The sequence below is a fragment of the Cannabis sativa genome, chromosome 1, assembly GCF_029168945.1.
Source record: "Cannabis sativa cultivar Pink pepper isolate KNU-18-1 chromosome 1, ASM2916894v1, whole genome shotgun sequence".
Lineage (NCBI taxonomy): Eukaryota > Viridiplantae > Streptophyta > Magnoliopsida > Rosales > Cannabaceae > Cannabis > Cannabis sativa.
In genome coordinates, this window is record NC_083601.1 from 31994181 (window position 1) to 32066269 (window position 72089).

Genomic DNA, 72089 nt, shown 5'->3' on the forward strand with positions numbered 1-72089 from the left:
TCAATTCAATATCACCTGTTGATCCTAGATCACATGATTGAAATCCTGATATGGTTAGGCTCAATTTCAAGAGTGTTATTTGTGTTCTTTGATTTGTTAGTTAAGCCTAGTTTTGTATCAGGGTGATACGTACATTTTGGGAACACGATAATACAATTGAGTGGGGGAGCGCTAACATAAATATGGAATCTATAGCTTCTATTTGGCAAATAGAAGTAAAGGATGATTTCCTTCGAGCTTAACCAAACGAAGATAAATGGTGGAGATCTCATTTCACTTAGGTGAAATATCATTTATACAGGGTTAAGTGTTTTAAGGATAAAATACATTGTAGGGTGTTACGGTAATTTAATCGTACATGCAGTGTAAATCATCTATATAGAGGATCATTGATCACATTAGGGTTATAACAATGGATAACTAATGACGTGTCTATATCGTGGAACATATAGAGCGTTTCTATATGACTGAGAGTGCAATTCCAAGTTCTAAGTGTGGATTCAATGAGGAATTAATAAGTTAGGAAATTTACTTGGTAAATTCGGTTCGACTTATTGGAAGCTCGGTTATATAGACCCATGGTCCCCATACTAGTTGAGGCCATACTGCTTGTAAGACTCAGTTAATTGATTTTAATTAATCAATTATAATTCTAAAAGTTAGACTATGTCTACTTCATGAATTCTCACAGTTTAAGGATGAAATCATAAAGAAAAGGGTTTCTAGGTTTAATTATTAATTAAGAGACTTTGTATGTCTAATTAATAATTATTTTAAATGACAATATTATTTAATAATCTATTTTAGCTATTAAATAATTAGTTTTGGCATTTAAATGATTAGAATTGGAAAAATGGCATTTTTGGAGAAATTGAAATAAAATTGAGGAAACTGCAAAATCCAAGTGAGGCCCATATTCCCTCTATGGCCGAAGCACTCCCTTTGTGTTTCCCAATTATTATTTTATTTTTTAATTGTCATGTAATTGCTAATCAAAGCCTAGCTATAATAGGAAAGTGGTGAATCACACTAAATAAGACAGTTAATCAATTACACAGTAAAAGAGGAAACTGTTTTATTTGGAAAGTTGTGCTCTCTCTTCTCCCTATATATAGCAGCCCTTGTTCTCTTCTCTTGATCATCATATGAACCATGAGCCACGAAATTAAAGAGAGAAAAAGAGAGAAAATTTTGAAATCCTTGTGAGATGAGTAGTGCCCACACACATCAAGTGGTATCTCAATCATAGTATGGAAGACTATGGAATTTCTGCATCAAAGAAGGAGAAAAGAAGATCCAGGTTCAGATCTTGGTGATGCTCTGCTACAGACAGGAATCAAGGGCTAGAGATCTGAACGGAAGGAGTCATATTATTCCGCTGCACCCACTGTAAGGTTTTCTAACTTTATATGTGTTTATTTTCATTGTTTTAGAATTCATATTAGGTTGTTAATCCAACATACTTGTTAGTAAATCTAGATCCTGGTAAAATAATTTCCAACACTAATCTGCCCATATAATAACCTGGGCCTATGTAGCCCTACCATTGTTATAAGACAGTAACATCACTATATCATACCCCACCATAACAATGTCATACACGAATCAGACAAATGTAGGGTAGGGTATCTCTACATTCAACGGCCTTACCCCGTATCATACCCCACCATGGCCCCTCATTTGTACCTGAGACGTTAGCATACAACATACAACATACAACATACAACATACAACACACCACATACATCATACAACATACAACATACAAATTGTACCAACATAATCTATATCGATTCACAAACTCATATTGTGTCCATACCACACATTCTCAGTACTATATACACATTCATAATAATACATCACAAATAATATTTCAATAGATAAATAATTTAAATTATGCAGTTCAACACATAAAAACTACTTAATTTCCTTACCTCAAATCCCGCTGCTTAAGACTTGTTATCTCGTCACTACTACCTATAATGAGACATGGGTCAAGGCCCTAATATTAAAATTCGTACTCTTACAGTACAGCAGAAAGATCACTATTTTTTACCAATAACTACATTAATTCAGTAAAAGTTGTGTCCTCATAAAAATTATAGGAAATTCCATTATCTTTCCAATGATATAAAGATCATTAAAAATGGATTAAAACTAAGGGAGTTATGATTGTTTTACTGAAACTATTTCTGAGAAGGAATATAGAGTAACGAATTATATGACTTAGCGAAAATACAAACTTTTGGCATTGAAAGGTTCAGAACTAGAAGATAATATCTTCATGAAAGTTTTAGGAAATTAAATTATCTTTCTAATGATACCAAAATCTTTGAAATTGGAATTATATTCAGAGAGATATTATAATTTTACTAAAATACTTTTGTAAGAACATTATTCAAGAAACGAAGCAAATGATACAGAAGGAAAATAACTTTTCGACATAGTATAACTCCGAATTAACGAAATGTTTCTTCATGAAACTTATGGGAAATCGAATAAGCTTTGAAACTATATATAGATCATTAAAAATGGATGAGAATTGAGAGAGTTATGATTTTTTAAGTGAAAGTACTTTTTCTGGGAATATGAAAAAAACGATTTACAACAACATCAGAAAAATGATAATTTTCGACATAGAATATCACCGAAATGGTGAATAGTTTCTTCATAAATATTTTAGATCATCGAATAAGCTTTCCAACGACACAAAAATCGCTGGAAACGGATCAATATTGAGAGAGATATGACTATTTTACTAAGACAATAATTTTCAGAAAAAATAAAAAACGAGATTTCATAGTTTAATCTAAAAGTTTACAACAATAAGTGGAAGAACTCTCTTACCTCTTGATGACTCTTCTTAATCAGTGCTAGATCTTGAAATCTCAAATTATTAAAATGGTGATGATGATCTCAATCTTATGTTGATGAAAATCATGAGTGTTGTTTGGCGAAGAGAACGAAACAAGAAGGAAAATTATAAATCTTTGATAGATAGCGAGACGAATAACTTGTAGGGTATAGGATTTTATGAGTGTCTTCTCTAAGAATTGTGTTCAGCTGAAAGAAAGAGATTGAGATTGAGTTTTATTTTTTTTAGGGTTAGAGGCTCTGCATATTACGTATCAAGAATGTGATAGATTTAGGTTTTATAATCTAATTAAACTTATAAAAGAAAATAATAAAATAACCCCTATAATCTGATGCTAATTTAACTCTAAATAGAATAATTAAATAAAAATCTTATTTGTTAGATATAAGTTTTAAATTTGAATTTTAAAACTTAGGGTTTCTATACTAAACTTAATAGGTCGTCACTTTGTAGCTTAATTTTGACCCCAATAAAGTTAAAATTACGATAATTCTATTTCTACATAATTGATAGATCTTTGAATTATCTTTTCAACGACACTGAAATCACCTCAATCCGAGCTCTAAAACTCCAGATATGATCATTTTAGTAAAACAGTTTTTAATCCAGCGAATTTATCCAAACCTACGAATTTTTAACATTAATTCTATAATAATGTTATTTGATATCACTTATACCATTAATTAAAATCCACTAAATAATTTATAAAACCCTAATAAACTTTCATATTGGGCTTTAATTAAATGATTACCTACCTTGTAAAAATACCATAATATTTTACTTTCGTAGTTAATATAACTTTAACTCTCTCTAGAAAATTGGTACAATAATCTCAACTCACTAACAACACAAATATATAAGATAATTATCCTCACACAATTAATATCCCAAGGAGAGAAAAAAAAATTAAATACTATTTTAATATGGATATTACAACTGATCATTAAGTTCGGCAAAACAATTTGGATACGATAAAATTCGAAATCTAGACGAATATTAATGGATTTAGATTTGCTTTAAATGAGTTCAGGTAGTGTTTGGATTGACATGACTAGCACTAAACTGACATGTTAAAATTATTTTAGTACTTTAACAGATCATAAGTAGATAGGGAAATTTGCAGCATAAATACCATATATTTTCGATTTTATACACTTAAATATCATATATTGTTTTTACCGATTAAATACCATACATTAGTTTCCATTCATTTCCATTACTCACTACAAATTTTTTTACTTTTAGTCACAATAAAAGTTGTGTATGCAGTTTAGTTAGTTACGGCATATATTTTTAATAAAAAATAATATTTATAGACATAATATTAACTTTAGTGTAATAGTTAAGTTAGATTGCATATAGAGTAGAGGTTAATGGTTCAATTTCTATTAAAAATATTTTTCCTTTTTAAGTTTACTTTTGCCCGATCTTATCTTACAAAAAAATAAAAATTACACCCCTCTCTTTAAATCATGAGTCCGCCACTGATATATATATATGGAACACTTTTAAATGAGTATTACCCATTAATAGGTACTAAACAAATTTACTTATAAATATTAATTTTAAAAATATTAAACTATTAGATTTTGGTCTGATAGCGAATAATAAAATAGAAATTTGAATTTTTATGCTTAATTTAACTACTTAATTAAAGAAAATATCAAAAAATATTTTTTTTTTACACTATATCAAAAATATGTTTATATGAAAAATATTAAATTAAACTCAACAATTTTTTATCATTTTTTTGCTGAATTTTTTTTTTTATTATTTTAGCTAATGGAACAACTCCAACCCATATAATGTAAAAATGAGAAACTTTTTAATTAAATAGAAAAATTAATCATAAAAATTTAAAATTTTCTAATATTATACCAATTCATGAGTAATACTTATTAAGAGTGTACCTATATATATTTGTTTTTAAATGGCAATTGTATATTTTTTTTGTAATTTCATGACTAATAAATGTTATTTTGGTAATTTAAAACATTCTCTCTAAAAATAGTCACTACCTAAAACTTGTTTTGAAAAAATATATAATTAAATATGGATCAAACTCTTTAAAAAGAAAAGAAAATGCAAAACAACATATTTTTTTTTTGAAACGAAATATCAACTTCATTGAATTAAAAGCATTCTGAATATAAGAGAGCCTTCAAATCAGGCCAGACATTACACTAAAAAATACTTCAACCAGAGGAAAATCGAGCATGCCTAGCAATAGCATGAGCAAGTCAATTTGCTGACCGTTTAATAAAACGTAACTTAACATCAATTAGAGACAACAATAACTCATGACAGTCTTCAGTGATTAAACCAAAGGTGGAGAACATATTTTGGTCACTTCGAATAGCCTGAACAACAAGGAGGCTATCGGTCTCTAGTTCAATTTTTTGCAAAACAACATATTGGGTGATATAATAGTTACACATTATTTATTAATTAATAAAGAGACATTTTTATTTCAATGACTGGTATATTGTTAAAGGATTAACAAGTTTATTTTCTACAATTTTTAGGGGGTGTGTTGAAAAATATCACTTTTATTAATCAATTTATCAAATTTACCTCTAATTTTATGAAACATACCTATTTTTATATGTATTGTACCCAAAATACCGTGACATGAGAGAGTCACATGGAGAGTATCTTGAAGTGACAGAGACAAAATTGGTACAATGTTTAAAAAAAGAGGTAAAAATGATAGACTTTAAAAAAGAGGGTAAAAATAAAATAAGACAATATAAAAAGGGTATAGAGTATAATTTCCTCAATTTTTGGAGGTATTTTTGATTTATTTACGAAAGATGACCAATACCCAATATGTAGATTAATTATGTATATTTAGATGAATAAATAATTTATTTTACTAAATGATTATAATTTTTGGGTAAATATTATTTTGGATCCTGTGTTTTATAAAAGTTACCAATTAGATCATCTGTTTTGTTAAATGACAAAATAGACATTGTATTTTCTAAAATAGTAAAAATAGGACACTGAATTTAATTTTTGACAATTTTTTTTTTTAAAAATATGACCAACTTGAAAATAATTACTAACACGAACAGATACAGAAAATGTAAATAATTTTATCATAATACTAGGGTTCGTTTGTTACGTCGTATTGTATTGTATTGTACATGTTGGATTGTGTTGTATTGTATTGTATTGTATTAGTATTATTTAATACGACACAATGTTTGGATTTGACTTGTATTAATTGATTGTGTAAAGTTATAATATATTTTTAATACACTCGATCCCAATACCAACTACGGGTCCGGGGTCTGGGGTCCGGGGTTCGGATCTGGGTGCGAATCGGGGTCCAAGTCCAAGTCCGGGTCTGGGTCCGGGGTCCGGGGTTCGGAGTCTGGGTTTGGGTCTGGGTCTCGGGTCTCGGGTTCGGGTTCGGGTCCTGAGTTCGGTTTGGGGTCGGAGATTGGTGTTAAACCGAAATCTTTTGTAAATATTATAATACAAGCTAATACGGAGCATTTATTATGTATTAAATGATACTACATACATTGTATTAAAAATTTAGTCGTAATAATTAATACAATACATTGTTTTATCAAAACATAATATTATTTATTATTTAATACAAAACGACCCTTATACGGCGTATTAAACTAGCACTTTAATTGTATAGTGTTGTAAGCTGTTTGATATTTTTTGATTTTATTTAATGATATTAGTTATTGTTTGAAAATAATAATAATAATAATAATAAAGAGCATACATGTATATATACACAACACAGACTGCGGCCAAAATCAACATATAATAGAAGTACTTTACCTCCTTCATATAATTGATGGTCAACTAAGATTTAGGATTATGTACTGTTTAATTATAATATACATATAGTTGTATGTAAAAGAAGAACGTACAGATCATCTGTATTCAATTAATTAAGGCTCATTATATATAAATGAATAAAAGCATATTCTCAATACAACCTACTCATTAATTAGTATGTATATAATATATGTCACATGTACAGCAATTAGCAAGATATTTGGAGGAACACACACCATTTTCTATATAGTTTGATTCTTAGTTATTAACTACTAATAATTATAAGCTAGGAAGAATCCGAATCCAAATCAAATTATATATTCAAAGATATAATTAATTAATTTATAATAAACCATTTCCTATGCTATGCGTATGGGGATAATCAAACAATGGAATATATAGAAAATTCAGATGAAGAAGAAAATAATTAAAGATTCCACCACACCACGTGTTTTGTCAGGGTCTGACTGAAACTCTAGAAATTAGAGTCAAAATGGCTAATATTCTTCTTACTTAAATCAAATGACTAGTCTTTGTTGAGTATATATATAATATATATTACTTAAATAAATACCATACAAAAATCGTCAACGCCATCACTTCCACGATACCTTCCTTTTAGTCTCTGAAATGTCTTATTTTATGATGTATTTGCTGGCAACTACTTCACTCAATTGTATTTTATTTAGTATTTATTACCAATTGATCATTGATAGTTGAAAATTGAAATTAATATCCCTTACGGGACCAATTAAGCATATCCCATTGCCTGTCCCTTTTTTTAAAATTGTTTTTTTTTTTTTTATGCAACTTCCATCTCATAGTCATATATATGTATTATTTATATAATTAGGACTCTACGACTACAATCAGTTGTTATAAACCATGCAATTATTTGATAAAAAAACATTATTATTATTATTAGTCTCTTGGAAAACCAATTAAGTCAATCATGATAGCAACAGATGACGCATGTGGTTGTAAAAATGATCATAATATTGATCGAAATTGACAATTCAGTTAATTTTCTTTCTCTCTCTTTGAGCATATATCTATATCTATAATAAATAAGGTTATAAAATGATTTTATGCTTACGTACATATTTGACAATTGCCAATGGTAATTGTATTTCTTTGATCTCTACCAATAATTTGTTTATATATATATATATATATATGTATTATCTAAAATATTTGTTTTCTTTTCATTATTATCATTTTTCAAAACATGTGCTTATATTAATTATAATTTTTCTCTATTTACCAAATCATTTTTTCTTCTTTGACTAAAATTCAAAATTAGAAGAACTAAAAGCTCGGATTGGTCTAGGAAACTGATTCATTTAATTTTTCGTTTAATAACCTCCCGCACAGTAGAAAAGATTCAAATAATAATAAACCTGATAGTGCGTAGTCGACCAATTTAATTATTAGTGTGTTTTCTTCTATAGCTTCGTTTTCTTTTTGAAAATAATGAATAATATATTTAATTAAAAAAGACAGTGACACAAAGCCGAAAGAGTCACAGACAACACAAAACGATTAGTTTTGGAGACCGGGAGGTAAACAAAACAACCAAACTCGAGAAACAATATTTGAAAATAAAGTAATAGAGTTAAAGAATGAGTCATAACATTATAAATTCCATTACAATCAAAGAAAAAAATATTTAAGAAAGACAGAGACATTTTTAATATCATGCACAATTGTACCAAACTCAATAAAATTCTTATCAATACTTGAAATAAATTTGCACTAAAATTAAGGAGGCAATCAGATAACACCTTCATAATTAAATCATTTTTATTGAGAATTATTCTTGTATTTATTTAGACTCAATAAGTTTTATTATTTCTATTTTTTCAAGTGTCCTTGAGGCGAGCTATACATGTTCCTCATATAGTTTATTGAAAACTTATTTAATTAGTTTGAGAATTTTTTAATATAATAATATTTTTTTTAGCATTTTAATAATTTCAGTGAAATAGTGTTGATTGTTTTTTTTTTTTAAATGAAAAAACTAACAAACAAATTTATTTTTTTATCTTGAGAATGTGAACAAGAATGATCCCGTGTTTATTAGTACTCCTGTAACAGCTGATTTGATTTAATGTGATACATACTTTCTTTCAAAAAAAAAAAAAAATGATCATGTCTTTATATATAGTGTAGTCATGCTCAATCTCAATATCAATAAAAAAAAGGCTAATTAGGATTTTTGTCCTCTGAACTTTGACATGTACCAAATCATGCCCCCTGAACTTTTAAGGCCGTTAAAAATGCCCCTGAACTATTGAGATTGTTAGATTTAAGGACTCTTTTCTAATTTTAGTAAAAAAGTTTAACATAGATAAAAGTTCAGGGGCAATAATTTAGTACATATCAAAGTTCAAGGGGCATGATTTTGTAGATATCAAAATCTGGGGAGCATGGTTTAGTACATAAGCAATCACTTAAATTAAAAAATTGAATGAAATTAGACAAAAGTCCTTAAATCCAACAATCTCAATAGTTCAGGGGGCATTTTCAACAACCTTAAAAGTTCAGGGGCATGATTTGGTACATGTCAAAATTCAGGGGCAAAAATTCTAATTAGCCTAAAAAAAATTGTATTAAATCTAATAGGATTTAATTATTTTTTTTTTAAATATATAAAATTTTATTTGATTTCAAATTTATTTATAAAAAATATATTTAACTAATTTTATTAAATAATAAAATAAGTAAATAAGTTTATATATCTGAAATAATATAATTAATAAATTTGTTATAAATTAAATTAACATCTAATTCAAATTTAAATTAAACTTTTTATATATAAAAAATAATTATTTAATTTTATTGATATGTTTAAATTAAATTTAATAAATATTTAAATTATTAGCTTTTTTAAAAATAATTAATTAATTTAATGGTATTAATTTTAAACGTTAATTTTAATAAAAAAAATAAAAGGATCGCTAAAACAACAATTTTTGTCAAATAAGTAAATAGATTTTGTTTAGAAGGTCACTCTCGCATATTTAAAGGACTATTAATATTTTATTTTTATATATTATGTCCCTATATTATCCCACGAGGACGTACGATAAGCAGGGTAACTTAGTCAATGCGTTTACACTTTGAGATAGAAACCAAAACCAAATTTAAGATTTTACTCAGTGGCCATATTTAATTATTACAATGCAAAAGTCTCAATTAAATATATATAAGGAAAAGACCTACAAATATTTATTCTATATAAAGTGTGCCTATATAACTAAATTCTTGGTTTATGAGAAATTAATGGGTGTGACTTTTTATTTATATTTAATAAAATAATAAAATATTATTTATATAAAATAAAATAATAAAATAAAAATTTAAACTGATATTTGATATTTAAACTGATATTATTTATATATATAATATTATATATTGTTTTCATGTGATAAATTTACTATCCTATTTTGAATTTAATTAAAACCAATAAAATATATATACCTAATCTTGTACGTTCTCATTTTTTCTAATTTTTTTTTTATTAAAGTTAATTATTTTAAATAAATAAAAATTCATAATAAAAATCTAATTTCTAAATTTTCTCTATTACTATACTATTTTGAATTTAATTAACAACAATAAAATATATGTACGTATATTTTTCATTTTTTAATATAAATTTTCTATATACATATATATTTATACAAAAAAAAATAGAGATAAAAAATAGTAGTGAAGAGATCCAAAAAATTTCACATAAGCTTCAAACACACTCTAAAAAAAATATCATTTATAATTCTATCTGTAACTAATTTATTTGTTTATTTGGATGATTTTAGTCTATATATCTCAAATTATACTTTTTAATTTTTATAATTCGGTTATAGCAAGTAAGAATATTTGGGTTGATGTAATCATAACAGTATATATATAGCTTTATTAGTTGAGCATGAATTGTCCATTTGATTTTGTTTTAAGTTTAGATTTTACAATTGTATTTGAATACTTAGCTATATATATGTGGATCTTGAGTTTATCGGGTTAATTTGTTGAAAATATATGTTTACTGATTTGCTCAAAATAAATATACATAAACACATATATTTTGTTGAATCCAAATATACATAAACACATATATTTTGTTGAATCTATCATGGAGTGCTATGAGATTGATGAGAGGCTTCAAGAGAAGAATGATATTAAGATAAATTTGGAGAGCATTGCTTTGTTATAATATTATTTCGAAGCTATCATATTTCTTGTTTTTTATATTCTTTCTTTCATATGTCCAGTTATATGCCTGTTACTTTTATTCTTTATAATTTTATTATTACCGGTTCGAGTTAAGTGTCCATAGTAAGTGTGTAACATTATTATTTTTTAAATATATTTCAAGCTAATCTCCATTCTCCTCTTCTCTTTCTACAAATTTTAAATTTGACTTTTCACTATTGATTTTCAAATAACCCCACACACTAATTAAAATTAGTTTTTAAATCATTTTAAATTATATGATTATTTATTGAATCTTTCTTAATTAAATTATAGAATACATAACATAAAACTAAATATACGTGCCTTGCACGTAACTTTCTTCTAGTATATATATATATATATATAAATTTAGGGATATGATTTTATCCTGTTATTGTACTTTTACGGATTGTAAGTCGCCGTTAGATAAGGAAGTTATTTGATCTGACGGCTGAAATTAATCTAGAGGTAATTAGGGTTAAAAAATAGAAACGTACCCTGACACTCATTTAATGTACCTTAAGACCCATCTAATGTATCACAAAATACATTCCGTAAAAATACATCACGGGACAAAATGATATCCCTATAAATTTATATGGAATCTTTAAAATCATCTTGCTAACTTAATTAGCTGGTTTTTCACGGCTCATAATCTAATTATACAATTTTTTGACTTCTAGAATCGGTTTTTTTCTTTTGAAAATTCAGATATAGAATTATTGTACATTTTATATATAGATTGTGTGATTACACGTACAGTGGACTTATTATTATACATGATTTACATACACATATTGCCTTGCACGTATTTTATGCAATGCATGCATGCACATATAACTTTTCATCCAATATATATACAGAAATACATGAGAATCTCATTACTATATTCTTATACACATTATTTTCAAATAAAACAAATCCTCTAAAGATTGGATGCACTTAAACACGTAAACTAAAGTAAGTTTTAAGTTTTTTTATAAGGTATTCTTTTAATCAAGTTCTATGAAAAATTAACAAACAACGTAAACATGAAATTTAATTAATATTGTTGTATTATATATAAATAAATATAATAAATTGTTTAATATATATTATATATAATTAGATTAAATCGGTTTTTAATTTGATTTAAAAGTGTCATCCAATAACCAATCTAATCCAATTAAAATTTAAAACTTTTTATAATATTGGATAGAATTTAATTAATTAATTTGGTGTATAATTTTATTATTTTGGATGTTGCCCAACTATAGATTTATAAATATGTGTATTATCATTTTTTTTATTTGATATGATAAATTTAATTACACCAAAATAACATTTATCTATTGAGAAAAAAAGCATTTATCAAACTACCTATATTCTATTATAAGATTATGAGCTAGTAGCTACTACGTGCGTACATCATATCACTTGCTTTAAAGATTTTTGACTCATTTTACATATATTGTTATGTTGTTCAATAATGTATTTTTTTTCCTTATAATATATAAATGAGCATCTTCACTTGTTTTAGAGACTTTAACTTATTTACTTTTAGGGTTCGTTTGGTACGCCGTATTATACTTTATTGTATTGTATAGTATTATATATTTTTTTTTGAAGGAAAACCGATGCAGGTTAAAATAACAAAAGAGGATTTCTTCCATCTATAACAGTTCATTGTCTATCCTAAAGGCATGCGGAGATACCCCAAGAAAACTAGACAATAAAACTATAATATCAAAAAAAAAAAAACCTCAAAACTGAAAGTTGTCACTTTCGATCCACTTGTAGAACACCAACAAATTAAATAAAGAGAAAAAAATAATACATAACAAATATTTAATAAAAAATAAAATTTCCCTTACAAATAAAATATGAAGTTTTATATAAATAGTCACATAGAATTCTCTAATGTAAATACTAGAACTTATCTATTTTCATCTCTATTGCTGACGGTGACTACACTACATTTAATGCGTTATTATTAGACCAAACTGACCTTACAAAATTAAAACTAGCCATATAATAACTTTACAAAACCAACGGTAGTCATGTTAGCCTTACAAAACTAAAATTAGTCATACTGACCTTACAAAATTAAAACTAGCCATACTGGCCTTACAAAACTAAAAACTAGCCATACTAGCCTTACAAAATCAAAACTAACCATACTGGCCTCACAAAACCAAAAACTAGCTACATTGGCTGTACAAAGAACACTAACCACATTGGTCATACAAAAAAACTAGACACATTGGCCTTACAAAATCAAAAAAATAAACCACTTACAAAACTAAACATATTACAAAACCAAAAAGCATTGTATAGTATTATATTGAATTGTATTTTATGCATTATTTTTATGTAAAACTATATGTAATATTAATTTTTATGGGCACTTAAATATATAATATTTTAGAATATAAATTAAAATTTAAGATAGTATTATATAAAAATATGATATATAATTCAATTCAATATAATACAATACAATACGACCTAGCTAATACCACGTTCTAAACGAGCCCTTACTGTTTTGTTGTTGAATTATTAAGTGAATTCATTATGACCTTACCATTGAAGGTTCTTCAAGTTTAATTAAGAAACACACTCATACTTGATTTAGTCCACCGATTTGATCAACTAATAAAGATCAAATTTTTAGTATTTTCTTATTAAAAATCTTGTTATCGAAGATAAATTTTGTTCTTAACAACATATATCTCAATCCACCATTATAATAGAGTAGAACCTCTATCCAAGAATACACTTGGGACCAAAAAAATAATATTCAATTGAGAGGTTATAATTAAATAGAGTTACACTTGAAAAAAAAATCAAAATATCAAAAAATATTAATGTAACAAAAATACCAATAAACAATTCTTAATACTATATTATATTAGAATTATTTTCAAGTACATATAATATTTATATATGTACTATAATTTGAAATAAAATTGTTAACTCTACATAAATAAATTTATAAAATATATGTATATATTTTTTTAAGATGTAATTATTCTTATATAAATGTATATTTTATTAATACAGGACTTAAAAAATATATAACTAATTACAATATAGAGGTTATTCTTATTTATAATTGGGCCAAATTAGGGTTTCATTTTTTTTTTATAATAAATTAGAAGTTATTCTTGAATAGAGTATTCTTCTATGAAAAAATTTGAAGACCACCCTTTAGGATGGAACACTATGGAGAGATTGAGAGCACGACAAAACTGACGAATTCATAATTGAAACCACAAAAATTTGGGTCTCGAGTTTGGGGTATGTAAAAAAATTTTTAGTTATCCAAATATCAAGGCACTAAACCTTTTGAATTAATAGTGAATATGGATAAATGACACACTAAAAATCAAAATTTTGTAGATTTGGAAGCGTTTTCTTTTGTTTTTCATACGTTAATTAATTAAAAAACCGTATTTGTGTAAACTTGTGTAAAAAAAGTCAATAATAAAGGGTTTCTTTTATAAATATGGCTTTTCTGTAAGTTGTTTAGAAAAATATGCAGAAATAAAGAAATTTTATAAAAACTGGAAAAATAAATAAAAAATTTAAAATATGGAAATAACTGATTAGTATATATAATCTCTCTCAACTAATGATTTGGAAAGTTGAGAACCCCCATTTTTGAGAGCCCCATTTAGATTTTCTCCTTTGTTTTTTTTTTTTTTTCATGCAACAATCAAATTCTTTTTTATTGAAAAAATTACTAATAGTCTAATTTTTTGTTTGACACCCAATAACAAATTTCTAACGTTTTTAATAACTTTTAATATTCTACACAAATATTTATGATGCTTTGTCATTGATCTTAACCTTTTTTTATTTTTAAATTTGGATTTTAAGTTTGCTAGTGCCACACATAATGAAATAATATAAATATATATATATAGCTATTTACCCTAATTAATATGAAGAAAAAAATAGAATGTTAATTTTCAATATATAAAGATAAAAACAAAAAAGTAACCTAGTATTCATATAAGTGATACTTTTTAACACCATAGAATTAATTTGGAACCTTAAAAAAAGCAATAACAAAAAATAACATAGTAAAAAAAAAAATTATCCTGATACTTTCTGGACACTATAGAAGTAACTATAAAAGTAACCTAGAACAATTAATAAAGATAATGATAAAAGGAACCTACTTATTTTAACATTATTAAAGTAACCTAAATAATTACATGCATAACAAATAGTAACCTAGTACTTTTAAATGCCATAAAACTAACATATGCTAGAGATAACATCACAAAGTAACCCGATACATTTTTAATACCACTACCATTACACATATAGTCCATTGACAACATCAAAAAGTAACATAATATTTTTTTTAACTCCACAACCATTACACATGCAACTTATTGGCAACATCAAAAAGTAACTTGATGATTCTAAAGTAACCAAGTACCTAGAATATTGAATTTAGTTGTGTGCTACATTTTGACTGATTTTAATGCAAACATAACATTTTTTTTTCGTTTTTGTCTTTTATTATATTTTTGAAAGTAACTTGGTACTTGAAATATTAAATTTTCTTGTTATTCTATATTTTTTTTACACATGTAACCTATTAATAACACCAAAAAGTAACCTGATATTTTCTAAAGTAACTTGGTACCTGGAATATTGAATTTTGTTAGTAACATAATTTTCCATCTTTTGTCTTTTATTTTGCTTTCTAGAGTAATTTGGTACCTAAAATATGAAATTTTGTTGATGTGATACATTTTTTACACATATGTAACCTATTCGCAACATCAAAAAGTAACCCAATATTTTCTAAAATAATTTGATACATGAAATATTAAATTTGGTTGATGTGTTATATTTCTTACACATGTGACCTATTGACAAATCAAAAGTAACCTGATGTTTGCTCAAGTAACCTGGAACCTGAAATATTAAATTAGGTTTAGTGTGTTATATTTTGACTGGTTTCAATGCAAAAGTAACATGTTTTTTTGTTTTTGTCTTTTATCCTGCTTTCTAAAGTAACTTGGTATGTGAGAATTTAAAAAAATTATCATTGCATTCTTTTATAAAATATAATATCAAAATGTTAATTTATATTCAAATAAATAAAAAAAAAAATACTTTGTAATGATTAAGTCAAAAATAAAATAAACTGTCTACATATATTAATATAAAATAGATTTCTTTAAAGAAAAAATAAAATAGAAATTTAAGCTAAGAAAGAATGATTATGTAGAGTTAAAATAAATTAAATAATATAAATGTATAAATATTAATGATTTGCTTTAAAAAATATTAGAAATCTCTAAACATAAGTTAATAAAATGAAAATGTGGCTTTATTTAATAAAAACTTAAAAATATGGAAATATTTTTCCATACAACTAACTTAAATTATAAAAAAGCCATAAGTTAAGTAAATCTCTAATTTTTCCATATTTATGAAATTTAAGGAAAAAATGCCATATTATACGTAATTTCCTCAATAATAAAAGCCCAATTTTTCTTGTGTGAAAAGCCCAACTATGAATGTATAGAACGTAGCAGAGTTTATTGGGCTAAGCTTAAGCTCAGAAGCTTGTTGGACACTTCAAAATGGCCTTACTCAGTTTGGCGCCAATTCAATTCCCTTCTTCTTCTTCGTACTCTTTTTCGAGTGAGGGTTTTTGGCTTACCGTTTGGTCTGAACCAGCATTTCCACTACAAGATTTTCACAAACTCAATGAGCTCAACCGTTCACATATACGACGACGATGATGATGTAGACACCTTCTTCCTTTTCATTTATTTTCTTCTTTTCTCCTTTTTCTTCTTGAATTAATCCTTTTTATTTTTTGTCTAAGGAGTTTGATTGGGATGCGGCTGTTAAGCAAATCGACGTGACTTTTCCCTCTTCGAATCTTCCTTCTACGTCTTCATGCGTTGCTCCTCCTCCTCCTCCTCCTCCTCTTGCTGTTGTTGATTCTTTTGAGAACAGAAAAAGGAATGGGGCCTCTAGCTCTAGGCAATCCACGCTCGACAAGTTTGTTGTGAAGCCATTATCGAAGCCTCAGCCGCAAATTCAAAGTGTAGTCGAACCGGGTCATGAGAAACTGCCCAACGTTCAGATTGATGCTGAAGCAGCCAAAACTTGGATATACCCAGGTTTAATTCGGTTTTCAAATAGTGATTGTGTTTAAGTCGCTCAATTGATTTCGAATGGGCTGGTAAAAGGAATTACTTAAGCATTTTGATGCTTTAGTCTAACTCTTTGTTCTTGATTGTTGTGTGCATTTTCCTTTTTTTTTTTAAGAAAAAAAGAATGTTTAGGTTGAAATTGATCGAGATAAAACTGCTTTTCTTGTTTCATAATGCTGTTTTTGCAATTAAGTCATCTGGTATTGCTATAGCTGGATCAGTGGTCAGCAATATTCATATAATATCTTTCCCTTTTTGGTGGTGTAATCCAATTTTTATAGTTCTTGCTTCTATGGTTTTCTCGAGGTTAATTTTCAGGAAGGTGATTTAATTTGAGTTTATCATCGGGCAATACTGATACCAATCCCCATAGAATATTTTTCCTCTTTTCTTTTGCTTCCTTGGTTGCTTTTCACTTGCTGATTGTTCTTTTTCACTCTTGACGCAGTAAACGTTCCTCTGCGTGATTATCAACTTGCTATTACAGAGAAAGCATTATTTTCAAATACCTTAGTGGCACTGCCAACAGGACTTGGAAAAACTCTTATTGCTGCAGTTGTCATGTATAACTATTTCAGATGGTTCCCAGATGGTAACGTAATCTTGTTATGCTTCTTACTTAGTTAATGTCTGTGTCATTTTAATTTATAATTTACCACGTATTTGAAAACTTCCAGTTGATTGATGTATCACTCTTGGAGTGGGTTAAGTGGAGAATTATAAGTGTTTTTTTTTTTTTTTGGATGAGAACTGGGTCTTCAAAACTTCATCTTGCAAATTATACATGTGCCAAATTATTTTACTTTCTTATTCAGTCCAGTCATGGAATTTAGTTCTTGGTCACCGTTGTTTTTCTTTAGACTTCTTATTTTTGTTTTTTTATGCTGTTGACTTTTTATTATTTTATTTATGTTTGATTGTAATCAGTAATATTTTTTCTTCCCATGCAGGAAAAATAGTCTTTACTGCTCCATCTCGGCCACTTGTCACACAGCAGATAGAAGCATGCCATAATATTGTGGGAATTCCACAGGTAGCGCTTTTTTAACACACGAACAGTGATTCATTCAAATCTGGTGTTCACTTTCATTCTTGTTATAATTTAGATGTTAAAAGATTGGGATAAAATGATTGTAGGAGTGGACAATTGATATGACTGGTCAGATTAGTCCTACAAATAGAGCCTGCTTATGGAAATCTAAGCGAGTATTCTTTGTTACTCCTCAAGTGCTGGAGAAAGATATTCAATCTGGTGAATTTACCCTACAATATCTCATTTCTTACATATACTGACATCTTATTTGAAGACCTATAACTTTACAATATGGAAATTTATGTTTCAAGCACATATACATTTTTTATTAGCATAAATTGGTCATGATATAAACTTTATGCAGGAGTTTAAGAGTAATACATTACATAAAGCTAAAGGAATCTATTTACTTAGAATGTAGGCTCTAAGAACCTGTAATTTCAATTGTACTATTGACATTTCTAGTGTTTATTTAATGGTTATTTTCACTTTTATACAACTATCTAACTTTTATTCTTGTATAAATTAAAATATTTAAACATAAGCAAATCCTAACTCTAAATGATTTTTGTAAATTTTCTACTTTTGTTTAATGAAAATAAATGCTCACCATTTTAAACATGTATACAAGCACTTCACTGTTGTCATAATTTCTGCTATTCACAGTATTTATCTTGTCTAAACAGTGTCTATTATGTATTCATTCTCATCCTCTATAAGTGTATATTCCAGATTTGTATGATTAGTTTTATAAGATCGTTTTTTACCATCTGAAGTAATTCAATTTGATCACAACATTGTTTACTTCATTCATTCATTAGACGAAAGTGTTTGTTTGAATAATAATATCATATATTTCATTTGTCTTTTGATACTAGTAACTTCAGTAAATGTTTAAGAATTTCTAAGCAGAGTTACGGGTCATATATTATTCACGCTTGAATGATTTTTTTAATGTTAATATCTAACTTTAACCTGTTATTTTTATCTAATAATTATTATTCAAGAGCCATTCTATTACTGATTTTTTTTATTAAAAATTTGTTGCAGGAACTTGTTTGGTCAAATACTTGGTTTGCTTGGTGATTGATGAAGCTCACCGTGCTATGGGAAAATTTTCATATTGTGTTGCTGTTCAAGAGGTCATCCATTCAGTTTCTTTATGATCTTTCTTAATTGTTCGATTATTATTGTTTGTCTTCAGCATTTTATTTATGGATTGGCTGAGTCCATTTACAAAAGGATAACTCTGAACGTGCAGTTAATGAATGTACCAGTGCAACTTAGAATACTTGCATTAACGGCAACACCTGGATGTAAGTAACTGATACAGACTTGGTTGATGTGGACTTAAATGATATATCTTACATTGTAAGGTAAATGTTCTTTCAGCGAAGCAGCAGACTATCCAGCAAATTATTGATAACTTACGTATATCAACACTTGAATATCGTAATGAAAGTGACCATGATGTCAGTAAATACGTTCACAATAGGAAGATAGAGTTAATTCAAGTAAGTGTATTGTTCAGATTCTCTTTTATAGTTTATTCTTAAGAATAGATAAATTTTTTGCTCTAACTTAATTGGAATGTTTTAGGTGGCCATGGGTCAGGATGCTGTTGAGATCAATAATAAGCTTTCAGACGTTATACGCCCATACTTAGCCAAGCTTTGTGAGAAAGGAGTTCTCCCAAATAGAGACTTTAAGACTGTATGGTGACATTATGCATCACTATATATTTATATAATTAGGACGAACTATACTCTGCTGGATTAAATTCTCTAGTTTCCTTTGCCGCTTCTTTCTCCATGCTCATTGCTCCTTGGAAGTCTCTACCATTCAATTTTACAAATACGTTAATTTGAAGCATTTCTTTCAGAAATTAAAGGCTAAATTCCAAAGTTATTTTAGATTATCCCAAGATTCTTCATTAATTGTTTGTCTAAGTCTTCTGTATGTTACTAGTTTGCATGCCAGGGGAATCTGTTATGTGATATCTTCTTCATTGTAGAATCAAATGTCTTGTATATTTCTGTCTAGCATATACCTCTTGAAGCATATCTTGATCATGTTGATAACATTTTCCCGTTTCACATATGTTTTGGTGAATTTGGTGAAGGACATCAGTGTAATTTTGTTTTCCCTACCGACTGAAAATATTTTTATGGGCTATACTTTCAATTTCTTGTTTATCTTTTAAACTAATATAAATACATTTACACATGTTTATGTATTTCGCCCTAGTGAATTCTGATGTGCTTCGTTTTGGGTTGTTTGACAGTTGAGCCCATGCGATTTACTTAGTTCAAGAGAGACCTTTCGTCTAGCACCTCCTCCAAACCTTTCCCAAATTATGATCCGAGATATGGAAGGATATTTTGGTTTACTTCTCACTCTATATCACATTCGAAAGCTACTTTCTAGCCATGGAGTAAGGCCAGCTTATGAGATGCTTGAAGAAAAACTCAAACAAGGGTGCGTTCCTTGTAATGTTCAGTGTTTTTGCATCAAGTCGATCTTATACATCCCATGTTCATTTATGGTGATTTCTTCAACCAGAAATCTTTTATTTGGTGTCTGTGTTTGGAGTCGAATAATTTTTTCTTTTCATGAATTTTAATTATACCAGGAATATTCAAATTTTTAACACAAAGCTGGTAAGCCAGCTGACTTTCCATGTAACAATAGCCTGAAGATAGTTTTTGGGCACCCAGCATGTTCCTGAAGATTGTTTTGACCATATTTGGACCTCTACATTTATTGTTGCATAAGTTTGTAAATTAAGTTATGCTTATCCTCTGTACCATGCATTTCTCACATACTAATGTCAATATATATCGAGTTTGATTCCTCTCAATTTTCATAACTGTCTTATAGCTTTTTTTCATTTAACTATTTCAGGTCTTTTGCCAGATATATGAGTAGAAATGAAGATATGTTTAAAGCTAAGCTAATAATGCAGCAATGCTTGTCCCATGGTGCTCCAAGTCCTAAGTTATCCAAAATGTTAGAAGTACTGCTTGATCATTTCAGTATGTGGCATGTTATCATTTATGATATATGTAAACATTAGTTATGTGATATGTTGAGTATGTGTCATGACATGCAAAGTTGGTTTTGATTTACAGAAGTCAGGATGATTGCAAATTTTCAAGATGAGTTTAGAACTGCATGGAAATCTATTCTATACCTTTAAACTTCGTAAAAATGTTTCTTATTGTTCTTGTTCAATACAGTTGCTAACTAATTCTTTGTCATTGTCATCTTCTCATTCTGTTTGTCTATATTTTTTTTTGTGCTGTATAAATTTTAGAGTATGCATAAAATTTTCTTTAACTTTTGCTTTTGAGGATTAATTTGGTTTTTGAAGTATGTGATCAGACCATTCTTATTAGAGAGTTGCTAAAGGACACCAATGGTGCCCAATACCACCACAAAGTGTCATATCGCTATTGGTATAATTAAGTGTCGGAGTTTACATATTTTAATTTAAAAATTATTATAAAACCATTAGCAAGACGCTACATTGTAATGGTGCTGGGCACCAATAACGATGCTCTTAATATTGTCATCTTCTTGCTGACCTAACCTAAGTATACTTGATATGCTTCTTGCTTCGCAGGGATATGTATATTTACTAGAAGCCTGGAATTGTTTTCATCTCTATTTTTGAAATTCGTTCCTGATTTGAGGTTGCATCTAAAAATAATAGCAATTCCCAATTCTTGAAATATCATGTTTGCACTAATGTCTTAGTAAAACTTTGGTTTTGCAAACTAATTGAATGTAGCAATATAGCTGAACCATTAAAAAATCCAGCAACTCAAGGCTTATTTAACTCATTTATTTTGGTATTCCCTTAACTAGATTTTTATGATTGTAGTCACGACTTTAATAATACCTTCTAAATGTTAAATTAGTTTCAGATTGAGTTAGTATTTTCTTGTATGTTGTGGGAACTTTTTCTTATCCTGTAGAAGAAAAATAAATAAATAAATAAATAAACAAATCTTGTGGAGCTTGGTTAAGATGATCTTTTTTATTTTATTAGTGTATATAGTGACATGTTGATGTTTATCTGTATTTGATCTTTAATATGAATTTTGGATGTGATTTACGGTCTGTCAGCAAATATGATAATTATATCTATTTGGTGGATGCAGAAAAAAATGATCCAGAACGCTCAAGGGTTATTATCTTCTCAAATTTTAGGGGAAGTGTCAGGTAAAGAAAATACTTGTGTATGCCAATGTTTTCTTAACACATTCTTGTGTTTAATAAATTTCCTCAAATTCAAAAATTCTTTTGTTTAATGATACAAATGATGGTACAGGGACATAATGGATGCATTGGCCAAACTAGGAAATATTGTTAAAGCTACCCAATTTATTGGTCAAAGTTCAGGTATGGCATTCTAGCATCTACTCATGATATGGCCAACTATTTACTATTCAAACAGAAAAGTGTTTTCCCTCTCATTTTTTTTGTCCTTTTTCTTTTCACTCTTCGTGTTGGAGTTGGTAGCAGTAGCAGTAGCAGGCCCACCACAAGTTGGGAGTGTATTTAGACTTAGATCTGATGTTTAATTATTTCTTTATAGTTGTCATTGCATCTGTTCTAGTCATCAAGAAAACCAAAGCTTGAGATTATCTCTTTACTGAGCTCAAAGAAACCTTTTCTCTGCTAATTGAATCATCTATGCCTTTTAAGATGTCAAAGTAATAGAATATTGCTTCTATAATGTACCATATTTACACTGGAAATACTATTACCATACAACCAACTAAAAGTCTAAAACAATTTATTGTCCTGATATTTTACTGTACTAACATTTTCTCTGGTTGCCTCTTGCATCAAAGAATTACCAATATTTTGATGTACGTTCATTTGAGTTCTTATAAGCAATTAGCAGTAATGTAGCCAGCGATTTCAATTGTATGGCTTTTAGTTTATTAAAATATTACATTTACCTATGTTTCTTAAAGGAAAATCATCCAAAGGCCAGTCACAAAAAGTTCAACAGGCTGTTTTGGAGGTAACTGCTCACTTCATTCTGTTTTTCTCCACCACCTTGCACATGCTTACTTAGTTCTCCACAGAAATTTCGGGCTGGTGGATATAATGTCATTGTTGCCACATCCATTGGTGAAGAAGGCTTGGATATAATGGAAGTTGATCTTGTTATATGCTTTGATTCTAATGTGTCACCACTGAGAATGATTCAACGAATGGGGAGAACTGGGCGTAAAAATGATGGTCGAGTAGATATCCTTTTTCAATTGATCTGTTTGTTTTTTTTAGTATAAGACATAGGTAAGGAGCACATACATAACATGCCATGGAATCTTCATGCTCCTTTTTATTGCATTAAGCTCCATTTTTCCTTTACAAGCTTTACTAGTTCTAGCATGTGAAGGAACAGAGTTAAAAGCTTACACACGAAAGCAAGCATGTAGCAAGAATGTGGGTAAACACATGCGAAATGGGGGAATGAATAGCTTCAATTTCCACCCAAGTCCAAGGATGGTAAGATTTTCCAAGAGAACTGACCTCTTCATGTTTGGTTCGATTAGTTTTGCTTCTGGACATACTAATTATTTTAAAGAACATTTCAGGTTCCTCATATATACAAACCCACAGTCAACTATGTTCAGATTTCAATTGAAAAATTTGTTCGCAGTGGAAAGAAAATGAAGGATGATGACTCAATGATGACACCCGTGCTTAAAGAAAATCTAACTGATGCGGAGAGTAATTTAGTTACCAAGTATTTCCACCCGCCTGGTGGTATTACTTGGAAACCTTCTCTTATTGCTTTTCCTCACTTCCAGACATTTCCATCGAGAGTTCATAAAGTAATGCATTCCTTTAAAACCAGACTGCTTATTGATGCAATGCAACAAGTGCAAGGACTATCCTTTGATAGTGACAGCAAAAGTCCCCTGATGGAGGTAAGTTTTCAGTTCGTTAGCTCAAGTTGTTTGTCTTCTTTTACTCTGTTATATGATTTACTAATGTATTCAGGTTGAAGTCGGCTTTGAGAGGGGTTTGGGATTGGACAATGTTGAACATGAAAATGGAGAAGGTAGAATTATTTTCGATTCATCTCAAAAATGCTTGTGCAGAAATATAAAGTAGCTCGTTGGATCAAGGAGTTGTTGAGTGAAGATGCTATGTCTGGAAAATCCCCCAAGTAGTTCTTTTTTAATTTTATTATTATAATTCATCAAAATCTTGTGCAGGTTTGCAGTTTGATGATTACTCTTCGCAACATAATATGGAAACAAATTTTTTGAGGCCTGAAACTTCACCGGCAGAGACCATAGAAACCAAAGAGAATCATAGTGGGCGTGATCTTCCTCACCAAAGTCCTGATGGGCATTCCTATCTCTTTGGTCAAGATTTTGTTTCTATTGACACTTTTGGAAATATTTTAATTCTTTCTGTTCCTTTACTTACTTCCAAAGGAATTTCACATATGAATCGTACAAGTGAAAGCAGTAAAGTGCTGTTACATAGTGTAGATAGAGTCTCTTGCCATTTAAAAGATGTAGAGGACAAGGACACAACTGCTCAAGCTGGAGGTTTAGAAGATCTAATGATTCCTCAGACAGTTTGCCGGAAGTATGAAAGTCCTAATTATTTAAGTGGTTCTGATGCCTTGAAAGGGAAAGCATTCCATGGCACTCCTAGTAGGAATCTGCTAGATGAAGATAATGTCAGCGAGACACCTGATGATGAAATGAAGGCTTCACCACTCCCTGACGATTACAGTAATGATTCCAGAGATAATGAACTTAGCCCTCGGTTAACTAACATGATCAAAAGTGGTGTTGTTCCAGAGTCTCCTACTGATAACAATGGTTGGTATTCCTAAATATTTTTGTATACAAATGTTGATATCGTATCAATGATTTCTTTCCTAGAATTGAGTTGTTATACAGGGGTTTTGTGATGAACCTGAAGGGTGAATTTTGCAGGATTGTCAAATGGTGAAGATGGAGAAGCGTATCCTAGACCCAACCTTCTCTCACCTGCCCAATTACATAATGAGATTCCATTCAAGTCCTCAAATCTAGAGAAAAATGAAATAGTCAATATGGAAAGCGGCAACTGTGGAAGAAATGTCTCTGTTTTTTCTATAGACCGTGCAATTCAAACTCCTAGTCTTTATAAGGACAATAGTGCCAGCATGAGAGGACTTACCCATACATCCCCAATTTTAGACAAGTCTTGTAGTCCGTGGGCAAGCCCGACAAGTGGCAGCTGCAGCAAAGATTGGGGTCTAAGCATTGCTGATAAGTCAGAAAGTGTAAAACCGACACGTAAATTTAAAAGGCTGCGCAAGGTTGAAAATGAAGGAAAAAATGAGAATCTGCATCGAGGCCAAGATTGTTCATTTAACCCAAGAGCAAGGCCTGAGAAATTGTTTGATCAGCATAAGAGTAGTAGAGGTATTTGGACATTATATTATACTGCTAGATATTTAAATTTTTCATTTTTGTTTGGATCATGCTTCATATCACAATTTTTGTTTTTCAGACATTTGTGACCAACTTTTGCTATGAAGCAAGTTATTATTTATTGTTGTACTTCTTTTTTTTTTAATAAAAAATTGTTTTGTAATTTCTAACACAAAACTATCGAACCACCAAATTATAAGAACTACTATTAACATATACATTGCCTATTGATAATTTCAGGTAAGAAGCCTGTTAATGACGTAATAAGAGACTTCATTGACGAAGAGGCTGAGTAAGTTTCTTTCTGTATGTGCTATCTTTGGTCATTCTTGAAACATGTGATTATGTAAATGAAGTTTCAGAAATTATTCTTATAAGAAAAGTGCTTGCTGATTGTTTTAGTATTTGGTTATATTTGATATAGGGTATCTGCGGATAGTGATATGTCTGATGATGAGGACGATGATGGCGGCCATGATGACAATTCACACGATAGTTTCATAGATGACAGGATAAGTCCTACATTTATGGCCACCCAATCTGCTACCAGTAGGATTGACATGATGGCAGTATACAGGTCCTTAGCTTCTCCCCTCTTTTTCCTTATATGCTATCATGACAAAGATCAGTTAGTTAAGAAGATAGTGCCTATATTTGTTGCCTGTTATAGCCATCTCAACTTCAATAAAGAAATTCTTTCAACTCTAATTCTCTTAACTAATGGGCCATCCTCCAACAGGCGTTCATTGCTCAGCCAATCACCAATGCCAAGATTCCCAATTGGCTCTGCCACTCAGAGTCCTAATTCCACTGCTCTGACGACCAGAACAAGGGAAGCAGGGAGTTATTCCCTTGAGACATCCAGCACCTTCCAGACACCTCCAACTGAATCAGCAAATCACTCAGTGAACAACAGTGAAGAGTCAAAACAAATACAAATGAAGAATCCCAGCTCAGAAGCCGTGCCTTGTACAACTGGTGTCTCCTCTAACATTGAAATTGATTATGGTGGCCGGAAAAGGAAATTAAGCTTTTATGGCACATCAAGTAGTTCTATTCCAACTCTAAACTTGGAGCCAGAATTTCAACTGCAGTATGAAGCTGCTGGAGGAAGTGAAGCTCCAAAATACTGTGACAAAAATGATGAAATGGTCTGCGATGATGAATTCTATGAGGGACTTGATCTAGATGAGGTTGAAGCACAGGCGACTTTGCTGCTCAAGCAGAAAGCAGAGGCACAAAGACGGGAGGTAATTGCACCTTATATACCACCAGAAAATCCCTCTAGTCCCAGTATGCCGTCGTTTGATCTTGGAATATGATATGTTATGGATGATCTGTGTAGAGGAGTATTTGAAGCGTTTCATACTCGAATGTATAGAGCACATGTTGGGGCAAATTTATATGTAAAGTAAATGTAAGTTATATATGATGGGGGCTGGTAAAGTGTATATGATAGTATGTTTCCTTTTAGCTGTCAAAAAGTACGGATAGGAAATATTTTTTGGGGATCAATGATATATTTTAATTTCATAGGAAAATTTAATTGTTAAAATAAATTATAAATGAGAAATAATATTTTTTTTAGATATGTTCTACCACAGTGTAATACAACTACAAGTATGTAATCATGCTCAGACAATGTTCTTATTAGAATAATCATGCTGAGTATGGATTTGGCCATAAAATGGATAGTAAGAGATTACTTTTCATATTATATTTAGTGCACTGTCTTTGAAGAATTGAGTTAAAAATTTACGCATATTTGAAGTGTTGACATAATTACATGAAAATTACAAGATGATCAATTTACTTTACATGACTGTACATGAAAAGGTACATGTATCAACAACCATTGATTGAAACTTGGTATGGTATCGTCAACATTTTGTCATTCAGGCAAAAGAGGCAGCCTAGCAGCACTGCTTGCTCCACGGCCACGGCCACCAGATGGTGATTTTGAACCGAACTTCGTATATCTGGAAGAACTCTTCCTAGTTAATCTTACAGGAAGAATTTGCAGCCTTGGATTCTGCTCGGTGCCTGAGTTTTCAGCTGCCAACTGATAGCTTTTGACCAGCTCAAGCTGTCGCGCAATTATTTCCGAGCGTCTTGGAAGAAGCTCTACTGCTTCTCCACCAGGGATCACAATGTACTCTATTGCCAGACGAACCTCCTAATGAAAAGGAAAAAGGAACACTCATAATTTATAACGGAGATTCAACTCAATCTAAATGAGGTGAAATTATCAACTAACAATTCTTTCATAACAAAAGGAAAATGTTCAAGTAAGCATATGATACTCTCAATAAGCACAAACCCAATCTAAAAATAACCCTATGTTTTCCTTCCTGAAAAAGTGATCGTGAACCTAACCTATACAAATTTAATGTAAACTTTTCTACATTTTCTGGTACTTACTAATGTCCACAAAAGAGTTATGTAAAGACACATTAACTAATTTAAGCCACTGTCATTTTAAGCGAGATCACATCACAAAAGAGTTATGTTAAAGACACATTACTCTTCCCCATAATCACTTACCAAGGTCTAAATTACGTACCAATTCCAGCAGGCATCAGTTTTCTACTCCTAATCATTTAAAAAAGAGTAAAATGAACATGGATGGAATGGGAAAGAGCATGTACCTCCAAGGCATCAAGTTCTTCCAGAGATGGTTTTCTTTCTGGTGCATCTTCTTCAATTTCAATGTCAGAAGATTTTTTGATTGGTTGCTTCGACGAAGAGTCAAATGATTCCATTCCAAGAATCATGCGGAATGCTTTCACCATTTGTGCCATGGTATTTGACTGCATGCATCATAGGTACCAAGTTTAGAAACGAGAGGAACCCATATGCATACACACATGCATTATACTGTTTGAAGATTATACCTTCATTACAAATACAGGCAACTGGTGGAATTTCGCTACACTACGGATCCAAGGGTTCTCCTTCATTTCAGAACTGCAAGCTAGAATTGCATGGGCCCTGCCAATATCATCAGTTACGTCTATTTGATCCTCTATCCCCATTACTGTTGCAACTTGTAGTAGATCAGCCTCAAGGATCTATAAGAAACACAGGCCAACAATGAAAACGATTATGTAAGAATTTATGTGCTGTATAGCAACTTGGAAATTTTTTATTATTCTATTGAATTGGAGAATGATAATGTCTATTTTCACATATAATCAAATGAAATTACAGCACTCTCATCTGTACAATTGAACATGTAAAGACAGATAAGAAAGTCCAATCAATGTACCTTGTAAGTATATAAGCTCACTGGCAAATTATGCTTGTTCGCAGATCTACCACCAGTCGATTTCTTGGAATGACTGGGAGAATGTTCTTCATTTTCAATATCAGATTCTAAATCAGCAACCATTTCTTCATCTACTGTCGAATCAGACATATCTGAGCTGGTTTTTTTGGATATTGAAGTATCCTTTTGAGAATTGTTAGCATCGCCATCCATTTTACGGACTTCAAACAGAGGACATTTTCCTGCATAACCCATCAATTTCGAAAGAGAACGAAAATAATAAGAACAACTTTCGAGCAAAATAAAAAGAGCAATCAATGAAATGTTGTTCAATTAAAAAAAAATAGAGCAAGAAAAAGGTTTATTAAAGACCTGCTAGTATAGCATCTACAGTTGCATCTAATCTGTGATGAACACGACACTCTGTTTTCGAAATCATCTCAACAGCACAAGTAAATGTTGGAGGTCCTTTCCTTTCAAGGATTGTCTTCTGCACTTTCCTCTTCTTTGCTTCCTCATCACCAAGTGTGACACTCTGTTGATTTTAAGAGAAGACATGGACACAATTAATAAACTAATGCCCAATGTCAAATGTATAGGAGTTAATTCCTTCCAGATGATAGAGTTGTTTTTTATGGAAAATTCAAGGGCACAGTTCCTGAAGAGCTTATACACAAGAAATTCATGTATAGAAAATAAAAAGTTTATTGCACCTCAATGCCACCAACAAGGATCTGCAAAGAAGGGTTCTTCATAATATTGTCTATGGTCATTCCATGTGCTGTTCCAACTAACTGAACTCCTCTTTGAGCAATAGTACAAGCAGCTAATGCTTCAAGCTCTGTTCCGATTTCATCAATAATAATGGTTTCAGGCATATGATTTTCAACTGCCTCAATCATAACCTGTGCAAAAGTAGGTACAAAATTCACAGTTATTCCTGTTATGGGAACCTATCACAATAAAAAAGCCAAAGAGCAACTTCAAGCTTACATTATGTTGCAGGTTGACATTAGGAACCTGCATCCTCCTAGCACGACCTATTCCCGCATGAGGAACATCTCCATCGCCCCCAATCTCATTAGACGTGTCCACAATGACAACACGCTTCATGTTCTCATCTGCCATCATTCTCGCAATTTCTCTGCAAAACAAAAACTGCTTTAGACTTTACCTTCTCTCTTTATGCTACAACAACTGGAGGAATAAAGTAAAAACCACACACAGCCCAACATTCTTCTCCTTATTCTTTTTTGTGTCAGAGTGAGTAACACAGAAAACAATTAGGCAACAGCAGAAAATGAAAAAAAGAGACAAGTTGATATTCATAATGCCACATTAGGGAAACAATAGTATGGTAAGTTGATAGCTCAAAGCTCTTAATTGGTTATTGGCCCCTTGCTTCTTAATAATCAAAACAATTTAAGTACCTTATTAAGGTTGTCTTTCCAACACCAGGAGGTCCAATAACCAAAATGGATCCTCCTCCTTCAATTAAGTCGCGTAAAATCTCAGCACTTCCAGAGACAGCTCTACCCACCCGGCAAGTGAGGCCAATAATTTGCAGTTTACGATTTCTTATAGCACTTATTCGATGCAATGAATTGTTAATACCCGACCGGTTATCATCTGAAAAGTCACCAACCTAAGAAAAGAAAATGCCAACTTTATATAGAGATAACAAGCAAAACAAAGAAGAAAAAAGAGTAATATAATCTAGCTTCACAAAACAAAGAGCTTAGGACTCTAGTTGCTATCAATGAGTAGTTTAAACCAATCAGAGGAGAACCCTTTTCCTCATTCAGCAAATACAGGTAAAATAAAACCATTTATTAGCGTATCTTTCACAATTGTTCATTAAATTTTCAGAATAATAATCATTAATTAAAGATCACCAAAAAAAAAAAAGAGTCAAAATTAATGCTTGAAACCAATAAATGGTTAACTTAGTTCACCTTGGATATTGCGTGGCGTAGGTCTTCTTCCTTTATAGGACTTTCTGATATAATCCAATCCCCAGAAGGAAACCTCGCAATCGGCTTCCTTCCCAAATCCATAACAACCTCAATAAGCTGTTCAATCTCCTCGTGCTTGTTCAACTCTCTTTTCATTCTCAAAGGCAACAACTCAAGAAACATATCGAGCTCCGTGGCCGCCTCCGACGATGTAAAGGCAGGATTTTGAGAATTGAGAAAGGACCCATTTCCAGAAAAGAACCGATCCGAGGGTCTACGAATTTCAGGGGCCGGTGTGTGGGACGAAGACGAAGCAATAGCGTTAAGCCCACGACGTGTTCGAGGAAATGAGTGTGAGACAGTTGAAATGAAACTGGAACATGGGATTTGGTTGGCTGAGTGCCATGAGGTGTGAAGATCAATGAGCAGAAAATGAGAATTCAAAGCTCTCATTCTGAAATCCAATTGCTCTCTCCAAAAAAAATAAAAAAAGATTGGATTTTTATAGGAGATTGAAGGTATTTGGTTGTGTAAGAGATTGAAAGTAGTTTAATAAAGAAGAAGAAGAAGAATAAGAGAAAGAAGATTCGTGAGGATCTCCTCTGAGATTGGAACCAAAGCTGACGTGGGTCCCTCCAAACTGAGTTAACGACCACTGCAACGAAGGACGTTCAACCACGTGTCCTCTGCTCACCACACAACTCAGACTCTCATCCTACCTACTCAAGTAAGTTTATTTAAAAAATATTTTAAATTTAATGTGATCAGAAAAAAGTAATTATTTATTAACAACCTACGGCTACTAGAACTAGAACTAGAGAATAGAGATGAGATTAGTCTTTAACTGTCTATTGTGGATGGTAGAGTAGTTTTGTTCTGTCTCTTAATTTTTTATTTAGTTTCTTTGTTAATTAAAATATATTCCCTTTAGAAGAGTTGCACTCAGATCTGAGCGGTGGCTAGTCTAAGTTCGAGGTCTGATATTGCAAAATCTTATGTCAACATATAAGAGCATTGCATTTATCTTATGTCTTTTTTTTTTTTTTTTTTTTTTTTTTTTTTTTTGAAAATAAAGTGATAGATTAATCTGAAAACTAGACCTCACGGTCATTACAAATGATAGTCTTTGGTATCGAGGAAACCTCCACGAAACCTGAAATGTTTTGGGGCAGCGCCCATTTAGCCACATTATGGGCAGCAAAGTTACAACATCTAGAAATAAAAGAAAAATTACAAGATAAAAAACACTTAGAGAGTTGATTACAAACAGAGACATAATTATCAATATTCCAAAAATAATGAGACCCTTTCAGCGCTTTGATAACAGTTTTTGAGTCACTCTCCACCAAGACATAGTTGTGCTTTCTGATAAGAGCATTGCATTTATAATTTATTTTAGGTTAATTAGTATTTTTACTCTCTAAATTTTAACATGTACTAAATCATGTTCTTTGAACTTTTTTGAGCGTTAAAAATTCTCCTTGAATTATTAAGATTGTTAGATTTAAGGACTTTTATTTAATTTTATTCAATTTTATTATTTCATTGATTGTTTATGTATTAAACTATGCTCCTTAGATTTTGATATTTACTAAATCATGCCCCTCGAATTTTTATTGACACATACTAAATCATGTCCCATGAACTTTTATCTATGTTAGATTTTTTTTATTAAAATTAGACAAAAGTCTTTAAATCCAACAATCTGAATAATTCAGGAGTATTTTTAACGAGCAAAGTTCAGAGGATAAAATCTTAATTAACCTTTATTTTAATATTAACAAACCACATGACCAAATTTTTTCCTTCTATAGTACATTTAATAAAAAATAATATAAAAATACTATAAATAATTTTTATCAGATACATATAATATAAATTTATATTTAAAAAAAATTAAAAATATATAAAAAATAAAATATTATATAAAATAACTTTTTACATATTTGTATTTGTGATTATAATAAATTATTATAACATTATCATTATTATTATTATAATAAATTTTAACAATTTACAGTATTTTGAAATTTATAATTTACTAAATACTCAGTTTATTTTTTTTTTACCAGCCTAAAACTGTTTTTTCTTACAGCTACAGCTACTTTTTCCTACACCAATATCCAATTAGCTCTTATATGGATACCAAAATTTCTCTAAATAAAATATAAGAGACTTAATATTAAATTACATAAAAAATTATATTAATTTATATAAAATATTAATTTATAAAAATTTGATGTGGACAAATTAACTTATTGGGTCTAGATAGGGGTGAATCCAATTAAATCGATTTAATCTAATTTAATTGTAAAAAATTACATATCCAATTACAATTGGATTGGATTGAAATATCTAATCTTATTTAATTTTTAAGTATTTTTCTTCATATATTTATGTTAATGTTAAAATTTAAGTGTGGAATTAGATATTTAATTAAAAAATCCATCTAATCCGACGAGTAATTAGAATAGGGGCCCGTTTGGCACAACTTTTGGAAAAGCTAAAAGCTGCTTTTCAAAAAAGCTGTGACAAAAAGGTGTTTGGTAAGCAGTTAAAAAACAGCTTATTGAAGAATTTATGAAAAAGATACAACTAAAAGCTAAAGCTGATACAACCTAACTTTTAGAAAAAGCTGTTTTGTTTTGATTAAAAGACTCTATAATAAATTATTTTTACTAAAAATTTATTTAATTATTTATTATATATTATAAAAAAATAAAAATATTTTTTTAAAATGAAAAAATATTTAAAAATAAATAATATTTAAATTTCTAATTTTTTATTTTATTTTAAAAAATATTTTATATTTATATTTTTATCATTAACAAACAATATCAATTTATGTTTCTTATAAACTACAATTTTATCTTTTGCAAGTGATACAAATATAATTTAAAAATATTAAAAATTATTTTTATCAAATGCATATAAATTTATACTATAGAAAAAAATAATTAAAAATATATAAAAAAATAAAAAATTTATATAACATATTTTTTTATATATATATATTTGTGATTATAACGAATTAGATTAAAATATTATCATTATTGTAATAGAATCTTATATTTCGATTCTTCTTCTGATTCTTTTTACTTGTTCTTTTAAATACAAGACAATGTATTTGTCTTTGTACTAGATAGGATAATGATTTTTTAAATTTAATTAGATTAGATGAGAAAAAAATAATTAAATCGGATTGGACGATGAAACTCTTCCCTCCTCGCCTTAAAGTAAGTACAAATGCTGTTTGAACCATCCCTTTCTTCCTTATTATTTTATTTATGCACATACTTGCATTTTATCGAAAATTATTTAAAATAATACCATTAGCACGCATTTCTTTTTTTTTTTTAGAAACTCAGATAATATAATAAGTACATGTTGTTCAAAAATAAATAAATAAATAAGTACATATTATTCGGAAAAAAGAAATACAGGCACTATTTTTGGCTATTAGAGTGGTTAACAGAGTACCGGCTGAGCTCCATTTCAGTTTCTCAACTTCAAATTAGGGTTTCCAGCTACTTCTCCTCTCTCTTTTCTTTTTCCGAAGAAGGCATGCTCGGCGGCCGTAGAGATGGACCGTTGATGAGGGAGAAGGGCCACACCGGAAGCGGATCACGAATCGCTATAGCAATTGTGATCGGAATACTTCTCGGCTGCGTGTTCGCTGTGCTCTACCCTTATGGATTATTCGTTTCCGATTCGATTACTCAAAATCGTCGAATCGATCGCCACTCGGATCTTCAGAAAAGTTTGCCATCATGCGAGTCATCGGACAAGATTGATGCCCTGAAATTAGAGAGTCAATCACTTTCGAATACGAACTCAGAGTTGCAGAAACAGGTCAGAGATCTGAGTGGGAAGATACGACTAGCTGAACAATTAAAGGATCATGCTGAGAAGCAGGTTTTGGTGCTTGGCAATAAGCCTCATAAAGCTGGGCCAATGGGTACTGTCAAAGCCTTGAGGACCAATCCAAATGTCAGTCCTGATGAATCTGTAAATCCAAGATTGGCTAATATTTTAAAGAAATTCGCAGTTCAAAATGAGATTATAGTTGCACTTGCAAATTCAAATGTTAAAAGCATGTTGGAAATCTGGTTTAATAGCATCAAAAAGGTTGGCATCACAAATTATTTGGTTGTAGCCCTTGATGACGAGATTGTAGATTTCTGCAAATCCAACGAAGTTCCTTTCTACCAAAGAGATCCAGAAGACGCTATTGATTCGATTGCAAAAACAGGAGGAAACCACGCCGTATCCGGAACAAAATTTCGCATCTTGAGAGAGTTTTTACAATTGGGTTACAGTGTTCTTCTATCAGATGTGGATATAGTTTACTTACAGAATCCATTTGATTTTCTTCATCGCGATTCAGATATCGAATCTATGACGGATGGTCACGACAACATGACAGCTTATGGGTACGACGATGTATTTGATGAACCATCAATGGGTTGGGCTCGTTATGCGCATACAATGAGAATATGGGTTTTCAATTCTGGGTTCTTTTACATACGTCCAACACTTGCTTCGATTGAGCTTTTGGATCGTGTGGCTGGAAGGCTTTCACGAGAACCCAATTCATGGGATCAAGCTGTTTTTAATGAAGAGTTGTTTTATCCTTCGTATCCTGGGTATGAAGGTCTTCATGCTGCTAAAAGAACCTTGGATTTTTATCTTTTCATGAACAGTAAAGTCCTGTTCAAGACGGTTAGGAATGATTCTAAGTTGAGGAAGTTGAAACCAGTAATTGTTCATGTAAATTACCATCCGGATAAACTTCCAAGAATGAAAGCTGTTGTTCAGTTCTATGTTAATGGAGAACAAGATGCACTAGATCCTTTCCCAGAGGGTTCTGACTGATCATCTTCTTTGTTTTGTTTCTGACCTTTTATATGCTTTGATAGGCTTACAAATTCACGTGCTACGACAAAACTTGGGTCAATTTTATTGCAGGTTTGTTCATGGGGCCCTTCCAATTACTTTTATTAGTTTTTTAAAGAAGACTTGCATTGAGATCTGAGTGGGGCACTGCCATCCGCCATGTTTTTTGTTTTTTTCTTTTGATTATTATAAAATAAATAAATAAAAAATATATATTTCGTGTAAGTTGAGAAATACGAAATAGGAAGTATAGGCCAAACTTGAATTTTGACTTGTCAAATGCGAATATGGTTTTTGAATATTACAACTCTGCACTCCTTTTTTATTTATAGGTTGATATATTAATTTTCGTACGTATCTGCAATTTATACCAGATGAATCACTTTAACTAGGTTTTTTAACCACACAGGTAATTGGTTGGATGGCTTTACGTGAGTTCGTGTCTCCATGGTAGCACTAATTTTGTACTTTAAAGTGGCGCTCCTCCTAGAGTAATAGATATTTGTGCGTCCAATTGGTTAGGCCATATTATCCTTGATTCCTTGCGTGAGAGGGTCTCGATGAGCAACCATCTTAGAAATAGTGTACAAACTTCAATTAATTATTCCGTAGTCTTTGGGATTACTATTAAGTCGAAGGAAGAGATAGGACCTCTACCACCTGATTTCCTTTTAGTTATAATAACTATTATTAGCTAATAGATATAGGGTGATTCTATAATGCACCACTTCAAAGAGATGTACTGATACACCCTTGATTTGTTTCGGCATCTAGAAAAAAAATTTAGTCTAATTTTTTTCATATTCATGTACGTTATTAAGATAACCTACAAAATTTTGAGAAAAAAATTTAGTCTAATTTTTTTCATATTCATGTACGTTATAATATAGAAAACAATGTTCAAACAGTCTATTTCACACGCGTATAAAATAAAATAGTCACGCGTATAATACACTGTTTGAACGTAGTTTTCGGCGTGTTAAACTTTTCCGAATTTTTTAAAATTTTACAGGATGTCTTAAATAACTATAATGTACATGACCATGAGAAAAAATTTGACTAAAAAATTATTTCGGGTGCTAAAATAGATAAGGGTGCATCAATGTATCTATTTTAAGGAGGTGCATTGTAGAATTTCCCATAGATATATAATAAGGGATACTTTTAAAATGTGGCAAATAGCGACATAAGTACCTAAAGTTTTATATTTGTAAGCGTCATAAATCCAATGTTTATTTTTAGCGGCATAAGTACCCAATGTTTGTAAAACTGTAATTTTTCTCTAATTTATCAGTACAGTCTCTGTTATTATCTTAAACAGGTCTAAATTCTTGATCATTGGGTCTAGATAGAAATATGCAGTATCAGACTTCCAAATGTTCTTTTCATAAATTCAAAACAGAGTCTGTACTGACGAAACTGGAAAAAAATTACAGTTTTACAAACATTGGGTACTTATGTCGCTAAAAATAAACATTAGGTTTATGCCGCTTACAAACATAAAACTTTGGGTACTTATGCCGCTATTTACCTTTTAAAATGTACCCCTAAAAGGGGTTTACCCATGCCCCATTTCTATTTCGGTATTTGAGAGAATTTTTTACTCTAATTTTTTTTTTATATAATCGTTTATATTGTAGTTAATTGAGACATTCTACAAAATTTTGAAAGATTCGAAAAAATTTAACATTTTGAAAATAGGCTTCAAACAATATGTTGCACGCGAGACTCACTTATTTTAGACGCGTGTGAAATAAATTGTTTGAACTCTATTTTCAACATTTTAATTTTTTTTTTGAATTTATCAAAATTTTACAAGATATCATAAATAACTGCAACCTAAACAATCATGAAAAAATTATAAAATATTCTTCCAAAAACAGATAGAAACTACATCATACCACTTTTTTAAAGGTGTGCATTGAATTTTTGTATAATAAGAGAGTAGATGGATTGTTTCTTTATAGTATTCATTTCATTATATTAAAACAAGATGAAAAAACAAAAAAACTTACCACCACACCACTATTATTGGCTATTAGAGTGTTTAGCGCATAATTAAGAATTACCATCGTTTAGCCACCATAATGACATATTGTGTCGTAGTATGTTATTGTTATAGTAGTTAGTAGTTGGGTGGATGTGGAACTTGAACGTGAATCTTTTTAGGCAAAGTTTGAAACATAACCTTTTTCCATTATTTATTTTGGAAGAGAGTTTGTTTAGCTACAAATTTGACAATGAAATAATTGAATTTCATTTATAGCATCAAAGCAAAAACCAACACGCATGCAATAGAGAAATATCAAATTTTACACACACAAGTTTTATTAAGTCTATTCATAGTGCAATCCTGAACAAAGAGTCTATTCATAGTGAAAAAAAACTATTTGGGAAAGGATTTTGAGTGTGTAGCAAGTCATTATAATAATTTTATTTCAATTCCTGCGGGCCTTAATAAGGATTAATCAACACAACAGTATTTGTCCAATAAATTATACTAGGGTATTGCCATGCCATGTTAAGAACTAGGACAATTTGATCCCACCTTGGTAGAAAAACTAGTAATTTGGTATAGTAAGCAATTTTTTTTATAAATATACAATCATTACAACAAAATTCACACACAATGTCACAAAATGTAAAGAGAGAAAAGATGGGAGCAATTCTGGGTGAAAGATTTGAATAAGGAAGAACTAAACTATAAAGTAATATAATTAGCAAATTTTGTATAATTAGTTACTAGAAAGACCTTTTACACTTATACAAATGCAGTTTCATGGATACTACCTAAATCGTTGGTTAGTTTCTAGAAGTCGTCCTATATAAGATTCAACAAGGGTAAGAAGTAGGAGATTGAACTGTACACTAGACTCTAGTGGAAGAGAAACAAACTTATCTTCTATTGTCCCAACCCATCAAAATGTTTCTTACATTGGCTTCAATCTTGTTCCTTGGCAGAGATAATCCAGACCCTTCATCGAGGAGAATTCTGTACACTTCCCACTCTCGGCCACGGATCATGTGTCTAGCAATCTCAACCTGAGAATAGCACAGAAAATTGAATGCCAAGGAAAAGTATAGGTGGGAGGAATATAGTGTTATAATTATTAGGGAAAAACAGAAAAAGTAATCATTGGTTTGAAATATTACTGAGAAAATTCGCATGTTGAGAAGTTTGAAAGCAAGAGTAATATCATGAAATACAAGAGGACGGCCCCTGCCAGACAACTCCACTGGATTAGCTACCACAAGTTCGGTATCAGGGCCACGACTCACTACAGCTACTCTAAGTGGACGCAGAAGCTCCATTTTTAAGCGAGAGCGTAATGAGTCTTGTTTAGTGGGATCAACAATCTTCTTGCCATCTGCTTGCATTATGAACAAGTCCATCTCACAGTTCCCTTTTGGATTTGCAAAGAAGCGGCTATATGAAATCTGTAATCAACCGTACACTATGTTACAAATTAATGAACTGTTATAAAATTTTAGAAGCTAATAGCAGCTAAGGCTTGATGATTTTACATAATTCCATGACAACAAAGCATGGACATAAGTCCACTCATTTTTTCTCACAACAAATAGGCATAATACCCAACAATTGCAGACAAACAAATTTAGATGTTACCAGCAAGCACCATTTAATGAATTTATACAAAAACAAGTACTTATTGACTTTATTCTAACTACGAATCATTTATTGTTTTTTGCAAAGTCTTAGAAGGACTGCAGAAGAGGCCAACGAGACAATGTTTTCTACCTGAATGTTGTAATCCTTTAGGGTTCTCATCATATCATATATGAGACCTTTATGATCCTGACAGAGGATTTGAACAAGTGTGTGAGAAGGGCTGAACTTATTGTCCATTGTTACTGAAATCGAATTAGAGGCAGGACATCCATAAAAGTTTTTGCCTGGAAGCTCTAAACTGAACATTTCTTCACTGATTTCAGAAGGAAGATTTGGAGAACCTTGTGAACAAGCTGTAAGTTCTGGACCAGCCACATCAATTTCGCAACTGATCAAGGCATCCCCTAGTGCGGCTTTCAGATGATGAACTGTTTCATCTTTTCTATTTTTTGTATGAAGAAGTTCTCTGATTAAGATGATATCAACACATATGCATATTAGTCATAACCTAGAAACATAATAATCACAAGGATTCTGAACTCTTTAAGTCTTCTAACTACTCTTTTTGCTAAGTGAAGTGTTCATAACCTACCCATAAACTAACCAAAAGTATAACCTTTTTGTTGCTTCTTACTACACAAACACACGAATGATAAGAATTCTGAAAATATGGAAAGGAAAGTGATTAAGTTGCTCTTCTTAAGACTCTCACAAAGTTTAACAAAAAGAAAGGTTGTGTGCTTTACAAAAGAAATTCTGCCTCTACAATGATGGATTAAGAGAATACAACTCATAAGATTGCATTGATTGTTCTTAGAGACAATACTATTTTAGTTCCATGCAGCTTAGCTAATTACTAAAAAAAAAACTTTTTATTTTCAGAAGTTTCAATAGTCTCATAAAACACACCTAAACTAACTTTACAGCTTTTAATCAGACTTTTTTTCGGGTGGCATATTATATTTTCATTTTTGAAACTACTAAACTAATAATGAAGAACCTTTCTTTGCAGATCCTTGTTGGTGGCAGTGTATATTATAATTAATTAGAGGACTATCGGTGCATTCCTTGTGTTTTCGACTCTTAGATAATTATAAACCTAACTAATTTAGTGTATAATTAAAGCACTTATCATACCATTTCTTTTTTAAAAAAATCAATTAGTTTACAATGTATAGATCATAGTTAAAACAATTTTTTACACGTGTATAATAAACATGTACTTGTAATACAATATTTGCACTCTAATTCTAACACTAAATAATTCAGAAATTTTAAAATACTGATACAATGCCTACTATAACTACAATATATAATATTATATAGAGAAGTTGGGATTACAGCTATTTGGTTATCAAAAACACAAGGGGTGCCCTGCCCTGGTAATCCCTAACTACCAAATAATTTTCAAAAAATATATTCTTAAATAACGAAATTTAGTTGTAGTTTATAAAAATACAAAAATAATAATCAAAATTTTTTTTATTGATTCTAATAATGTAAGGGTAAAAATGACCAAAATCAAATGTATTATTTATTTGGTAGATTATGTAAAGCTGAATGTTATTAATAGAATTTTTTTTTCTTTTGAAAAAAAAAGGTCAGGTGTGTATTCAGTTAAAACTTAAAACGCAGAGCACTACTAAAAATAATTCTCTTTTTCTTACTTAAATAGTGTCATAAAGATGATTTGATCCACACTAAACATGGCTTTGATTTTCTATATATATATAAAATGTGTTGTGCCTTCACCTCTCTTAACATTACCAAGTGGAAAAGGTAGATGAGATGCACAATGTTGCATATAAAAGCAAAATACCTTGTGTCTGTAACGAAAAAGAGGTCCATCACTTTGCCATTTGGGGCAGTGGATACCTTCACTCTCTTAATTGTTAGCTCTAGCTCGCAGAGAACCTCAGTGACATCTATTAAGGAAACATGGTAAACAACACTCAAGGTCAAATATCAATGAAACAGCTTCATACACAAAGATTAAAAATGCACTTCAAGGTGCAAATTTCATGTATCATTTTCCTTCAGTTTAATTCCTCTTTGCCTCCATGGCAAGTAAAGACATATTATGCTAACTTATGTCCTCCTAACACGTCAACTTTGTGCAATTTTAAAAAGAAACAAAATTAAAGCTCGTAAATGATCAGCTATCACCATTGTAAAACCAGTTTAAGAGCTAAACTTCAAAGTCAACAACTTCTGACACATATGAGACTATATTCATTATAAAACATTACCATGTAATAGGCCTTCTCGATCATATGTACACCAAAATTTCAAGAGAAACACATCTGGTGGGCTTGGCTGCTGGTTTTGAGGCCGGTAATAATCCATTTCAGACGTGGAAAAGTAAGAAGGACACACTTCTAGAAACCTGTTCTTCAACAAATTCCAGTTTGTGTTGGGCTTTTCCACCACCCAGAACACCATGTAGCACCATTTCCCATCCGTTGAAAAATCTTCTCCACATTAAATTGAAAAACAGAATATAAGAAATCACTAAAAAATACACACATATTGATACAAAAATTAAATACAAGCAAAACCCATTTCATTTCCCCTCCTATCAAAATCGAACAAGAAAATTAAAAAGCCTGACGATCACTTATTCTTGATATTAACTTAGAAACCATCAACATTTTCAAATGATTCAACAAGAAATAAGAGTATAATACCGAGCCCCATCCTATAATCAAAAGTTCCAGATTCAACAGTAAGATTTTCAGAAATATAGAAAGTCAAGTAGTCGTACCTGCTCTGCAAATACTCAGCCCAAAGATCAAAACAATTCTACATAAATCACACCCCAAACCAGTTTTATCTGGGCAATTAACAGTAATCACAGTGGGATCGCCTTCTTTTTCTTGTTTAACGAGGACCATGTCCTCGTGCAAAATTCCCATTTTCTTTTTCCCCAAACTCACTTCCTACTCTCTCTCTGTCTCTCTCTACACACACATATATATGTATTCTCCATTAAAAGCTTGGAAATTTGATGGAGAAAGCGAGAAAAACCATTTCCAATACTTAGTGAACAAGGCAGTTGTGTTCAGTCAGTCGATTGTTGAGCTCACAGGAAGCAGAGGGGCATAATGGTCTTTTTAATATTCTGCCGCTGCCTGCTGTAACTCTAATGCTTTGTTCACTCGTTTTCTTTTTTTTGTTTCTTTTCTTACAATTCAATTTCTCGTCTCTTTCAATTTTGTTGGGGGAGACATAATTAGGTCTCGGAAAATAATCAATAAAACTCCAAATGAAGATCTTAAACGTGTTTAAATAATTGATTATTTAGTAAGATTTAGGTGAGTTTTTTACTTAGTCAAAATCCAAAATTAATGCCTTCTGCTTGTCTAAATTCTTCAAGGTCAAACATATATTTATGGATTCTCGTTTATATGATTTAGAAAATTAATTAAAATAATAAAATTCACCTATGCATAAGGTATTATAGAATTTAGTTATCAACAATAAAGATTTATCAGATTTATCAGTACACTAAATTTACATTAACGTCATAATTAGAAATATGGTTTGCTCACACTTGGATAAGTGAAATGTCTTTTCTAAGGTATTAGCATACAATGTAAACTTGTATCGCATGTATCGACTATGCATTAAATTGAATCGGTATTCACAGTGGAAAGGATATCATAAACTTACTATTATATCTTCTCTAAGTCAATGTTACTTAGTTAATCTTATGCTAATTGATCTCTGTTAGGCTATTTTTAGCTTAGATTTCGGGTATTACTTAAAGTTGTTTTTAGTTGTTTGTAATATTTTTAGGATAGAATTACACTTATTTTGTGTATTTTCAAACTTCCTATAGTTTTAAAAGGCCGAAGCTTCAAAAGTGTGGTAAAGGATCGAGGCGAGTGAAGTTATATTGAAAAAATAGCATTTAGTGCATTCTTCGCCGCGGCAGATTTATTCGTGGTCGTAGCTAAAATGTGGTAGAATAGAAGAGTTTCGACTGGCCCAGTGGCCGCAGCGAGATCTTGGCAGAGAGTTGCGAAATTTAGGTTTGTGATCTCGCCTCGGCGAGGCATTTTATGGCCGCGGCGAGAATGTCCGTACTTCTTGAGGCCAAGTTCGTCTTTTCTCGATTTTTGAAGTTTTGACTGACTCTATATATAGGGACTTCGAGTAAAGAAGCAGGGATTCAGAATATTAAAACCTAGAAGCAATAACGGACGATAGTGAGAGCAAAGTGGCAGCCCAAATTCATTTCAACATCAGTTTCTTTCTTCTCTTTTTATTTATTTTATGTTAAATTCTATTTTAGTTTTATTATAGATATGAACGTGAACTAAACTAAACTCCCAATTAGGGATATGATGAATGTTAGTTGAAGTTTTCTCAATTTAGTTAATGTGATTATTAGTTTACTTTCCTTGATTGTGTGATTTGTTCTTATTTGTGTTAATTACATGTTTTAGACTGGTCATCTTTAATATGATTTATGATTCTAATATGAAATCTAAAAAGTGAATATTAGAAATGCTCTAATAGAACAAATATAGATTTTGATGTAAAACGAGAGTATTTAGATAGCTTATGTGACAATTCTGTGTTTAATGCAAGTTATATGTTAATTTATTTCAGAGATGCAAGTAGATAACATATAATTTAAGACTTTAATGATCTGAGAAGAGTTAGGGGTACTTTTATAATCTGTCATCAGTTGAAGGAAAGAACATTAATAATTTATATTAACAATTGGGTAACTGAAATAACAGGATTCATATTCCTAAGCATTCATCCATATTTAACTACATTATTTTTCTGTTTTTGTTTTATTGCTTTTAATTTTAATTCTTGTTAAACATTATTCTTGAGTTTACCAAATAGAAATACAAATCTAATTTAGTGGTACTCGATATCAATTTCCTGTGGATCGACTTCACCTGTGTGAGTAAAACTGCAATAGATTACGTACACTTGCGTATCTATTTATAATTTGCGTAACAATCTCAATTTTGAGATGGTTAAACTTTAGCTTAATTGTGCTATATGAGTTCTTTTACTTGTTCGTTACCAGCTTACCCGTAGGACTAGCTATACTTATATCTTTGGAACTCAGTAGTGCAACTAAGTGGGAGCGCTACTCATAGATATAAAATGTATATCTTCTATAACAATTTAAAAGTGAAACAATGATTTCCTTAAAGCTTGACTAAATGAGATAATAAATGAAAGAGTTCTTATTTCGGTAATTATAATAGTTTACTGAAATATCATTTATAAACAGCTAAGTGTTTTAAGGATAAAATATATCGAATGGTAAAATGGTAAATTTATCTCTGTTTGATGTAAAATATATATATAGGATCATTAATTATTTAGAGTGAAATAATGAATAATTCATATCGTATCTATATTTAGTATATAGGACATTTTATGTAATCAAATGTGCAATTCTGAATCTATAGTGGAGTCAAGAGGAATAAATAAGTTAAGAAATTTACTTGGTAAATTTGCGATCTACTTATATATGGACCTTGGTTACATAGGCCCATGGTTTCCACATTTTTTGAGATAATAGAATCTTGTAGACTCAATTAATTGATTTAATAAGTGAATTAGAATTCAAAAATAAACTATGTCTTCTTTGAGAATTTTCACTAAGTTTTGGCAAATTTGAGAAGAAAAGAGAAATAAGGGTTTTTAATTGTTAATTAATACACTTTGTGTATCTAATTAATAAATATATTTAAATTGTATTGTTATTTAATAATTATTAAATTAAAGTTGGTATTTAAATAATTAGATGAGATAAATGGTAAAATTAGAAAAAAAGACAATTTATTTCATTTAAGCTTAATTGAAATAAAAATGGCAAAAATCAAAGTTCATGAGTCATAAAGTATAGTTTTGGGCTGGGATTTTATTTTTGGTCCATTGTTTTATTTTTCTAGCCCATGTAATCTCCTATGAAGTGCCTATATAAGGAATAAAATGATTGTTTTGTCATATAATTAATCTAATTCAAATGACTTAACCTGAAATCTGACTAGAAAAAATTCTTTACACTCGTTTCCTTAAGCAATTCGAAATAAATATATTATTTCTCTTTTCAAATTTTGTTCCAAAAGGTGAGTTGAGTACTAGCCTATACTATTGAAAGTGGTACTACTCAAATCTTTGTAGAAGATCATGAAGAATTGTCGTGTATCGGGCTTAAGGAAGCAATCTAGATTCATCATTTAACAATAGTACCCTGCTACAGAACGGGAATCGAGGGTTAGCGTGATTGAACGTAAGAGTGTACAAAAAGTCATCCGATCCAATTATAATTGACTGATCTAATAGAATCGGATATCTAATCATATTGGATTGAATCGGATGTAAATTTTAAAAATTCAATCGGAACAGATCGGTTGTTGGATGAAACATCCGATCAATTATGGCTAATCGAACTGAACTGATCTAATTATCATCTAATGGTCATCCAATTATATTTATATATTTTAAAACTATATTTATAATTTTATATATTTAATATATTATTTTATTTAAAAAATTATATTAATTGATTTAGTACATATTTAATACATGAGATTAAAGAAAAAAAATTGTAGATCTAAAATATTAATTCTCGTCTTTCTCAACGCTAATAAAATTATTAATGTGTATTGAATAAGTTTTAGTTTTTGGTAGTTTTATTATAGAATCATGAGAATTAAGTTGGACTAAATTAATGTTTATTATGTATGTTAGATTATTAGGTTTTAAATTATGTTTTTTATATAGTTTTCTTTTTAATAAAATCAACTTGAATGGTAGCTAATAAAAATGGAATATTGAATGGATCTAATCGAATTCAATAGAAAACCAGTTAATGCATCCAATGGTTGAAACTGATCCAATTCAATACATCAATTTGATCGGATCAGATCACATGACTCAATTCGATTGGATTGGATCAGATAACAAAATCTAAAATCTAATAAATAATTGGATTGGATCGGTTGGGTCCAAATTCAGTTAATGAACACTCCTTGAATGGAAAGAGTCATTAATTTCTGCTGCAACCAATGTGAGGATTCTATTCATTTTATGTGTTTAATTATTGTTTTATGAATTTTATATATTTTAGGATATTAAATTATAATGAATATAAACAAATATATTTGTTATTAATAAATTAAAATCTTGGTAAAATAAATTCCAACATGTTAATTCTATAAAACCATCCATTATCAATATCACTACCATCACAACACAACCACCATTATCACCTCACCACCACCATATCCACTGAAACCACCACACACCACCATCGAAACAACCACTTACCATCACTGAAACCACCACTACCCACTAACACCACCATCATTTCCTATTTTTCAAACCCAAATCAACAAAAACAAATAATAAACAAAACTAAAATCAAATTTAAACAAATAATAATGGTTGACAACCCATTCTATTTGGCCCAAAGGTGCGATTGAGTCGATTACGGCGATTAAGATCGTCAATAGCCATGTATCATTTGAGCGATTTCTCTTCGAAACTCTTGCCCAATTTTTTGCTCGAGCTTCTGACAAAGCAAACCATAGCAAATTCAAACCTGTCGCCAACGACCGTATACAAAGAGATTGTTGGTTTGACTATTAAAGGCTTTTAGGAGGTGGTTTCATGAGATTTGTTTTTTAGGAGAAGAGATTGTTTTTTTTTTTTGGTTTGACTATCATTTGGCACTTTTTGTTCTAAAATAATACAATAATAAGCATTTTTAAAAATTATTAAAATAATATTATATTATTATTTAATATATAATAAACAAATAAATTTTCTTACTTTATGATAAAATAATAATAAAAAAATAAGAAAGAAAAAGATATAAATAATATTATGGTATGACAATTTTTTTGTGTCTTTCTTTTTTATTCTAATGGTAAGCACTAATTAAAAAATGCTAAAAGTGTGTCTATCTCCTCAAGCATCCTTTATAACTTTATAAATCAAAGTGAATGAAATAGTGGAAATCAAAACAAATGTGAAATTTGGAGAATTTTACTCTCAAAATTTCAGTCTACAAGATTATAATCCTACCAAATCTAAATGTATAAATAGTGTAGCTGCAAATTATCCTTTTAATTATTATGAACATTTATGTTTTGACTAGTTTTTATTTATTTTATTTGTACCCTTTTGTTCATGCGTGCAGCAAATTATTTTTTTGTGCTTGTGTAAGGGATTTTTTTATATGAGGAGATTATTTGAGTTAATGTTACACACACAAACTCTCCTTTTATTATTTTTCTAATGTGTATTTTGATATTTTTTTCCAACGTACACTAACTTTGGAAAATAGAGAATGTATATAGTTATATATTTATATATTATTTATATATATAGTTTCTTATGTGCTATTTTTGATTTGATTCCTGATATTCATTGTTGAATATATGATTAATGTAACTGTCTAGTCAATATTAAAAGCAATTTTGGAAATTTACTTTTATATGAATCTTTTGGTCTCAGTCTCACTATGATGATAAAGTAATATTGTGGATTTAATACACTGAAAATGACTTGTTGCTAATTTTGCTAATATGAAAGGGAACATCTATAATCCTTTGGTCCCTTTTGTTTGGTATAATAACCTGTTACTTTCTCCATATGAAGTGCTTTAATAAAATGCATTCATTCATTTTCTTTGATTATGTTTCAAACCCTGCAATGAATGAAAAAATTAGGGAATAGTTATAAAGTTAGGGAATGGTCTGTAATCTGGTATTTTAGTTTGTTATAGCTTTTTGTTAAGTTTGACTTGTTGATTTAATATTGGGAGGGGGGTGGTTCAGTTAGCATCTAGGACCTAAGTAGTTATATTAAAAGAAATATATATAAAGTATTTTATGATGCAAGTTAATATAAAAAAAATATATTTATTGGTGTCTAATACCTTGCTTAGTCTCATACCGCTATTAATATAATTAAGTATCAAATTCTATATGATTTAAAAAAATAGCTTTTAGAAAATACGCTAAACACACCACTTATAAAAAATGTTGAGCATCACTAGTCATGCCCAATAGTAATATCTAAAAAAAATATCATTAATATATAAAGTAATTATTTGATTAAAAAATAATTAGTAGCAATATTAGAATTGAAAAAATTATATTAACGTCTATAATTAATTAGTTATTACAATAATAAAATTAAAAAGGTTTATTTATTGTTATATATGTCTAATCTATAGTACTAAATTTAATACAAATTTTAACACAATATAAATATGGAGACAACTTAACAAAAAAGTATACTAGGAATTTGTAGAAAAGAAAATGGTTAGGCCTTTTAGTCGGCCACAAAATTCTTGACTGTAAATGTACTTTACAATAGACCGAGAAGGTTAGAAGGTTTAGAAGTCGTCTCATATTTATTTTAATGGACCTAATATTAAATTGTATTAATTGTTCCTCTCAAAAAAAATTATTAATTGTTGTACCATGTATATTATACTGTGCAAGATATAATAAAATAGAACAATTAAATATCATTTAGTCATAATATAGATTTTGTACGCTGCTCATTGGCACTTTTAATTACAATAAAAATTTACTTGTAATTATAATATAATATTTAAGTTATTGTACCACAAATTGTCCCTAACTTATTTTATAGTCACAATTAATTTGTTATACTGAGAAAATTTGTTATTGTATACAGCTAAAAATACATTTAGTACTAATAACAATTGTGATTTTAATAATATTGATATTTTTAATTTTAGTTTACAGACTTTTAAGTGTAATAGTTTTAATATGATGATGTTTTCTTAGTTACAAAATTGATATATAGGTAGATCATGCCGAATTTATTATGGCTAAGAAAAATCCATTAGTATTGGATGACTATCCTGCAATATTAACTAGCTTTCAGAAACTGATCCTAATATTTATGACCTTATTAAAAAAAAAATAACGTTAAAAATTAGTCTTCCTTTTATTTTATTTATAGTACTGACAATTAGATTATTAATGAGAATTGGTAGGGACAGCTCTCTTATTTATGAGAATCCTAACTATAAAAAAAACCCTACATTATTATCTATATACAATCTCTCAAGCTCAAGGAATATTATTATCATAAGGCTTCAAGGTATTCTCTGTTTAACAAGAAAAAAAGGTTATCTCAACAATATGGAGGTGACCATATTTTCTCGAGAAACAATCAGACCATCAAGTTCATTGATTCGCCACTTGGAACCCAAAAAGCTGTGTCTCTTCGATCAGCTAACTCCATCAACTTACCCTGAAGTAGTCATTTTTTACTCTATGAATGATCCAAACTTGGATCTTAACAAAACCCTAATCCAGTTGAAGAAATCTTTGTCAGAAACCCTAACTTTGTTTTATCCCTTCTCCGGGAAAACCAAGAACAATCTGTACATCGAAGACTACGACACTGGTGTTCCTTACTGGGAAGCCAAAGTTAACTGTCGTATGTCTGACTATCTTCAGCTTCGAGAAACTGAGTCACTCAACAACTTTGTTGCTATTCATCCCTTTACCAAAGAAAAAGATACCTCAGCTCCTCAGCTTGCAATTCAGGTACAATATAAGAAATATATTATAGCTACTTAGATTAACAACTTTATTTAAATTATTACACGTACATATACTACATATATGCTATAGCTTATAGACTTATATTTTTGGCTTACATTAACGTTTTAGTTGTTTTGTATTGTATTTATTAGTTAGCTTATATAGTTAGTGATATATATCTTGATGAACTTATAGTTGATGAGCTTACATTTTCTCATATATACTCGGGTCGGGTCTGGGTTGGGGCCGGCATCCGTTCGAGTTTGGATCCAGGGTATAAGGTTTGTAGCTAAGTTGGGTTCAGGGTCCGGAGATCTGGGTCCGAGTTAGGTGCCAAGTTTGGGTTTAAGGTTTGGGACTGGCATCAAGTCCAAGTCTAGGTTCGTGATTCAGGGTTTAGGGTTTGCGGTCGGCTCAAGTCTAGGGTGGGGTTCGGGTTTAGGTCCAAGTCCGGTGCCAAGTCTGGGTTCTGGGTCTAAGTTCGGGATTCGAGATCCGAGTCTACGGTCTGGGGTTCAGGTCCAGGTTTTGGGGTTCGAGGTCCAAACAAGGATAGGCTTGGGCTAAGGCGGACTATGTCCACGTCTATGGCCACCCAACCCAAGGGCTCAAAAAAAATATTTTTCATTTAAAATTATACATATTTTTAAATAAATGGCCCAATAATTTTTTTTACTCCTAAGATCCACCCAACCTTAGGATCGCCCTGATCAGAGATATAGGTTCCTATTGTGGTGTGGTGTAGAATATTTTTATGTAAAAATAATTTTTTAAAAACATTAAACAAATATCATTCAATTTTTAAAATGACAAATTACTATATTTTATTTTTAGTTTTAATATTGCTATACTATTGGTTATTAATTCACTTCAAAAAAATGCTATTTTTAGTGACAACATAATTATTTTTCTGTGACTAAATGTATTTTTTAGTCGCAACAAAATGTTTCTTGTGACTAAAATATAATCTTTAGTTACAAGTTGTCACTAATTTTTCGTTTTAGTTACAACAAGTATTGTGACTAAAAATACATTTAGTCACAACAAATTGTAATTTTTGTAACTAATACTTTTAGTTACGGACTTTTTAGTCGCAACATAAGAATGATAATTTATAATTAGTCACAATTTTTTTTTTTACTTTTAATTAAAAATTTTGTCGTGACTATAGTGATATTACTTAATTATTTGTATGGAGCAATTAATCATATTGTATATTTTCTATATCATTAATTTATTCATATATAATATTACAAATTATATCCAATATATATGGTGTATGGCGTTTTATTAAAAATTTCTACTTAGCTTTTAATTATAGAGTAAAATATATGCAGTTTATTATTGTTGCAACGAGAATATAATTAATGTCCATACTGTAATTAACAGGTTAACGTGTTCAGTTGCGGCGGAATAGCCCTGGGAGTTAGCGTAAGCCACAAACAATCCGACGGAGAAACTTTGAGTTATTTCCTCAAGTCATGGGCTGCTCTCTTCACCGGCTCACCTCACAAAGTAGTTGTCCCACAACTATCCAAAGCGGCGTCGTTTTTCCTGCCACAGACAGAATTACCACCCAACTGTGTAGCTCTCATGGACCAGTTATGGTTCAAGAAGAGCAACTACGTCACCAAGAGATTTTACTTCAACAACAAAGCCATATCCACGTTGAAATCCTTAGGTAAAAGCGAAACAGTCCCATCTCCTACTCGAAACGACGTCGTCAGCTGCTTCATATGGAAACACGCCACCGAGGCTTCTTGGGCCATATCAGGCAAGCCCAGAATATCCGTAGCGGCCCATGCCGTCAACATGAGGCCCAGGATGACAAATCCTCGCTCGCTGGAAAATTGCACGGGGAACCTCTTTTGGTGGGCCTCCATAATAGTGAACCCGGCCCAAAAGGCTGAGCTTGAGCTGAGTCAACTGGTGGCGTTGACTAATGAAATTGTGTCCGAATTTAACGGCGATTACTTGGAGAACATGGTTGGAGAAGCCGGGTTCGAGCCCATTTCGGATTTCGTGACGCAGCTGGAGTCGATGATGGATATGGATTCTGAAAAGCCAGACATATTCGCCTTTACTAACTGGAAAAACACCTTCAACGAGGTGGATTTCGGGTGGGGCAACCCGGTTTGGGTCGGGGCCCATGGAAAAGTCGGGCCGGAGTTTAGAAATATGGTTGTTTTGATCGACTCACAAGGGAGTAATGATAAGGAGGTTGAAGCTTTTGTGACGTTGGAAGATCGGCAAATGGCAATACTTGAGAGTGATTCACAGTTTTTGGCGTTTGCAGGGAATGGTAATAATATCAAAGCAAGCCTGTAGCTTTGTCAGAGACTCAGAGCTAGGGAAACCAACCATGATCCTCTTCCACTGAATTATTAGTTGGATCAAATTAATAAGGATACTATATTTCTAATACTATGCGTGATTTGTTTGGTAAGAAATTATTACTATGTTGTCAGAGCGGCTTTAATTATTTTGTTTATCATGAAACTTGGACATTGACCACTCTTGTAATCTCTATATCTTCGTCCTTTATAGTTTCAGTTTGAGCTGTCAACCTTTCACAGGTGTGTACCATGATACGAAATAAATAAATAGAGATTATTTGGGTAACGCTCAACATAGACTATAGTTATGGAGTATTCTTATTTTATCTATAAATATGTCGACGTTAAATTGACACAGGGGAATGGGTGATGGACTCACGAAATTACTTTGGTTTGGGGGGCCATGAGTCATGACCTCTCCACATTTTCAGCTATCAATACTTTCATATAATCTTGTTATCGGCATAAATTTACCCTCCCCACGAGAAGGACTTGTCTATAGAAAACTCGCTGTATTGAAGGTGGCTCGCAATATTATAGTACTCGCAGTACCGAAAGAAAGGATCTCGCAATATTAACTAAAGAAGACCTCGCTATATTAAGAAAGGCACGCCTTGCATATTTGTTGAAGTCGCATTATCAATAGGAAAAGGCGCAAACACATACACCAATCAACGGAAGTCAATAGTCAAGCATTCAAGGAGCATTCATGACAAACGTTACACATATTTCATAACTGTTGTAATTAATTTGATTAATAAGCCTATTATTATTATTATTATTATCATTTTGTAACGGTCTCATTATGGCCATTATTTGTAACCGATGCATACTACCTCTAAGTAGTGGCTTCCCCCTCCATTCAAAGGGGGCTGATCTGAATAAAGAAACAGAGCCAGAGTACTCTTTTCAACAGTGGATTAGGCAGGCCGAGCCCGAAGCTCCTGCTGAACCACTATATTTTTCTGTGTCCATTTTATACTATTTACAGTACTCGCATATATTATACACTATATTCTTTGAGTACTCGCTATTCTAAGTGAGTACTCACATATCTATTTTTTGATATCCAAGCAGCCTTTGAATACTCGCATAAAATTGGTGCTGTCAAAATTCCTCCGACAACATTTGGCGCCGTCTGTGGGAAATCGATATTTTATAATATTTCTATGATTTTTGGAGGAAAATCATGACGCGATGAACGAGTATACACAGAAATCAGCCCCCAACAAAATTGATCAGCCAAGATCAATAGAAATCATCTCTTGAGATTATGGACTTTGGAGCTGCCCAGATTTTGAGGACGCCCAGATCCTAGAGCCGCCCAAGTCTTGAGAATGCTCGGATTTTGGGGCCGCTTGGTATTGGGACATCTCGACTCGATTCCCTTCAAAGACCATACAACAGGAGTAACAAAATATATTATTCGTGATACGATAATACAAGGGGCAGTGCATAAGCGGACATGATCTCCAAGCAGATCACACGATCACTAGATCTTAGTTCTTACCGAAGGAGCCCCTGAGAAACGATTATAAGTCGCTTCAAAAGTCATTGCAAAGACGAGAAATTGCGTAATCCAATCGTGTGAGAAAACAACAATGATGATGGACTTGAAATTTCCATAGAATCGTTGTCACAACAGAGAAAATCACAGCAGCAACAAGGTTAAATGAGAAGGAAGACAAACCGATTCTATCCAACTGATTATTTACACTCATTGCCAGAAAAGAAAAAAAAAACTGATCAGAGAACTCCAAACGACATCTCTATACCTCAAGTCAGAAATAGCAGCAATGGAGGTACCAACGCAGTATGAAAACAAATTAAATTTTGCATTAAAGGGGGGCGCAACAATGTGTATAACAGAGGAGAACTTAAAACGTCTCTCCCTCCTTTCATGTCGTTTAAAGAGAAAGTACCAGAAAATTTATTGATTAATTGCAACGGCGCCTCTACTAATACAGAATGTATTTGATTGATAAAAGCTAAGTAACCCTATTGGGCCATAAAGCAAAAGCCCATTCTACTTGTCACATTTCGTGTGAAAGGCCAGGACTCCATTCTAATTGGTAAAGAAAAAGAAGCCCATTAGTTATATTATATATTTGGTTATTGTAACGTCCCCGTTTCAAGCCTCCATTGGGTCCTTACACCCACGGAATGAATGGCTCTTATACACGAGTACGTCACTCTGGCTGCTTCATGGACTGATGACTGACCCTACAGACCAACACGAGTGTTTTCAGCGTGCTTTGTCCTCACTCACACGCATCCTGGGAAAACTTCCCAGAAGGTCACCCATCCTTGAAATTGCTCCAGGCCAAGCACGCTTAACTTTGGAGTTCTTTCGAGATGGGCTACCGAAAAACAAGATGCACCTTGTTGACATAGGTAGTACCAATCAATCCATTTAAGCCCTCTTCAACTGTGTAGTCCCATACCTACACAGTCTCAGAATCATCCCACTTGACCTTCCCCAGGCGGTGTGGGATTGCACAGCTTACCCGGTATTTCCCCTTACGGATCACGGGACTACTGACTGTCACAATCACCCCCCCTTACGGGGTCCGACGTCCTCGTCGACCACACTTCCGGCTGGGTCAAGGCTCTGATACCATTTGTAACGTCCCCGTTTCAAGCCTCCATTGGGTCCTTACACCCACGGAATGAATGGCTCTTATACACGAGTACGTCACTCTGGCTGCTTCATGGACTGATGACTGACCCTACAGACCAACACGAGTGTTTTCAGCGTGCTTTGTCCTCACTCACACGCATCCTGGGAAAACTTCCCAGAAGGTCACCCATCCTTGAAATTGCTCCAGGCCAAGCACGCTTAACTTTGGAGTTCTTTCGAGATGGGCTACCGAAAAACAAGATGCACCTTGTTGACATAGGTAGTACCAATCAATCCATTTAAGCCCTCTTCAACTGTGTAGTCCCATACCTACACAGTCTCAGAATCATCCCACTTGACCTTCCCCAGGCGGTGTGGGATTGCACAGCTTACCCGGTATTTCCCCTTACGGATCACGGGACTACTGACTGTCACAGTTATTCAAGCATAATTAATGGAGAACGAGCCAACTTTTGACTATTCAAATTGGAGGCCCAATTTGAATAGTCCAGATGTTCGGCGTGACCAAAAGCAAGTACGAAATGTTGTTTGGAATTCAACTCCCAAATGCTTCAAGGTTCATTTTGTCTTTATTCATCAGATTAAGTTAGAAATATGCTTGCATATATTTTTACATATGAACTTAATTGTTGAAATAACAATATAATATTAGCAAATAATGGCGAGCCCAATGTGTGCTCATTCTCGCATAGTTGCTTAATAAATTGCTATTGCACTCATACATAATCGCAAATGGGCGAGCCTAATATAGTGCTCATTTTTTGCATTATTATTTAAGAAACTCGCTATTGTATTTCTATTTGCAAATTGGCGAGCCCTGCGTGTGCTCATTTTTTGCAAAATTATTTGACAAGTTCACAATTATGCTTATGTACTCTCAAAGAGGCAAGCTCAAACACTTATTTTTTGTATACTAAAATAGCAAGTATATGGCAAGCTCGCGATAGTGCTCAATTATTTTTAGCACATCGCAAATATGTCCAATGCCTCGCTTAGGCACCACTCCGATTCAATCGGACAACACAAACTCAAAAGGTTTCCTGGCTAACATCTCACAAAAATGAAAGAATCGAATCCTACTAAAAAGGTTCGGGCCATGAATTAATTACCAAAGGCAAAAACTTTTTTGTCTCATTTTAGGGCCCGATGGCCCACTTGGTAAATACCACCCTCTTATATATCGGATATATAAAAGTAAAGAGGCATGATACATTAAAAGAACAAGAAGGAATCAATCAACGCTTGGACGCTATATGTGCGGATAGCCCAACGCCTACAGATTACCAGGTGCACTTTTTCCTTTGTTTTAATCAAGTCCAACACTTTGGTCAAATAATCATTCTATATTTGATAAATTATTATCCGTTAACTTCTAAGGGGAATAGAAATGCATTTGAATGCATGATAAAGCTATGTGCTCATTTTATTTGCAAAATGGAGTAAAACATGACACTTATTTCTTGCATAATTATTTATGAGTGTATTGCAATACCCATTTTTTCATATTCGTAAATTGGCGAGCCCAATGTGTGCTCATTTTTGCATGATACTTAGAGCTAACTATAATGCTCATTTTTGCATATGCTCACAAATAATTGGCAAGTAAAAAATAGTGTCCATTTTTGTCCACGATTATGCTTAAGTAATCGCAAACTGGCGAGCATTGTTTGCACACATTCTTACATGGCTATTTAGTAGCCAAATATACTCTTTATACATTTAATCATGTATTGACGAGCTATGTGTGCTTATTTATGCATAATTATTTAGAAAGTTTATTGCAATGATTATTTTAATAATCACAAATAGGCGAGTCCAAAGACTCATTTTTGCATGATAAAATAACAAGTTTATTGCAAACCCCTGATCGTGCTCGGTACTTTTAACACTAGCACATCGCATATATGGCCAAATCTATGCCTCATTTGGGCAATTCATAAAAAAAAAAAAAAAGTTTGCCTCTCCGTCCTAACAGACAGTACAGACCCCAAAGAGTTCTACTGACAGGGCATCTTGAAAATATAAATGATGATCGATAGTCATTATAAAAACCTCGATAAGGTAAAACTAAAGATCACCTGCAATGTGACAGATCAAATGTCCCTCAAGAAAAGTTTAACGATTAGACAGCAACATGTCATCGCAAGAACTAGGGGCATGATAAGAGAGCAATTCCCGCAGTATTTCCTTGCATAATCGAAACTTGCGAGAAGGTGTGACCGAGACAGGGTCTAGTCACACACTATGCATCGCATAGTAAAAAGAATAAATTGATAAGGGAGCAATTCCCATAGTATTTCCTTTCATGATCGAAACTTGTGACAAGGTGTGACCGAGACAGGGTCTAGTCACACACTATGCATCACTTAGTAAAAAGAATAAAAGTGGGACGTAGAGAGAAGTTAGCACAGACGCGATAAATATCGAGTATATGCGATGACCCGGTATTTCTCCCTCGAGCCTATGTAAAGACTGCATCTTTACCAGCATTTGGTCCGGATGACCAATGTGCACGTCAACTCGACCAGAACCTGCGAGTTCTATGTTGTCATACATGAATGCCCGATACGCGACCCGTTTAGTCGCAGGCATTCCATAAGTTAAGAACCCCGAGAGGTTCGTACATGAATGCCTGATACGCGACCCGTTTAGTCGCAGGCATTCCATGAAATAAGAACCCCAAGAGGTTCGTACATGAATGCCCAATACACGGCCCGTTTGGTCGCGGGCATTCCATGAAATAAGAACCCCGAGAGGTTCGTACACGAATGTCCGATACGTGACCCGTTTGGTCGTAGGCATTCCATGAAATAAGAACCCCGAGAGGTTCATACATGAATGCCCGATACGCGACCCGTTTGGTCGTAGGCATTCCATGAAATAAGAACCCTTAAAGGTTCATACATGAATGCCCGATACGCGACCCGTTTAGTCGCAGGCATTCCATGAGTTAAGAACCCGGAGAGGTTCATACATGAATGCCTGATACGCGACCTGTTTAGTCGCAGGCATTCCATGAATTAAGAACCCCGAGAGGTTCATACATGAATGCCCGATATGCGACCTGTTTAGTCGCAGGTATTCCATGAGTTAAGAATCCCGAGAGGTTCATACATGAATGCCCGATACGCGACCTGTTTAGTCGCAGGCATTCCATGAATTAAGAACCCTGAGAGGTTCATGCTTTATATCAAACCCCAAGAGGTTCATACAATAAAAAAAAACCCGAGAGGTTTGTGCATTTATTTCAACCACGCAAGGTTCCTACATCAATGCTAACTCTGAGAAGTTCGCGCATCAATTAGAACCTCGCAAGGTTCTTAAGAACCCTGACAGGTTCATGCACCAATGAAAACCTTGCGAGGTCCATGCATCAATATGAACTACGAGCGGTTCACACATCCAAAAGAACGTCGCGAGGTTCATATTTTTATTGTGGCATGATCTTATAAGAAATCTGTGACTTTAAATAATCAATCGAAAAATGTGACACCCAATAAACAAGGCATCATGATCATCGACAAACACGGGCTCAGACTATTTTAAGTTCTCCAGCACAGAGCAAGCTATACTGAAGAACTAGGGGCATGTGTTATCGGCATAAATTTACCCTCCCCGCGAGAAGGACTTGTCTATAGAGAACTCGCTGTATTGAAGGTGGCTCGCAATATTATAGTACTCGCAGTACCGAAAGAAATGATCTCGCAATATTAACTTAAGGAGACCTCGCTATATTAAGAAAGGCACGCCTTGCATATTTGATGAAGTCGCAGTATCAATAGGAAAAGGCGCAAACACATACACCAATCAACGGAAGTCAACAGTCAAGCATTCAAGGAGCATTCATGACAAACGTTACACATATTTCATAACTGTTGTAATTAATTTGATTAATAAGCCTATTATTATTATTATTATTATCATTTTGTAACGGTCTCATTATGGCCATTATTTGTAACCGATGCATACTACCTATAAGTAGTGGCTTCCCCCTCCATTCAAAGGGGGCTGATCTGAATAAAGAAACAGAGCCAGAGTACTCTTTTCAACAGTGGATTAGGCAGGCCGAGCCCGAAGCTCCTGCTGAACCACTATATTTTTCTGTGTCCATTTTATACTATTTACAGTACTCGCATATATTATACACTATATTCTTTGAGTACTCGCTATTCTAAGTGAGTACTCACATATCTATTTTTTGGTATCCAAGCAGCCCTTGAATACTCGCATAAAATTGGTGCTGTCAAAATTCCTCCGACAACAAATCTGAACGATAAGGTATTTGTTCAATAGCCCCCACTAATTCTTTTAAAATTATATAGTTTTGTTGACGGTTCAAATCCACACTTTCTTTAATTAATAACCTTTCACATTGCTATTGTTATATTATTTTATAATATAATAAGTGTAGATTAAAATGTGGTAATATATATTATGATGTGAATAATATATATTAAGTGTTTGGTAAATGAATTGGTAAATGAATTGTGTAACATATGATTTATTTAACCTAATATTGTAACCTACACTTTGTAATATGGAGAGGAGTTACAAGATTAATTATTTTTGTAACTTCTTTTTGTTGATCATATTTTTGTGTAATAAAAGAGATGTTACATAAAATTGATGATAGGATTCAAATCTTATAAAATATAGTTGTTACAATTATATTAATACTCATTTATATGAGAGAAATGAGTGTTCACTACAATAAATGTCACTTTTACCAGCACATTTTGGTGTGGCAAAAGTTGGTATTGCGCTGGTAAAATAGAATTTACCTATGATGTGTTGGCAAAAGTGGGTTGGCAAATCAATGTTGGTATTAGAACTTTTGCCAGCATAAAATGACAAGCGCTGGCAAAAAAGACTTTTCCCAGCGCATAAATGGGCTGGTAAAAGTTAAATTTTAGCCACTGCAAATGTACGCTGGTAAAACTTTGATCTCTTTACCAGCGCAGTTTGCAAAATGCGCTGGAAAAAGTTACTTTTACCAGCGCAGTAGCGAACTGTGCTGGTAAAAGTGACATTTCTTGTAGTGGTTGTGTATTTTGAATTCTAAGTGATCACCTATACATTATAAAAAGAGGTCTTTGGTGCTCATTTGAGTGTGAGAGAGATAAGAAGTTTTCTATCAAGAAAGCACTTTCCTAGAAAACCCTAAGGCTTGATAATTCCCAAAGCTATTTCCTAGAGAGTTCCCTTAGTGCTTAGAGATAGGGGGAAATAAGTTTTTGGACAAATACCTTGTTCAAGTCATGGTGAGCCCCACTAATCTACACTCAAGGTTGTGAGTGAGTGTATATATATATATTCTTCTCTTGCTATACATATTATATATTACATGTGTTCTTATTTTCTTCTACCTTTCTTATATATATAATATATAGTGTATATATATATATTGTATATTATGTATTGTAACATTTATTTAATCTCTTTGTTGATATTTGTATTATATTACAATAGAGTTGTAATGTCTTGATTTTCTTCCATTGTTATAAAATCTCTAACAATCAAAAGCTTATCCCCTTTCAATGGAAGAGGTGATAAATCAAGATTTTGAGAATACAAGGATAAGAGATTTTATGTGAAAAAAAATCCATGGGTGAGCATGGTGGTGTATATTTTGTGATTTATTATGGGAAATTTGATCATTCATGCTAAAAAATAACACATGGTGTTATTTTGAACTAAAAAATGACACATTGTGTAAATATGCTAATTTTTCAATTGGCTTCCAAAAATACCCCTAGCTTTTCAGTTTCCCCCCTCCTCTCTAACAACCTTCTCTCTCCTCCTTCCCTTTCCATTCGAACCCAAAAACCCCGAACCCACCCCTCCATTCGAACCAGACCCAATCGACCCCAACCTCCGACGACTTCGACGACCCAACGAACCCACCCCTCCAACGACCCAATCCTGTCGACCCAACGAACGAACGACGACCCTGTCGACCGAACGAACGACGATTCTCTCGACCCAACAAACACCAACCCTCTCGACCAAATCGATCCCAGCGACCAACCACACCCACTCGAATCCCACCAACCCAATCAGATTAAAGAGGTATTTTTTGAAATTTTTATTTTAATTTATCTTTAAAATATGGCTTAATTTGTGGATGAATATGTGGTTTAACTGAAATTTTGAGTTAGTATGTATTTTTGTGATAAATTGTGCAAGAAAAATGTAGGAAAAATATGGGTTTCGTGCTGATTTATTTCGTTCATGGTTTTTTATTTTTTTGCGACTTTGTGCGATTTATGTGCGATCTTGTGCGATTAAGTCGTAGACTTTCTGTGTTGGGTATGTTAAGCGATATTATGCGATGTTGTGCGATTTTGAGCGATATATGGAGTGTGGTAGAGGTTTTGCATTTTTAGCGATATTATGCGATTTTCTATGCGATTTTTTGTGCAATTTTACTGACATCATAAATTTCCAACTGTTATGCTGTATTTTTTGGCGATTTGTATGCGATTACTATGCGATATTTGTGCGATTTATGTTGACAGTGGCTTTTAATTTTTGTTGATGGCTGATGCGATTTTTTGCGATGTTTGTGCGACTTTATGCGATATTTGCTAATTAATCTTTTTTGATGCAGATGGCTCCAGAACTTATTCTCCCATTGTCAGAGCACTTTCCAGGGCGTATAACATACAGAGGGAACAGATACTTTGCTTCAATAAAGGCTAAATTTGAAGCTTTTAACTTGACTCGGAAGGTGAAAGAGACACCCTTTGGAGTTTTTCGGAATGCCAGTGAATTGAAATTCAGTGGGGTTATTGTGCATCACCTGTTACTAAGGAAGAAGAAAGTGAGTGAGGCCAAAAATGATGAAGTGTGGTTTTACGTGGGTAAAACCGAAGCTAGATTTGGGCGGTCTGAGTTCGGTTTGATCACAGGCTTAAAGATGAGCGGTGGTCCTTCGTCAGAAGAATTGACTGCACAATGTGATTCTGATCGGATTTTGCGAGACTATCTCAACAATTCAAAAAAGGTGACCTTTAAAACCCTTTGGCTAGCGTTTGAGGCATGCGATGTGGCTGACGATGTATACAAGCTGGGGTTGTGTGCATTTGTCGAAGGTGTTCTGCTGTCACGGGCCAAGGGTGTGTATATCTAGACAGATATGCTAAAGTTGGTAGAAAATGAAGACAAGTTCTTCGAGTATCCTTGGGGTCTTCTTTCTTATCAGAAGTTGTTGTCTTCCACAACTAAGAACAGTCAACAACTCATGCAAAACTACATGGATAAGAACGATAAGACCAAGAAGATACACAAGAAGGAGAAAAAAGTTACTCAACCTGAAGCGAAGTACAACGTGTATGGATATGCTCCTGCGCTGCAATATTGGGCATTTGAGGCCATGCAAGTTTTTGGGAAGAAGTATGGCCAGTGCAAAGGGACTCGATTCCCTTGAATGTTGAACAGGAGCACCCCCGACACAGTCATGAAACACGATGTGAAGCAACCTGATGTGGCTGCACTGTTTGAGAAAAGGGTATGTGAATCTTTCTCTATTTTAGCGCACTTATTTTTTTGCTTTAAGTGTAATCTGTGTTATATGCGATATTTGGTGCGACATTGTGCGATATTTGTACGATTTACTTTACAGTGCATTATAAATGTTCAGTTGTTCAGTATGTTTTTTTGGCGACTTTATGCGATTCTTGAGCGATTTTGTTGGCAGTCTCTTTATAAATTTTCACTTGTATTGTTTTATATGTTTTGGCGACTTTATGCGATTCTTGAGTAATTTTTGTGCGATTTTTTTGGAAGTCTCTTATAAATTTTCACTTGAATTGTTTTATATTTTTGGCGACTTTATGCGAGTACTGTGCGATCTTTGTGCGATTTACAATGACATTAGCTTATAAACTTTTCTACTTTTATGTAATAGATTTTTAGCGATATAGTGCGATTACTATGCGATGTTGTTGCGATTTTGGTTATTATTGTGCGATTAATTTGCGATTTTTATGCGACATATTTGCGATTTAACGTGATATTCACTTTTTGCAGATGGTTGTTCTTCAAATTTGATATCCTCGAAATTGGGAGGTTGATTATTGGAAGACCAATTATGAGGGTGAGGTCCCCACAGTGGAAATGGGCTTGGATGAAGTCGAAGAAACATAAGCTGGGGAGCAAGATTCGACTGCATTCGAGACCCAAGCAAGACGGGTGGCGGAGTATGTGGAAAGTGCAAATATTATTCCACCATCCTCACCCAAAACTGCACCAGACCCCTCCACATCTACAACTGTGCCCCCAACCCCTGCCTCTGTGCCCCCAACCGCTGTTGCAGCCAATGAGTCTGAGTACCTCTTGTTGGCTAAGAGATTGGAGAAGGTAGAAGCGCAACAACTTGCGATTCTCACTGCCCAGACTGAGATGAAGGCTGACTTCAAGAGAAGTCAGAAAGAGATGAAGAATCTTATCATGGATCAAATTGCAACCGTGATAAGTTTGTTACAGAAGCAGCCTTCGGAGCTGACACAACCATCAGAGTGTTGGAATTAATTTTACCAGGATCTTAGATCTACTCACAAGTATGTTGATTTAACAACCTAAATATGAATTTCTAAAACGATAAACAAAAACACATAAAAGTTAAGAATAACTTACAGTGATGGCAGCGGAATTAAGTGTCTCCTTCCACTCAGATCTCTAACCCTTGATTCCTGTCTGTAGCAGAGTATAATCAAGATCTGAGCCCGAATGTCCTTCAGTTGGATGTGATCATTCACAGTCTTCCAATCTATGATTGATGTACTGTATGCTGTGTGTGGGCACTTCTCTCTCACAAAGGATCTCAAAATTTCTCTCTCTTTTCTCTCTTGATTTCGTGTATATTGATGCCTTGCAAAGAGAAGAGAGGAGCGGCAATATATAGTGAAAGGGAGAGCTCAACTTTCCAAATAAACATATATATTATATGTTTCACGATATCCATATGCTATCTCATTTAACCATTGTTATAATCTTAATGTGATTAAAAGATCCTCTATATAGATGATTTACATCGAGATGGGACAAATTTACCGTTTACACCCCTCAATGTATTTTGCCCCTTAAAACACTTAGTTACCTGTAAATGATGTTTTAATGATCTAATATATATAGTCACTGAAAGAAGAGCTCATCCATTTACTTCTATTTAACTAAGCTTGAAGGGAATCATCACTTGACTTCTATACACCAGTAGAAGTTATAGATTCCATATTTATGTTCAGCACTCCCACTCAGTTATGCTATCATGTTCCCAAAATATACGTATCACCATGACCCAAAAGTAGGCTTAACTAATAAATCAAAGAACATGAATAACACTCCTAAGATTGAGCCTGAGCATATCAGGATTTAGATTCTCTTAATCTAAGATCAACTTTTGATATTGACTTGGAAAGATACAACGGTAAGTTTATAATATCTTATCTAAGTTCAATATCGGTCCAGTTCAATGTATACTCCATACATTCGAAACTAGTATACTTTTGTTGGAATTATTTTACCAGGATCTTAGATCTACTCACAAGTATGTTGATTAACACCCTAAATATGAACTTTCTAAAACGATGAAATAAACACATATAAAGTTTAGGAAACCTTACATTGGGTGCAGCGGAATATAATGACTCCTTCCGTTCAGATATCTAGCCCTTGATTCCTTTCTGTAGCAGAGCATTATCAATATCTGAACCTGGATCTCTTTCTCTGAATCTTTGATGTTGAAACCTGCTTCTTGCTGAAAGTCTTTCTTCACGATCTTCCTCACTATGATTGAGGTATCACTTGCTGTGTGTGGGCACTACTCTCACACTAAGATTTTCGAAATTGAAGAGGGAAGGAGAAAGAGAAGGGTCAGCCAAAGATAGGGAGAGAGAAGGCTCAGTTTTTTCTGAATCAGAAGTGTAGAAATTTAAGTGTAAATTTCCTGAAGCCTTCACTATCTATTTATAGCATTCCACTAGGGTTAGGTTTGAATTATTTGGCATTAAAATAATGAAAAAATCAGTTTAAATTTCCTACAAAAGTGGCTGGCCCTATACAAGTGGATTTGGGCCTCACTTTTTGCAATTTTGCAGTTTTATCTTTTCTGCATCTGATTTTCTCAAAAACGCCAATTTTCTAATTCAACCATTTAAATATCAATTCTAACTATTTAATAACTATAAATAATTATTAAATAATATTGTCATTTATCATATTTATTAATTGAACCATACAAAGTATCATAATTAACAAATATGCCCCTAAAAACTCTTTCTTTACAATTTCGCCCTTACTTAGTGAAAATTTCACAAATAGACATAGTCTAATTTGAGAATTATAATTGATTAATCAAAACCAATTACATGAGTCTTACAAGCAATATTATCTCAACTAGTGGGGGGACCATGGGTCTATATAACCGAGCTTCCAATTAGTAGATCAAGAATTTAGCACTAAAATTCACTAACTTATTAATTCTTCGTTGAATCCACGCATAGAATTTAAAATTGCACTCTCAGTATATAGAATGCTCTATATGTTCCACCATATAGACACATCATTAGTTATCCATTGTTATAATCCTAATTTGATCAATGATCCTCTATATGAATGATCTACACTGTAAAGGGATTAAATTACCGTTACACCCTACAATGTATTTTATCCTTAAAACACTTGACCCCGTATAAATGATATTTCAGCTTATGTGAAATGAGTACTCCACCATTTATGTTCGTTTGGTCAAGCTCGAAGGAGATCATCCTTTGCTTACTATTCGCTAGATAGAAGCTATAGATTCCATGTTTATGCTAGCGCTCCCACTCAATTGCACTACCGTGTTCCCAAAATGTACGTATCACCCTGACCTAAAAGTAGGCTTAACTAACAAATCAAAGAACACGAATAGCCTTTCAAGATTGAGCCTAATCATAACAGGATTAAGAACATTTGATCTAGGATCAACTTGGCGATATTGACTTGAATAGATTTTACGGTAAGTTTAATTAAATCTAAGTCAAAGTTCAATATCGGTCCCTTCCAATGCATACTCCATGCATCCAACCTGAGCTTTACTTTAACCAATGCTCTGGAAAGAACATAGCATTTCTCCAAATGCAAGTAAACTCTGTTGTAGATTATCATATCAGTAAAACCCTATGTCTGATAAATCTAGAAAACTTTATTCACATAGTCATGTTTACTTTCCAATGTGTTGACGGCACAATAAACAGGATCAAGTATGTGAAAAGGGTTTCAGATGAATTCATACATTATGTACATATAATCATGAAATAAATCATGTGAACCATGCAACATTAAATGTTATTTCTGATCTATATTAATAAGTAAATCTGATTATATTGAAATGAGTTTTATTTTAGGGCATAAAACCCAACAACTTTACCAATGTTCTGGAAAGAACATAACACTTACTCCAAGTGTAAGTATACTTTATCGCTGATTATCACATCAGTGTAAATCCAAAACACTGATGAACAGGGACTAAGTCTTTTGAATCATATAATCACAATCACATTCCACTGTATTGACAATACTGTAATTGTGAATGAATATATGTTCTGGATTTAACTGATTTTGTGCATATATTAAATATATATATATATATATATATTAAACCATAAACATGTAACATATATGTAAACATAAATCACTTCAAAATTCTATATTGATAACTAATCATTGTTCTTAGCTGCTTTCGCAGCTTGAGCTCGCTTCTTGGCATTTTTCCATTTCTTCTTATTATTGGATTTGGAAGTAGAAGCAACGTCTGCCTCAGGATTACTCGTCTTATTACCATTTCCAAAATTCTGAGGTTTATTCCCTCTTTTCTTGGGACCTCCAATCAAATTTTCATATGTCTGAAGGTCGTTGACTAACGTATGAAAGTCTTGTTCCTTCTTATTCATGACATAATTTGATGTATAGGGCAGAAAGTCTGGAGTCAGACTATTCAAGATGAGACTCACTTGAGTAGTTTGATCCATTTCAGCACCATGATTCTGGGCTTCCTGGAAATAACTTGCCATCTAGAGAAGGTGATCACGCACATTCTGATGGGGTTCCATCCGTGCGTTGATGAATTTCTTAGTCGCGTCAAAGCGAGACTGGATAGATGCCCTACTGAATAGCTCAATTAACTGCGTCATGATTTCTGCAGCCGTGACAGTGTTAGCAAACATTGTTTTCAAGGTGTCAACCATGCTGGAAAGCATGAAGTATCGAGCTTTGTTGTTAGCATTCTGCCAACGCTCGAACTTCTCTTTAACAGCTTTGGTTGCATTGGCACCTGGCTGCTCAGGAGACGGCTCAATCAACACAAATAGGGCACTTTCACCTATGAGAGCAATATTAATGTTCTCTCTCCATTTTGGGAAGTTAGCTCCATTTAGCTTATTTTCAGTCAACAGTGATAACATGGGATTCGACATTGTAATTCAGGATACTACAAGATAATAAATAGATTTCAATTATGGTTTAACACAAAATCTTATTCAGAAATTATTAGCACATAGCAAGTAGGAATGACCAGAGAAAATACTAAAAAAATACAATCCTAAATAATTTCCAAGGTTTTCAACAAACTGATATCAGTCCCCCGTTTAGGCGAGAGTCAAAGCTATCATCCATTGAATAGAGTTGTCAGCTCATCTAAAATGACAAACATTCTAGCAACCTTTTATTCGATCGAAAAGAGAATCCGACGTTGTCCCGTTTAGGCGAGAGTCAAGGTCATTCCTATTTCATGAGCTTGCACCATTGTTTCATACGTTTGTAAGTCTTATACAATCGCCACCATTAGGGTGATCAATACTAATATAAAAAACTTACAAATATACTTATCTTTCGAGATTAAACGGCGGTAACTTGCTAATGAACATTCTTCCATTAGGGAGGATTACTCACTAAAGCAATAGCTATGTAAAACCAACAATGGAGATCGAATATCTTAATAATAATAAAGCTCATTTTTTAAAATGTATTTTCTTCTATTATTTATTTATTTTAAATATATATTTATTAAATTTTAAATTTAGAATAAAACTCTAAATAAAATTTAATTTAATATTTATAAAATTAAACTCAGATGGTTAAGAAAATAAAATGAATTATTTCCATCTTAGTATTAATTTTCCAATAAATATTAAGAAAATTACTTAATTTAAGTTGTATTAATTTGCAACTTCAAATTAAAACTTTCTATAAATATATATAAATTGTATTTCGAAAAATTAAAGTATAACAATATACAATTTTTGAAATACATTAAAATAAATCAAACTTCAAGCAAGAATATTATCTATCTAGATTTTTTCTGACTAATTAATTCAATTTCTAATAATATATTTTAGTTCCTTTATTTTAAATTAATCATTAAATGAAAAAATCATTGATTTAAGTTGATTAATTTACAACTTTAATCTATTTTTCAATACAAAATCATCTTGCATAATCAAATGCAATTTCGAAAAATGATTAATAAAATAAATAAAATATATTTTGAAAATTATTCAAAAAACTAAGTTGTTATGAAAATATCCAACTTAAAATAATTTTCTATTTAATTAAATATCATAACAATATTTAAGTATCATTATGAAAATCAACTTAGATATTTAATTTTCAATTTAATTAAACGTATTAAATTCTAGAAATAAATAATTAAGTGTAAAGAAGGCTTTAATTATTAATTTCCAGTTCAATACTAGGAAAAATATTCTTAACTTGAATTGTACCAAAATTAATTATTAAACAATTAATTTCACAATAAATGATATTTTCCTATATTAGAAATAATAATTAGTATAGAAATAACTATCTAGAAAATATCTCAATTTAACTAAGTATCTTTTCAAGATTTGGAAAATATCTGATTTAAGTTATTATAGAATGAACTATAATTTGCAACTTAAAATTTTCCAAATAAAATTTAATTAAATATCAAAATTAGGTGGTAACTACCTAATTTAAAGATATTCCATTTTAAGTTTAAAACCAACTTAAAAAATATCTTTTAAGAATCTTCAATAACCAATTCCTAGAATTCCTCAACTTAATATTAAATTCAAAAGATATTCAAATTCAAGTTAAAAAGAAAAAATTAGTAATAACTAATTTATAACTTAAATAGGAATATTTAATGAAATAATAAAAGTAAGTTTCAGAAAGAATCTAGTTAGTTAAAATTATTTATTTAATTAAATACCGGAAAAATACAAATAGTTTATCTAGAAATAATATTCTACAAACTATGTTTTTCTTAAATTAATTTCAAAGAAAGAAATTAATTATGTTTCTATTCAATTTTATTAGGTCAAACTAATTTAATTAACCTAGCACAGTTGTCCAAATCAGGCAAATGGGCCTTCACAATTGGGGTTGTTCATGTGAGGGGGGGCTGAGTTCAGTATGTCGTACCCACTTCTAAGGCTGTCAACTCTCACACAAGGCCCAAAAGAGAGGAATTTAACCTTAAAATGAACAACTGTTATTAATTGAATATGCCCATTAACTAAATGAGCCTAAATAAAATCTATCAAGTTATGACATTTATTTAGCAACAACAACCTATATGTGTCTATAACAGAAATTAAACATATAGGCTCACACAGGCACACAGATTTGGATGGACCCTATCCAGGGCCGGCCCAAGCATTTTGGGGGCCTTGTGCGAAATTTTAAAATTGAGCCCTTTAGAAAAAAAAAAAAAAAACCATGTACATTAAAACTACAGTTCTATTAGGAGCTTTTTTTTTAAAAAAAAAAATTGCTTCATAAATTTTCAATTAATTTTTTTTTATTTATGTATAAATAATAGGAAAAAAAGAAAAAAAAAATAGGCCTTTTTTTTTCAAAAAAAAAAAAATGGGCCTTAAAAAAATGGGGGCCTTGTGCAGCTGCCCAAGCTGCCCAATGCTTGGGCCGGCCCTGACCCTATCATGTTACTAGGTCATACACAGATGAAAGAAGAATGTAAAAATTTACCTGTTACAGATTATTTACTTGACCTATAGACAATTGAACCATTGGTTAAAATCAGATCATTGGATCTGTCAACAAGTTAACCATGGCAATTTAGATCAAGCAATAATAGGTTTTAGAAAACTTACAAATAATCTAAAACACATACTCCTGCAACAAGTTAAATTTGGATAGTTAGAAGTAGGATTTATTTAATTTTAAAATATTAAACTTTATTTCAAAAAATAAAAAAAAAAATCGGTTTTAAAGAATGAAATAAAAAAAAATATTTAAAATTAAACCTACAATTTTGAAAAATTAGGTTTTAAGTAACCTAAATATCGTTTCAAAATAAATTTGCTAACTTTCCTTTTAAATTTCATGTTATTTAATAAATTAAATATTCAATAAAATAGAAAATGGTAAATACATATCCTTTTATGATTTTACAGTTTAATTTAAGTAAAAATAACAAAATTTAAAAGTCAACAAAAATATCTTATTTCCCCTTTTAAAATATCATGATTATAGTAATCTTATTCTAAATAAGGTCAAATTACTAAAAGAATATTTTTATAAAAAAAATTAATTTCTGACCTTATATTTAAAAATAAGATAAAATAATCAAAATTTAAAAGAAATAAGAAAAGAGGTAAGCAATACTTGATTTTAACCTATTTTCAAATTCAAATTACACTAATATCTAAAATTAATTTTAAAAATAAAATTAATTTATTTCTGATAATTAGATTTGAAAATTGAAAACAAAAATCAAAATACAAAACTATACAAAAAATCGGAAGTCAATTCCATGAAATAGCATGAAAAATCGAAGAAAACGAAGAAAAATTGCACACTGTACGGATAATATGCAACGCATACCACCCGCGCGCGTAGAGAGGGTGATCTGCCGAGTTTCCTCGGCGCTGGGAGGCTGCAAGCAGCCCTTCCGCGCTCGTGAGAAGGGTGATCACCACCCTGATTTTTCTCGATTTTCAAAAATTCATAACTAATTCAAATAAAATCGAAATCGAGTTCTGTAAAAAAGTAAATTACTTAGAATTTTCCAAAATATCTAATAAAAATAATTTCAGATTCAGATAATCAATTATTTTTCCCAGAATTCACAAACATCAATCAAACATCAATATGACACACCATGAAACCATCCAATTTACAAACAAATCGTTTTAAGTCCAAATTTCTTGCAAGCAAATCAATTACCATGGCTCTGGTGCCAGTTGTTGGAATTAATTTTACCAAGATCTTAGATCTACTCACAAGTATGTTGATTTAACAACCTAAATATGAACTTCTAAAATGATAAACAAAAACACATAAAAAGTTAAGAATAACTTACAGTGATGGCAGCGGAATTAACTGTCTCCTTCCACTCAGATCTCTAACCCTTGATTCCTATCTGTAGCAGAGTATAATCAAGATCTGAGCCCGAATGTCCTTCAGTTGGATGTGATCCTTCACAGTCTTCCAATCTATGATTGAGGTACTGTATGTTGTGTGTGGGCACTTCTCTCTCACGAAGGATCTCGAAATTTCTCTCTCTCTCTCTCTCTCTCTCTTTTCTCTCTTGATTTCGTATATATTGATGCCTTGCAAAGAGAAGAGAGGGGCAGCAATATATAGTGAAAGGGAGAGCTCAACTTTCCAAATAAACAGTTTCCTCTTTTATAGTGTAATTGATTAACTGCCTTATTTAGTGTGATCCACCACTTTCCTATTATTGCTAGGCTTTGATTAGCAATTACATGGCAATTAAAATTAAAAAAAAAAATAATAATTGGGAAACATGCAAAGAGGTGGCCGGCCATGGTGTGTATGGGCCTCACATGGATTTTGCAGTTTCCTCAATTTTATTTCTATTTCTCCAAAAATGCTATTTTTCCAATTCTAACCATTTAAATGCCAAAACTAATTAACTAAAATAGATTATTAAATAATATTGTCATTTAAAATAATTATTAATTAGACATACAAAGTCTCTTAATTAATAATTAAACCTAGAAACCCTTTTATTTATAATTTCATCCTTAAATAGTGAGAATTCACAAATTAGACATAGTCTAACTTTTAGAATGATAATTGATTAATCATGAATCAATTATAGAGTCTTACAAACAGTATAGTCTCAACTAGAATGGAGACCATGGATGTATATTTCTGAGCTTCCAATAAGTTGAACCGATTTACCA

General features: G+C 31.7%; 5 protein-coding genes across 6 annotated transcripts; 3 read left to right on the forward strand and 2 right to left on the reverse strand.

The window, feature by feature from the left end:
* The first annotated feature begins 16403 nt into the window (after positions 1-16403).
* LOC115705989 (DEAD-box ATP-dependent RNA helicase FANCM) lies at positions 16404-27181 on the forward strand. Its single transcript, XM_030633479.2, has 23 exons — positions 16404-16675; positions 16758-17058; positions 17540-17683; positions 18042-18124; positions 18229-18343; positions 19175-19266; positions 19386-19440; positions 19517-19638; positions 19724-19837; positions 20409-20602; positions 21029-21159; positions 22291-22351; positions 22461-22531; positions 23113-23162; positions 23227-23392; positions 23526-23653; positions 23743-24078; positions 24152-24212; positions 24370-24990; positions 25108-25581; positions 25831-25882; positions 26015-26167; positions 26330-27181. The coding sequence occupies exons 1-23, from the start codon at positions 16637-16639 to the stop codon at positions 26910-26912; spliced, it is 4146 nt and encodes a 1381-aa protein (XP_030489339.1). The 5' UTR covers positions 16404-16636; the 3' UTR covers positions 26913-27181.
* Positions 27182-27278: 97 nt separating this feature from the next.
* On the reverse strand, positions 27279-31529 carry LOC115705990 (protein SEEDLING PLASTID DEVELOPMENT 1). The gene is made up of 9 exons (XM_030633483.2): positions 30814-31529; positions 30289-30503; positions 29852-30002; positions 29572-29763; positions 29231-29393; positions 28859-29100; positions 28485-28661; positions 28239-28400; positions 27279-27766 (listed from the first exon to the last, which is right to left on the reverse strand). Exons 1-9 carry the CDS (start codon positions 31264-31266, stop codon positions 27482-27484), a joined length of 2040 nt encoding a protein of 679 aa, XP_030489343.2. The 5' UTR covers positions 31267-31529; the 3' UTR covers positions 27279-27481.
* Positions 31530-34160: 2631 nt separating this feature from the next.
* On the forward strand, positions 34161-35934 carry LOC115705992 (arabinosyltransferase RRA2). Its single transcript, XM_030633484.2, has one exon. It carries the CDS (start codon positions 34378-34380, stop codon positions 35686-35688), a length of 1311 nt encoding a protein of 436 aa, XP_030489344.1. The 5' UTR covers positions 34161-34377; the 3' UTR covers positions 35689-35934.
* Positions 35935-38277: 2343 nt separating this feature from the next.
* On the reverse strand, positions 38278-42595 carry LOC115705993 (ACT domain-containing protein ACR10). 2 transcript variants are annotated; one of them, XM_030633485.2, is made up of 6 exons: positions 42105-42595; positions 41590-41811; positions 41160-41265; positions 39470-39806; positions 38863-39147; positions 38278-38751 (listed from the first exon to the last, which is right to left on the reverse strand). In XM_030633485.2, the coding sequence occupies exons 1-6, from the start codon at positions 42253-42255 to the stop codon at positions 38605-38607; spliced, it is 1248 nt and encodes a 415-aa protein (XP_030489345.2). In that variant the 5' UTR covers positions 42256-42595; the 3' UTR covers positions 38278-38604. The 2 variants fall into 2 exon arrangements, with proteins under 2 accessions (XP_030489345.2, XP_060964183.1); XM_061108200.1 differs by having other exon boundaries at positions 38278-39147; positions 42105-42583.
* A 6669-nt stretch (positions 42596-49264) lies between these two features.
* Positions 49265-52546, forward strand: LOC115707414 (stemmadenine O-acetyltransferase). Its single transcript, XM_030635371.2, has 2 exons — positions 49265-49920; positions 51307-52546. The coding sequence occupies exons 1-2, from the start codon at positions 49348-49350 to the stop codon at positions 52243-52245; spliced, it is 1512 nt and encodes a 503-aa protein (XP_030491231.2). The 5' UTR covers positions 49265-49347; the 3' UTR covers positions 52246-52546.
* Positions 52547-72089: the final 19543 nt, after the last annotated feature.

Bases quoted from the DNA above. Each gene is read 5' to 3' on its own strand.
- LOC115705989 (XM_030633479.2), top strand. From the start codon at position 16,637: ATGAGCTCAACCGTTCACATATACGACGACGATGATGAT. The intron at 23,393-23,525 runs ATATCCTTTTTC...TACAAGCTTTAC, and splicing joins TAAAAATGATGGTCGAGTAG to TAGTTCTAGCATGTGAAGGA. The intron at 24,079-24,151 runs GTAAGTTTTCAG...TAATGTATTCAG, and splicing joins GCAAAAGTCCCCTGATGGAG to GTTGAAGTCGGCTTTGAGAG.
- LOC115705990 (XM_030633483.2), bottom strand. From the start codon at position 31,266: ATGAGAGCTTTGAATTCTCATTTTCTGCTCATTGATCTTCACACCTCA. The intron at 30,504-30,813 runs GTGAACTAAGTT...TTCTTTTCTTAG, and splicing joins TACGCCACGCAATATCCAAG to GTTGGTGACTTTTCAGATGA. The intron at 29,101-29,230 runs GTCTTTAATAAA...TGGGTTATGCAG, and splicing joins TGTAGATGCTATACTAGCAG to GAAAATGTCCTCTGTTTGAA.
- LOC115705992 (XM_030633484.2), top strand. From the start codon at position 34,378: ATGCTCGGCGGCCGTAGAGATGGACCGTTGATGAGGGAGAAGGGCCAC.
- LOC115705993 (XM_061108200.1), bottom strand. From the start codon at position 42,255: ATGGGAATTTTGCACGAGGACATGGTCCTCGTTAAACAAGAAAAAGAA. The intron at 41,812-42,104 runs GTACGACTACTT...AATGTGGAGAAG, and splicing joins GCTGAGTATTTGCAGAGCAG to ATTTTTCAACGGATGGGAAA. The intron at 39,148-39,469 runs GTAGAAAACATT...GGTTGATTACAG, and splicing joins TAAAGGATTACAACATTCAG to ATTTCATATAGCCGCTTCTT.
- LOC115707414 (XM_030635371.2), top strand. From the start codon at position 49,348: ATGAGAATTGGTAGGGACAGCTCTCTTATTTATGAGAATCCTAACTAT. The intron at 49,921-51,306 runs GTACAATATAAG...TGTAATTAACAG, and splicing joins CTCCTCAGCTTGCAATTCAG to GTTAACGTGTTCAGTTGCGG.